Source organism: Ursus arctos, unplaced genomic scaffold, assembly GCF_023065955.2.
Source record: "Ursus arctos isolate Adak ecotype North America unplaced genomic scaffold, UrsArc2.0 scaffold_19, whole genome shotgun sequence".
Taxonomy (NCBI): Eukaryota; Metazoa; Chordata; class Mammalia; order Carnivora; family Ursidae; genus Ursus; species Ursus arctos.
In genome coordinates this window covers 53,597,041-53,666,739 of record NW_026622863.1, presented here as the reverse complement: position 1 = coordinate 53,666,739, position 69,699 = coordinate 53,597,041, and the positions used below count along the sequence as shown (strand labels likewise).

Below are 69,699 nucleotides of genomic sequence, written 5' to 3'. Positions count from 1 at the left end.
TTGTGACACCATCGTGAGTGTACCACCTGGTCAGCTCTCACGCGTGCGCACACCTGTGAAGCCAGCACCCAGGTAGAGGTGGAGGGTGTCCCCGTCCCTCTCAGGCTTGCCCAGCACAGCCCTCCCCCAGAAGCATCCTGTCCTGTCTTCTGCCAGGCTTGTTCTAGAACTTTCCATGGGGTCATGCGCCTGGTCCTTTGTGTCTGCTGTGTCTGGGAGGTTTCTTTAGTTACCTCGCTGCATGTGTGCTGCTCCCATCACAGGAGCGCGCTGTGCGTCCTGCGTGTGCGTTTGAGCTTTGAGGGGTGTTTGGATTATTTTCAGGTTCACTGTCTGTTTAACTGCCAGTCTCCAGGGCCCTGGAAGCCAGTTCTTATAATTTGTTGGGTATGGGCTCCGTCCTGGACTGGGGCGTGTGTTGGTCTCCCGTAGCTTAACTGACCTTCTGCTGGGAGGCTTGTGTCGTGTGTGGTGCCTGCAGCCGTTGTGGTCGGAGCACCGCTGGCCCAGGACCTGCGGAGCCTGCCTGCCTTGCACGCCGGGTGCGATGGGCTGCTTCCCTTTCTGCTGTGATGGATAAACACATCGAGTGCTGGTTAAAGACTAATCTCTGATTACCGGTGCACACACTGTTCCCACCCCTTCAGGAAGCTGGCCAGATCCAGGTCCGGCTCCCGGGGACGGTGGGGAGTTACTAATGGCCCACAGCAGGGTCCCCGGCACATTTCACAGCTGCTGAGCCGGCTCAGCCCAATGGCCGGGTCCTCCCTCTGTTGTTTCTCTGTGCTCTGGGCGGCTCTCAGGGGCTCCCTGCACACTCTGAGGTGCACCGTTGTTTGAGGACTGGCGGTTTTTTCTCCCATTTAATTTTCACGTGTTGGAAAGAAATTTGTTCTCCTGTCCTATAATGCAGAAGCCGTCACAGGGTGTTCCCGCTGCTCCCAGTACGCCTGTGTCCCCTGTGGAGAGCCGAGGCCTGAACAGACCCTGCAGGCTCGGTGCCTCCCTCCTGACTCCCAGTTCGGGTAAGGGAGTCGTCTCCTTGTGGTTCTCAGAGCTGGAAGTGGTGACACTTGCCAGACTTACAGGACAGCGGAGAAGGCAGTGCACACGCCCGTGTCCTGGGCTGCTCTGGAGTGTGATTGAACAAGTGTGTGTTTGTGGCCATGCTGCGCTGGGTTTTCCTTTGAGAGAGACAGAGCAGGGTCTGCACCCTTGTGCAAAGTCCAGGTGTCGCCGCAGTGACCGCACCTGCCGTTTCCCTGTTTCCGTCTTTGTATCGAGACACACGTAGTCGCCGAGCCGCACGAGTCCCAAGCGTGCGGTGCCGGGGCATCGAGCATGTTCCTGGGGGTGCAGCCATCGCCGCCGCCTAGGCCCAGAGTATTGTCGTCATCCTGAACACAAAGCCCATATCCGTTTGGAATCCCCCAGCTCCTGGCAGCTGTGACCCTCCTTCCTGTCTGGATGTGCCTGTTGAGGACGTGCCCTGTGAGCGCGCTCTATGCCGTCTGGCTGCTTCCATGCGGCGCCGCGTCCTCAGGGTCGTCCCTGCAGGGGGCAGCACGCAGCAGTGCTGGGTTCTCTCTCATGGCCGTGTGGTATCCGCCGTGCTGATGGGCCACGCTTGTTGATCCGTCTGCTGATGACATGCGGGTTGGTGCTGGGGCTGGGATCCTGGCAGCCGTGTGAGTGACTGGTGTGCCCCCCGCCCCGAAGGCCATGACGCTGATGGAGTACCTCATCAAGACCGGCTCGGAGCGCGTGTCACAGCAGTGCAAGGAGAACATGTACGCCGTGCAGACGCTGAAGGACTTCCAGTATGTGGACCGTGACGGCAAGGACCAGGGTGTGAACGTGCGTGAGAAGGCCAAACAGCTGGTGGCCCTGCTGCGTGATGAGGACCGGCTGCGGGAGGAACGCGCCCATGCGCTCAAGACCAAGGAGAAGCTGGCGCAGACCGCCACTGGTGAGGCCTGCCGCCCCCAGGAGGTCCCTCCTGGCCCACCCTGCCCCTTCTTCTGGAAGCCCCTGGTGGCCAAGGGTCCAGGCTGCCTCCTTGCCCGGCGCCCTGTGCCCAGCCGCCGAGCCTTCTCGCTCCCCCTCCTTCCTGGCCAGGTGGGCTGGAGTTCCAAATTCAGGCTCTCCCCACCCACGACGGTCCTTCCCTGTCCTGTCCCCCTTGCTGTGGGACCTGACAGCTGAGAACTGTTCTGTTCACCCACAAATGTTGACCAAGAGCCACCTGAGGGCCCAGGTGTGCCCCTGTCAGCAGCCTGAGCCCTGGAGCTGCCAGACAGGTTCGCCCATGGTCCTGCCTGAGGATACTCAGTGCCTAAGACAAAGAGCAGGGGATTTGGAGGGGGCTGCCCAGGGCTGGAGGTTAAGGATGGCTCTCTGAGGGGGGACTGCATGCCCATACCAGCACGGGCCAGCAGGGAGGAGTGGTCGGGCGCTACCCCCCAGCTCAGCTGGTCCTTCGCCTGTGTTAGGCCACTGTGCCCTGTCCGTTCCCCCTTCCCATTCTCTGTTCCTGCCTCCCTTCGCTCCTGCCAGGCACCCCTTGTGTCAGCCTCACCCAGGCTGAGGTTGGGGCCTGAGGATGCAGGTGCTGTTCTTCCCCTAATGCCCAGCTGGTCCGGCCGTACGGTTCTCCACCAGCCCTGCAAATGCTGGACACATGGGAGCTTTGTGGGACCAGGGATGAAGGACCTGTGTCCCCTGGGCTCTGTGCCAGGCCCCAGGTGTGCAGTGTGGAAACCCGGCTCATGGGCTCTGAGGCCCCCAGACTTGCTGCCTCTCTCCTGGCGGGCTTTTGCTCTTGCGCCGGCAGGGATTCTGGGGGGCCTGACAAACCCGGCTCGCAGTCCACCCCCCCACCCCCAGTGGAAGCCCGCTCTCTGGGCTGGGGGGCCGCCTTCTCTTTCCCCACCCGTGTCTCAGCTGATTCTCCCCACGGCAGCCTCCTCAGCAGCGGTGGGCTCTGGGCCCCCTCCCGAGGCGGAGCAGGCGTGGCCGCAGAGCAGCGGGGAGGAGGAGCTGCAGCTGCAGCTGGCCCTGGCCATGAGCAAGGAGGAGGCGGACCAGGTACCGGCCCCGTGGGTGTGGGGGGCGAGGCAGGGGTTTGACTTCGGTTCTGCCATCCCATTTCCATCCTTCACCCCTCAGCTCCTGAGGGCCGGTGTGCTCTGTCCCCCCGCCCTGCCTCCCTTATCTGTCCGCTGCTCCTCTCTCTCTCTGCTGCTCCTCCTCCGTCCCGCTCCTCCTCCTCCTCCGTCCCGCTCCCGCTCCCCCTCCTCCTCTGTCCCACTCCCCCTCCTCCTCCTCTGTCCCGTTCCCCCTCCTCCTCCTCCTCCTCCCCCTCCTCCGTCCCGCTCTTCCTCCTTCCCGCTCCCCCTCCTCCTCCTCCTTCCCGCTCCTCCTCCCCTCCCCCTCCCGCTCCTCCTCCTCCTCCGTCCCGCTCCCCCTCCTCCATCCCGCTCCTCCTCCTCCTCCGTCCAGCTCCTCCTCCTCCTCCCCCTCCCGCTCCTCCTTCGTCCTGCTCCCCCTCCCCCGTCCCGCTCCAACTCCTCCTCCGTCCCGCTCCTCCTCCTCCTCCGTCCCGCTCCTCCTCCTCCTCCTCCTCCTCCTCCTCCTCCTCCTCCTCCGTCCCGCTCCTCCTCCTCCTCCTCCGTCCCGCTCCTCCTCCTCCTCCATCCTGCTCCTCCTCTGTCCTTGTCCAGAGAATTCTTGTTTCTTCTGCGTGGATGCTGTGCTCTCTCTGTGACCGTGTCTGTGGCTCTGTGCCTCCCTGGCTCTCCTCCGTTGCTCTGTGTGTGTGTGTCTCTGTCTGTCTGTCTCTCCTCTTCTCCCTCCCTGTCTCCCATCTCGTGTCCCGCCCCGGCCCCTTCACGCTCTCTCTCCCCCAGCCCCCGTCCTGCGGCCCCGAGGACGACGTCCAGCTCCAGCTGGCCCTTAGTTTGAGCCGAGAGGAGCACGACAAGGTCAGAGCAGCCTCCCTGCCCTCTGTAGGGCTCCCCTCAGGCCCTCCTCAGGTCCCCGCGTCCTTGCCCCTCCTTGCGCCCCCCTGCACCAGCCCCGTCCCTAGTTTACACACGTTCTGCTGCAGCATTTCCAGCAGTGGGACCTGTGTCACAGGGCTTCTCAGGCGGTGCGGTCGCAGCACGTGAAGCAGGTGCCTTGTAGCTGCTCTGGGGGCACGAGGGAGCCCTTCCCTCACCCTCTACCACAGCCCCAGGCTTGGTCACCTCCGCCCAGCACAGCAGACACCACAGAGTCAGGCATCTGGCGGGAGGGCCCGTCCTCCCCGGGGCCCCATGCTTCCCAAGCCTGTCGGAGCCGTGCCAGGCCAGGCTCATCTCCTGCATACCACCCCTACGGCCCTGTCCCCCAGACCGCACGTTCTTCCCCGTCCTTCCTTCCCACACATTGTCCACATCCCATTTTAATTTTGTCACTTTTGTCTGGGTGGGAGAGGGTTGTCAGGGGCCGTGCAGTTGGGGGAGGGGGCAGCCGTGTCCCTCACATTCTGACCCTCCCTTGCTGCCTTCCTGCGTGACCTAAATAGGAAGAGCGGATCCGCCGTGGGGACGACCTGAGGCTGCAGATGGCCATAGAGGAGAGCAGGAGGGAGACCGGTGGCCAGGAGGAGGTGAGCACAGGCTGGCTGCCCTGCGCTCCATGCACTCTGGGGCCTGTGGGGAGGGGGCGCCAGGCTGCTGCTGCTGAAGGTCGCTTTCTTCTCACGCAGATGCGTGGAGACCAGAAGGCACTTTGTTAGTGCCTGGGGCGCAGAGCGCACTAGGTGTGAACTCTTGTCTGTCCCTGCTGTGGGGGCCGTTCCTGCTCCTGGGCAGTCCTTGTCGCTGAGCAGCCTGATTGTGCGAGAAGGGGGTGGCCTAGAGCTACTGCACGCTCACATTGTCTTGGGCACCTCCTCATGTCCGCCCACACCCCGTACTCCGAGGGTCGGTGGGTGAGCGAGACCAGTCTGGTCCCCAGCCTTCTGGGCCTCCAGTCCCCCCCAGTGGAGACAGATGACGTTTGGTCGTGTTTCAGTTTCTGTCTTGGCTCTAAGGGGGGATGGGTTTCCTCCACATGTCAGGGCCAAGGGCACTCATGTGGCTGGGGCATCCAAGCTGGCCTCTTCCATGGCCTCACATGTGAGGCCTCCTCACTTCCGGGCGCCCTGGGTGTCCTGAGTATCTTCATAGAGAGGTCGGCCTCCACAGTGGGGTGGGTCGTGGGGCTCCCTCTGATTGAAAGAGTGTAGACACCCTCCCGATGGGCAGGCTGGCTGGTCAGCCATAGCAGGGCTCTTGATAGGAAAGCCTGCTCAGGCCGGCCTCAGCCAGAGAGTCTCCGTGATGGCTGGCAAGTCAGAGCGTCCTAGAGGATCGCTGGGCTTTGGTCCTAGCACCCTGCTGCCTTTGTCCTGTGGGGATGGGAGGTGTGGCACCTCTGCCTCCAGACACCAAGTGCTCTGGTTGGCTGGGTTCACCCCCAGAACACGGGGAGATAGCGTGCACACGTGTGTACGTTGCTCATGTGTTGCATTGGAAGCCTGGAGAGTGCGGTGATGCGGGACGTGTGCTGGGCCTCAGCCAGGACTGTTCAGAGCGGCCGGCCTGTAATGACTGGTGACTCAGGGAGGGCGACCCAGGGCAGACCTCCCAGAATGCGTGGGAACTGCACGGGTGGGGCCGGGAGGGGCAGCTTTGGGCTTTGGCCTCTGTGCTCATTCCTGGTGGGACCTGGGGAGTGGATGGAGGGACGGGGGCAGGACCAGGTGGAACTCTTGGAATTTGGTGGTGGGCTGTGCTGGGGTGGTGGGGTGGCACTGGGAGGTGGGGAGGCTGCCTCCGCCTGTCTCGTGGCCCCTGGCTGTCTCTCTCTAGCGGCAGGTCTTCTCCACCGTGACGCCCTGGCTCTCTCTCCTCTCTCGTGCTGCGGCCATCTCTCCTCCAGGTTCTCTTCCTCGTCTCCTGGCTTGGCCTGCTCACGCCTTATACGCTCTCTCCTTTGTCTCCTGCAGTCATCCCTCATGGATCTTGCTGACGTCTTCACGGCCCCGGCTCCACCGCCAGCCTCAGACCCCTGGGGGGGCCCAGCGCCCATAAGCGCCTCCACCTCGGATCCTTGGGGGGGGCCCCCTGTCCCTCCGGCTGCTGATCCCTGGGGTGGTCCGGCCCCTACACCAGCCTCTGGGGACCCTTGGAGGCCTGCTGCCCCTGCGGGGCCCCCGGTTGACCCTTGGGGTGGGACCCAGCCCCCTGCAGCTGGAGAGGGGCCCACGCCTGACCCATGGGGGAGCTCTGATGGTGAGTGCTGGCTGCCTGCCTGCTCCAGCCTCCACATCCAGTGTGCAGTCCAGGGCACGCCCTGGGGACAGGGACAGATACAGTCAAGTGGGTGACTGTGGGGGTCAGATAAGACACCCCAGAGGAAGGCGCGTGAGGGAGCCTTGAAGGACAATGGGAAGGGGACCAGGGGGTGTTGGGGTGTAGAGAGGCTGCTCGGGTGGAGTCAGGGTGGGGTGGCTGGGGAGGCTGGGTACAGGCAGGCTGGGAAGCAGCCACATACCCTGTGGGGACTTCAGGGAGCTCTGGGGGCTTGGGTGTGGGGGTTGGGCCCGCCTAGGTGAGACACACACTCAAGGCCCCTTACCCAACTGGGGAGCTTCTTAGGGACTTTCCAGAGGCCTCAAGGCTGAGGAGGGTTTTGCCAGGAAGGGACACACGGGCAGAGGCCCAGCACTGGGTGTACCCATGGCTAGATCGTGGGGACCGGGCGGGAAAGGCTGGCTGGGACTGGGCCCGAAGCCTCCGGGTTGTCCAGCTGCATCCCAGGATGTTGGGTGGGGGCAGGGCAGGGCTTCTGGGAGGTGGTGGGCCTGAAAGGGGGGCTGGAGAGGGTGGGCACAGATTATTCGTAGGTGACAAATCCTCCAACGACCAGCCTCTCACATGCCTCCTTCTTCACCCAGGTGGGGCCCCAGTTGGACCCCCTGCCTCTGATCCCTGGGCTCCAGCCCCAGCTTTCTCAGACCCCTGGGGAGGGTCACCTGCCAAGCCCAGCACCAATGGCACCGCAGGTACTGGCTGGGCTCTGGGGTCGGGCCCAGGGGGCCTGAGTGTGTGTGTGTGTGTGTGTGTGTGTGTGTGTGTGCGCGCGCGCGCTGTGCGCGCGCAGGTCAGCGTGAGGTGTGTGGTCTCCTGGGTGCTGGGGGGCAGGGGGAGGCTGGTCCCCTCGATGAGCTGAGCTGATCTGACATCCTGGATCCCTACAGCAGTGGGGTTTGATGCGGAGCCTGATGAGTTCTCTGATTTTGACCGACTGCGCACGGCCCTGCCAACCTCCGGGAGCAGCACGGGTAAGCCGCCCCCACCCCTGGCCTGGCGCCCCCCCCATCCCCCCAACAGGCTCCTTGGCAGGTGGCCCTGCAGGTCAGGGGGGCGTGCTTCTGAGTGAGGCGTTAAGCAGGGTGGATTCAGCTCCCCACAGCTCCCCATGGGACCCAGCGCCCAGGCAGTTATACTGAAACTTGACGGTTTATCTTTGAAAAGAAAGCTTTAACTTTGTTTCGAGTAATTTTATACTTAGGGAAAAGTTGCAAGAATAGCACAGGGAGTTCTCTTTCTGGAGCTTTCCCATATATGACCTCTGATTTCTTTGTTCCCTGAACGTTTTTCTGGGTGTTTCTGAGGGCCCGGCCGGCTGTACCCTGCGTGCCCAGCAGTGCAGTGACCGCAAGGGGCCTCTGGCGAGTGTCCCCTTCCTTGCCTGCCCACTGGTGCCTCAAGGCCCAGTGCATCTTTCCCACCTGGCGCCCCATCCACGGAGCACCTGGCCTTTGGGCGTCCTGGCTCCTGCGTTCCTCCTTCTGGCAGAGTCTGGGCTGGCTCTGTCCCCAATATAATACCCATCCCCGTGAGGTGTCAGGAGGGTGCAGGAGCCTCTCTCCCGGAGGCCCTGGCGTCTCTTCCCGCAGCAGTGGTGGTCCCTTTGTTCCTTCTTTGTTCATCTTTGAGTAATGCAGGCCGGCAGGAGTATGTGGGACTGATGGGGCACCAGCTGAGAAGGGGGGTGGGGCACCAGTGGTCTGCTCCTGTCCCCCCAGGCCCACCTTGGTTTCTGTGCAGTCTGCAGTTGGCCTTCCTCTGGGCCTTTTCTCCTCTCTTCGCACTGATTCGTGCATTTCCTGAAGTCAGATAGGATTCTTACATCTCTCTTTAAGAAAATCAAATCTCAAGCTAACAAATGTCATCCAGGCTGCTGGGCTCCTTGGTGCCTGCCATTGTCTGTCCACCGTGAAGTTTCTGTTTGGGACTGTGGGACCGGTGGGGTTTTTGTGGGGCTGTGTGAGCACCCCTTAAGTACTCTTGTCCCCTGCTGGTTCTCCCCAGCACACTCTACCCCGAGGTCCCTCCCTGGGCTGTCTCAGTACCGCGGCCTCCCTGTTGAGGGCCCCACTGTGTGTCTTCCCCTGACCCCCTCTCTGGCTCCTTCTAGGGGAGCTGGAGCTGCTCGCTGGAGAGGTGCCCGCCCGCAGTCCTGGGGCGTTCGACATGAGTGGGGTCGGGGGCTCTCTGGCTGAGGCTGTGGGAAGCCCCCCATCTACAGTTGCTCCAACGCCACCACCGCCCACACGGAAGACACCAGAGTCATTCCTGGGGCCTAATGCAGCCCTCGTCGACCTGGACTCGCTGGTGAGCCGGCCGGGCCCCACACCGCCAGGAGCCAAGGCTTCCAACCCCTTCCTGCCAAGCGGTGAGTGTGGGCCTCCCAGGCTGATCCTGCCCGCTGACCTTCTCCCCAGGTAGACCCCTGACTCTGCTCTATGTGTCTCCTCTCCTTTCTCTCCTGTAGGAGCCCCGACCACCGGCCCCTCCATCACCAACCCCTTCCAGCCCGCACCCCCTGCGACGCTCACCCTGAACCAGCTCCGGCTCAGCCCTGTGCCCCCGGCCCCTGGAGCACCGCCGACATACATCTCTCCTCTTGGTGGGGGCCCTGGCCTGCCCCCCATGATGCCCCCAGGCCCCCCGGCCCCCAACACTAACCCCTTCCTCCTATAATCCAGGAGGGAGGGGGATTTGGCCTGGCCTGGCCTGGCTTCCCCCATTTCTGCTCTTTGGGAGACCAGTGTTGTGAGTGCATGTGAAGTGGGGGACCCCTGCCCCCATCCCAGCACCCTCCCCCTCCTGGGGCCCACTCACACTACACCCTCTTCCATGTCCCCCCACCCCACCTCCCTGGAGAGAAACTGGACATGGGGGATGGGGAGGGGTGCTGGCCAGAGGAGGACCCCTTTCCTGTGGCATTAGAAAGGGGAGGGACAGCTGGGGGTCCCCCCACCCATCCCCCTCCTTCCCAACTGGCCCCTCAAATCAGTGTTTGAGCCTCCTCGTCCCCATGCACACCCCTTGGTGAATCCTTGGTGATAATTTTGGCGACTTCGGGAATAAATGGCAATTCTCACGGGTGTGGCTTCCCCAAGTTCCCATCCATGATTCATAGGACCCCTCACCTCGGGGACCCAGGGCTCCGACCTGGTTGCCTCTTCTCAGAAGTCTCGGTTTCCCTGGCCTTTCTGTTCCGGGGGGTGGGCTGTGTGGGGACAGGAGGGGCACCTGAGCCCTGGCGGCGTTGCAGCCCACCGAGGGAGAGCTGATGGGGTTGGTGGGTGGGGGCTAGTGGATGGCACATGGGGGTCAGGGGTTGTCCAGGGTTTGGTGAGCTGTCGGTGAGCGCGCGATAAGGGTTTTCCTAAGACAATGACTCCATGTCCTTGACACATAACAGCACCGTTATGCTGTGTCCCACTGGACCCGACCCCTGCCCCACGCGCACCCCCCATCCTGCCAGCAGTCCTGAGAAACCAGAGTGCAGGACCACCTGGTGCCACCCATTTGCCGGGCCTGTGTTCTTCCGCTCCCCACCCGCGCTCCCCACCATCTCCCATGATGATGAGGGCTGACTGTGTCTCCCCAAGAAGGTGGCCCATTTGAGAGGGTGGCTTGTGAGCTGCCGAACAGCCATGGGGGTGGGGGACTGAGACAGATGGTAGAGCAGGAGTGAACTCAGGTGAAGGGCAGTGGGACTTCTGTCCCTGCTGTCCCGTTTGGGGAGATTGTAGTACAGATTGTGGGGGTGGATGGAGGGGAGAGAGGCAGCCTCCCCATCCAGAGAAGGACATGTCTGGGGGCACTGGAAGCTCGCCAGAAGTGTTTCTCGGGCTGACCGGGGAGGACGTAGGTCAGGGGTGCCGCACATGGCAGCTGAGGCAGCCCTGCACCCCACCGTACTCTTCTGGAGCCCTGTGGGCCCTCCTTCCACTTCCTTTAAGTAAAGACACGGAGGGAGCTAGTAGCTTCGACCTGGGTTTACTCTCCGGAAGGCTCTCTTCCTGTCCCTCACGAGACAAGGAATGCCGAGCGCGGCAGCAGCGGTGAATTTTGGTGTGAGCTCTTGGGCCTGTTCCTCTTCCTTCCTTCAGCACGAGAACACCTTAGCTCCCAAAACCTCGTGTCCCTGCACTCATCCATCTTGCAGAATAGGCTAGCCACCACTTCTCAGTAGGGGAGCCCCCAGTAGTCCTGAGCGCCTGCTTGTAGTGGCCCATCCTTACTCGCATGCGGAAGGAGCGCGGCCATCTCTCTCTTCCTGCCTCAGTTGTTCGCTGGGCTCTTGGCTGAGCTGCTCCCGCGGGCCCATTGTGAGTACTTGCGGGGGGGGGGGGGGGTCCCAGGGGGCGTGCCTGCAGGGGCTGAGGGCCAGAGGGGACAGGATGGCCCAGGGCTTGTCTGGGGGAGCGCCTGGGTCTGTGACCGGGCCCATGGCACCTGAGAGACGGAGGCCCCGCGCTGTGCTTCCGGCGCAGGACCCCGGCCCGCTCCCCACCCGCGCTCCCCTGCTCTCCTGGCGCCTCGGTGCGTGTGCTCCCGCGGCCCACTGCTCCGGCCTGTCCCTGCGCGCGCATGCACGCTTTTTGTCTCCTCTCCTCACCTTCTCGGCCAGCCTCTGCCTCACCTTCCCTCGAGAACTGGGTCTGCCCTCCCTGCAGAGTCCTGTCCTCCCGCTTGGCTCCCGTGCGGCCTCGCAGTACACATCGGGCCCCACACCCCTTCCCGCTTTCCATGTGCACACACCCTGCACTAGGCTGCGAACCCATCGGCAGTCAGCGCATGACGCCCCCGACTGAGGTGGGCCAGCCAGGCCTGGCCGCCTGGTGATTTTTGTAAATAAAGTTTTATTGGAACACAGCCCCTTGTTTTTATATTGTCTGTGGCAGCTTCCACCTACAGGGGCAGCATTAAGTAGGTATGGCAGGCATCACAGGGCGCACGGGCCGAATGTAGTTACCACCTGCCTGAGGAAAGTTAGCTCCCTGCAGCTCCTGTCCTGGTGTCTGCAGGCCTGTCACACCCCACCCCTGCGACAGCCACACACTCCCCACGGGCGCTGCCTGTGCCATCCTTTGTTTTCCATTTCTCTGTTGTCATTCTGCTTTTAGGGCTATTCTTTTTCACCACTCATGTATTTTAGTTTGTGTATTTGTAATTTCAGAGGGCTCCGTTTAACGATCGCTCTTTACAATGTGCATTTTATGGACGTTTTCGAGCGCACACAACTCTAGATGACAGTGTTGTAATCTGCTTCCCAGTTCCTTGAATGCCGGCTGGGCTTCACGGTCAGTGCTCCCTGCCGGGCCTCCTCATCCACAGCACCCTGGGAGCCCCCTCTGAGAACTGCACTGAGACAGTCCCTTCTGCTGTGAGGGGACGTACTAGCCTGCATTTACACGGGGACCCGCAAGCATTAGCCCCGTGCCCTCCAGGGGGGAACGACCCATGGTGCCAGAAGTGCTCCTCTTACCTAGGAAGGTTCTCACTGACCGTCTCCATGACCGGATGGACTGCCCACATGAAACAGAAGTTAAACATGGCACTGTATGGAAAGGAAAGCGCTGGGTCCTGTGCACATTCCCGCTGCCTGGGTGAACACGCAGCCCCCCAAGCAATGACACACCGACTAGCCGCTAGGGAACCAGCCTGGGCTGACGGCCGCCGGCTCGCTGCCTCTACCCCATGGCCTGCAGGCCACGCACAGTGGTGAGGGACGGGGGTGGCACACCTGTGGTGCCAGGCTGCAGTCCCCCTTCAGCGGAAGCCACCCCCCGATTGCCGGACTTGCCTTCTTCCCATGTTCCAAATGGTGTGCGCTTGAAACGAATGTGGGCGTTTCAGCCGTTGAGGGAAACTGAATACATACGCACACATATTTACGGTTTACATAGGTTTTGCTTACATATCCGTTAGGTCACATCCATGTTTTTATTTAATTTATAATCTCCATCATACACTAAGTTAATATTGTGCAAAATAAACACATTTGGAAATTGATGTGAAAATCCAGAACCCATTCATTGGAGCAGAAGTATGAAAAGTCCCAAAGAGGCGACTGTGGTGTTTGGAAGGTGCTTCTCCCTTATCTAATTAGCGTTCACGATTCGCCAAATGTTGGGTGTCTTCCTGCTGTCTTCTGTGCCATCCACGTAACGGGCAGGAAAGACCCAGCCCCGGCTCCAAGCACATGGGAATTCTCTAGAAATGTTGTTCTGTATCAGAGCCCACGGGGGAGCTGGCAATGGCTGGATTCCTCACAGGACAGTCTCAGGAAGCCCTGACCATCCGTGATGGGACTCCCAGGAGCAAAAAACGGACGCAGCACGTCTGCAGCAGGAAGTTCAGTGAAGGTGAAAATATGGGACCCATCGCTGATGTGATAAAAAGAAACGGTGCCAAAATGCATGTCCAGGAAAACCCCTAGTCGGTGTAACCGGGGGCTCACGGAGAGAACAGTCACAGGCACAGTGCTGGCTTGGAAGAGCTCTCCTTTTCTCAAGCCCACCGTCCAGAAGCCAAGTTCTGCGGACAGTAGAATTGGCCCTTGTCGATTAGCAGAGTCTCTGCAGACACCCACATCCCACTCCTTTGTCGTCCCCACGTCCACCTCCCAGTAGTGGCGGCCAGAGCGGAACCCAGGGGAGCCCAGGACGCACAGGGCATAGTCGAATCTCTCGGCTCGGGCCCTCCGGTTCTGTTTGGAATACCCACAGCGGACACTCCTCAGGTCCTCCGAAATGATGAGGTAGTGGTTGGCCGTGTCAACATCCAGGCTCACCTCCCCTGCGGAGGGAAAACAAGCCAATCAGCAAGCCCACGTGCTCGATGGCACTCTGCACGCACGTCTGCGGCAAGGGCCCAAGTGTCTCGCCCGCCTTCTCACCCTATGCTTCCTCCCTGATCCGAATTTCGCTGGGGAGACTTGCCTGGCCCCTGATGAGGTCGAAGGTAGAGAGAGAATGACTGTAGTCAGAACTAGTCCCTCCGACCCCTATTAGGTGTTCTCTTCACATTAAGTTCTCTTAGATTAAAGATGCTTCTTCCTTTGGCACAATTATGCACGAAGAGACCATGGTGCTGTTTGTTCTCAAAATTATTATGCAAACTACCGCATATTCCATCGACATACAGGCACCAAATGAATATGTGAATGATGGCAACTTTTTTACTTAGTGCAGAACATTAAATACGGAAGTTTTGCACGTCTTTCTTCTTGCCAATTACCTTCCTCGTTTACTGCTGTGAAGAGGCAAATGCATCCCAGACCTCTGCTTCCTGGAGTTGGAAACACACAAAGAAGTGAGGCTGGGGGTCCTGAGAGGAGCCAGGTGAACTTTGGACAGTCCAGGCAGAGGAAGGGGCCCCAGGGACATAGGTGGGGATGTGCTGGGGTCTGGCAGCAACGGAGACGCAGGGCAGTGCTCAGCGGGGTGGGGACATGGGGGCACAGGGACCGTGTGCTGCAGACACGCAGCTCCCCCTGATCAGGAGACTATCCTAAGGGGACCGTGTGGATGGAACCAGGACAGCCTCAGAAATAAACCCTGTGGGCCAAAAACCAGTTGTTTCACTTGGCGCCCTGACACACAGCTCTTCGGAAGATGCTCGAACTTTCTGACCATCATGGGGGACTGGACAAGACTTGTCACGTTTCTGGGACAGGGCTCACCATCCCAAATTCGAGTTGCATGGAGCAAGAGTACACTCAGAACACAAAGCAACCCCTGTCCTTCACAGTGACACTGGACCGCAGTGCCCACCACAGCACGCTGTTCACCCCCCTTTCACACCAAGGGCCCCACAGCTCCTCAGGACCCATCGGAGCAGAGCCGGGACAGCGCCAGAAAGAGCAAGGACCTGGCCCTGCTCCAGGGAGCCTGGCATCCTGGCTTGAGCAGGTGAGGCGGGCTGCTGAGCTGGGATAGCTCACCCTAACTCGAGTTGTGAGAGAGTCGGGTATGATTTCTCTCAGGTGCAGGTCAGGGACAGAAGCTGACTTTCTTGGAGACGGTTCCGATCTATACTTCCAGGTAAGAACAACTGCGGCTCGCAGATCAGCATTTCGGCTCATGCCCCCCCCCCCCCCACTGGACTCGTTGGCAAGTTACCTTTAACCGGGCTCTTTAGGGGGCGGGGCGGGGCCGTACCTTGGAACTTGCGCATCTCTGGGTTCATCTGCAGAACGGCTCTCAGCTGGGGCTCCAACTCCTTGATCCTTGAAACCAGCCTCCCGAGATGGGTACCGGGCCTGAGGTCCTTCTTCTGAGAGACCACGGAGCAGGAGGGGCACGAGACACCCTCCCCGCCGGGCTCCCTCTGCAGTGAATGGATGCAGCGCCGGCAGCAGACGAAGCCACATTTCAGGTACACGGGCATCTCCAGGTGAGTCAGGCACACGAGACATCTACTTCTTTCTTTAAAGTGTTCCGCCATGGCCGCTGTCTGGGGAGAGAGGTGCAGATGGGACATTCTGGGGGTCAGATGAACATCAGGTCTCGGGCCACTTTCACCCCAACATACGTGGTGATTTGCCGCCGCTACTACCGGGTAATGAAGGCCCTGCGTTCGTGCAAACAGACAGGACTCACGGCCCGCGGCTTCTGATACTTAAAATGCTGGTTGGAATGAGGGACACAATCCATCCTCAGGCTCTAAGCCAGGTGCTGAGAGGGTCTGTGCTGAGCCACGGGCTGTGTTCCCTGGGCTGTGCCTTTCCTCCCCTGTGACTCACTCCACGCTGGAAGCCGGGGCCTTCCCTCCCCCCTCCTCCTCCCCCGCGCCCATTTTGCCCACCCCCACCCCCTCCCCTCTGGCAACCACCATGTGTTCGCCATATTTGCAGGTCTTTGTAGACATTGGAGAAATGCAAAGGAAGTCCTGTGACGTTGGACTCACCTCAGCGCTGCCCAGGCCCCAGGTCTTCCAGAGCAGTTCTGACGCGAGATCACCCAGGAGGGTTTTTATTAGGGATGCTCCCGCCCGCCTCACCCACATCCTCCCTAATCCCAGCTCCTCTCTAATCCAATCAGAACTGGATTTCATGCGTTAGTGGGACTTTTCTCACGCAATAGAGAGGCGACCACAAACAAAGGACGTAATTGTATCTCAAAAGTATTATTTTGAAAAGAATATGAACACAATGTTGCCATAAGATCTTTCTAGATTAGATGTAGAATATTCCCTCTGCTGGTGATAAGACTTGGAATCAGGGTTATAATTTTAAAAAAATGTGTCGCTATTAATCCTTGTACACAAATGAGGCTCGTTGCAAATAGTTTTGATCACGACAGTGAAATCCCCCATTTCGATCCAGAAAATTGGTTAAGCCTACTCAGAAGTCTCTCCTAGAATCCCACTTAGTAGACCACAGTCTCGTCTTCAAAAGTGTTTCTCCACAAACGTGAGGACCCTTGCTTCCAAGTTCAGAAAACAAACCCCAAGACTGATCCCTGACAAGTCAGCCACTGAAGGTCCTGTTTTATGTTAGTTACAGAATCAAAGATTAAAGATGTTTCACAGTATTACTGTTTTCCTTCTATCGCAGCATAGAGGAGAGGAAACAAGACACGAGGAGACATTTCTTTGCAAACACAGGCAAAACCTGTTCCTCCCGGCATCAGAGGACTCATTGGTGATCTCAGATTAAGGGGCAGGGTGAAAAATTGGGGATGGTGGGGGTGGGAAGGCTTTAGATTGTGCCTAAGTGATTATGTTCAATATGGTTCATTTCATCGTTTCCACGGCACTCTCTTGCTGGCACTTGGTGGAGATCCTTATCCCATGTCATCCCAAGCAGAGGCGCGGTGCCCTGCCGACGTTTCCCACCCGTGCCTTCCCACCTCCCCGAGTTCTAAACCTGAGCCTCGTCACGGTTGTCCCTCCCGGGCCAAGCCTGAAGGGCGTCCTGTGTAGACAGGGGCAAGGCCTCTGTGTCTGCTCTTCATTTTTTCACAAGATACTTGACATAATGGTGTTTTTTCCCCTTAGACTTGCAGGGAAAAAAGAAATCTCTGTAGTTCTAGTTTGTGGTCGAGTAGTTGGTTTGGGACATGGGGATTGGCATTGCGGAGGGAAAAACAAAGTCCAACATTTCGAAAGTGATTCCGTCGTGTATGTTTGGTGCTGCTTCCTTCCTTTGTTCTAAAACAGTTACTAAGTAGTGAACTATCATGAAGCAGGACCCGTGTTAGCATGAGCCATTAACTCAGTCCTAGTTGCAAAGTTGGGAAAGATTTCCGTGGGGAAGTTTTATCAACCAGAGAAAGACATAGAGTAAACCAGGTAAAGTGAAAAGGGGCTGTTTGGGCCACCGGGTCTGCCCATTTGTGAAAGTACTTCTGTTCTCCCCACAGTGGATAGGAGCCTGCATGGGGCACAGACAACACTCCCCTCATCATTTCGGGTGACCCGAGGAGTGTGCCATGTTGGCCTATCAACCAGATTCCCAAAAAAGCATGCTGAGAGTTCAGTTTTGCACTCTGTGCCCTGGACTCTCCTGGGTTCACCTCAGGACTCCAGTGAAGGCATGGCCCCCTGATTGTTCCTTCCTGTCAGAAAGGTTCTGATAGGTCCCAAGACGATCATTTCCCCACCTTGTGCTGTCAGCACAATTTATAAACCCTCCTAGAATCGCGCTCCGTAGAGCTGTGTTGTTCTTCGTGTTTCTTATTTTGACAGCTGCTCTGGAAAGCTGACACCGTGACCTTCACTGTTGACGGGAACTCCCAGCGTACCTGGCACATCACCGCAGTGGAACGAAGTACAGTCTAAGTTAATGGCTTGCACCGTAATCTAATCACTGGTACTCGATTTACTCACTTAATCTGTAAATGATTAAGTTTAAATTTTAAAGTCAATCTGGTCTCTTTTTCATGTTTCTTTCCCTCCACCTGGATTTTTATTATCCAAACAAAAATCTCTCATTACCTGGAGGTCATCTAAAGCAAAAATTACATCATAATGAACAGACATTTCTCCAAAGAAGACACACAAATGGCCGACAGACACATGGAAAAATGCTCCACATCACTCGGCATCAGGGAAATTCAAATCAAAACCACAATGAGATACCTTCCCACATCAGTCAGAATGGCTCAAATTAACAAGTCAGGAAACAACAGATATTGGCGAGGATGCAAAGAAAGGGGAACCCTCTTAAACTGTTGGTGGGAATGCAAGCTGGTGCAGCCACTCTGGGAAACAGTGTGGAGGTTCCTCCAGAAGCTAAAACTAGAGCCACCCTATGACCCAGCAATTGTACTACTAGGTATTTGCCCCCAAAGATACACATGTAGTGATCCGAAGGGGCACCTGCACCCCAATGTTTATAGCAGCAATGCCCACAGTAGCCAAACTATGGAAAGAGCCCAGATGTCCATCGACAGAGGAATGGATAAAGAAGATGTGGTCTATACATATACAATGGAATATTATGCAGCCATCAAAAAATGAAACCTTGCCATTTGCAACGACGTGGATGGAACTGGAGGGGATTATGCTAAAGAAAATAAGTCAATCAGAGAAAGACAATGATCATGATTTCACTCATATGTGGGATTTAAGAAACAAGACAGAGGATCATAGGGAAAGGGAGGGAAAAATAAAACAAGATGAAATCAGAGAGGGAGACAAAACATAAGAGTCTTTAATCATAAGAAACAAACAGGGTTGCTGGAGGGGAGGGGGTGGGGGATGGGGTAATTGGGTGATGTGACGAGCACTGGGTGTTGTATGCAACTGATGGAATTCTACCTACTAGGTTCTACCTCCGAAACCAATAATACACCATATGTTAATTAATTGAATTTAAATAAAAAACATTCTGGAAAAAAATTACATCATAATGGGCTATAGAAAATGACTTTCGATTTCTTCGCAGCTTTATTGAGTCATAAAGGACATGTAAGGTCGTGTAAGTGTAAGGTTACTGTGTGTCGATTTAATACATTACATATTGCAACAGGAATACTGCCACAGTGTCAGCTGACACAGCCCTCCCGTCACATAATTACCATTTCTTTTCGGTGTTGAGAACATATAAGATCTCCTCTCTTAGCACCTTTCAAGTGTATAATACAGCATTAAGAAAAATTGCTTTGTGAATCATATGTAAAAGCACGGGATGGGGCGCCTGGGCGGCTCAGCCGTTAAGCGTCTGCCTTTGGCTCAGGGCGTGATCCCAGGGTCCTGGGATCGAGCCCCGCAGCAAGCCCCATATCGGGCTCCCTGCTCTGCTGGGAGCCTGCTTCTTCCTCTCCCACTCCCCCTGCTTGTGTTCCCTCTCTCGCTGGCTGTCTCTCTCTCTCTGTCAAATAAATAAATAAAATCTTAAAAAAAAAAAGCATGGGAAATTCCTCTGAGTTTTGGTAAGGCATGGTAAAAAGGAAATATTAAGAGTACATGCAGATTACTTGTGATACATGTCTCGGGTGTAGAGATTACATTTCACGTGAAGAAAAAGAAGGAGAGCTTTGAAAAATAGATTCAGGGTTGAGAGGTATAGTGTCATTGGAGGGTACTCAACGGGTTCCTGAACGACAGCTGAACCCAGGAGAGCTGAGAACCTGTTATCTTACCCCGGGTTGAATCTCACTGCTCTGTAATGTGCTTATCGCCATTGAACTTTATTCTTCATTTTAATGCCTCATTCTTCTCCTTACAGAAATAACAACTGTTTCTTTGCAAAAGTTTCCAAACCTGAGATAAGCAAATAAAAGAAAACATGAAATGTATAAATAAAATATCAAACAGAAAAAAAAGGTCACAGTGGAATATCATTTCAGTCTATTACAAATACATGGGTTTTAGAATTTTGGGAAGTCAAAAATAGCATGAAAATGTCTGTGCTATGTTAGGGTCCATAAACAATAACACATTTTTTAAAAAAAGACTTATTTATTTACTTGAGAGAGAGTGGTTGTGAGTGAGACAGAGCAGGAGCGGAGGGGCAGAGGGAGAGGGAGAAGCAGGCTACCCATTGAGCAGGGAGCCCAACTCGGGGTTTGATCCCAGGACCCTGGAATCATGAGCTAGGCTGAAGGCAGACGCTTAACCAACTGAGCCACCCAGGCGCCCCGCAACAACAAATTTCTGTAATTAGGAGTAGTATGTCTGATTTTCCTTTTTATTTAAAAAATTTTTTATTATGTTCAGTTAGCCAACATATAGTACATCATAAGTTTTTGATGTAGTGTTCAATGATTCATTACTTGCACTCATCCCAACATGTGTCCTCTTTAATACCCATCACCTGGTCACCCCATCCTCCCACCCCTCCCTTCTGTAACCCTCCATTTGTTTCCCAGAGTCCAGAGTCTCTCATGGTTTGTCTCCCTCTCCGTTTTCTTCCCCGTTTTCCCTCCCTTCCACTTTGGTCCTCCCTGCTGTTCCTTATGTTCCACATGTGAGTGAAACCATATGATAATTGTCTTTCTCTGCTTGACTTATTTCGCTCAGAATCCCCTCTGTCATCTTCATCACCACGATCGTCATCACCATCATCACCTTCAGGACCTTCATCATCATCACCGTCTGCATTTTTAGAGAGTGGGGCAATACAGTGAAGTTAAGACACTTGCCTATGGCCGCAAACATAGCTTGGAATGGAGACTGAGTGTGGCAGGTCAAGTGCTTAACCACTTTTAACCTTCTTTGCCAGATCCTGTGGCAGCTAGCAGGGAACCCCCCCACCCACGAAAGAAAGAAAAAGAAAGAAATAAAGAAAGAGAAAAAAGAAAGAAAGAAAATCAGACGACTCAGTGCTCTAATGTGAGCTGTGGCCCAGCTAAGGATGGTTTAGAAAGTCAGCATGAGGTTAACTAAGAATCCATATTGTGGAGGGAAAGGATCCGCTGAGTCTCTTAGCTCAGTCTCAGCAGACGAAACGCCCGTAAACCTGCGTGCTGATGCAACACAGACCTCCTGAAGCCCCACTGGGATCCATGCTGCCTGAGTGGCACCACAGTGGCAAGGCTGAAATTTGGGCTGACAAAGTAGGGAGGGTCTCAACTCTAGCCTCCACCCTGATGTCCTCAGGTATCTTTGAGAAGGGGAGTAATCGTACTACCTATTTCAGAGGGCTGAAGAAAATCAGATGTTGCGTGAAATGCCCTTAGCCTTGGGGCCCTTACATTAATAGCGTCCAATTAATGTCAGAGACAGTGGGGACAATTACGACAGCTGATAGCACTGATGGTGATTAGAATAAAGATGAGGCAGAATTCACACAAGATTTAGTGATGAGGCTAAAGAGGCGTCAGTAGACCCTGTGCTGGAATATTACTCAGCCTTAAGAAAGGCCATCCTGTCATAGGCAACCATGTGGATGCATCTGGAGGACCTGATGCGTAAGCCCGCCACAGAAGGACAAATACTGCGTGACTCCACTTGAATGGAGTATCTAAAATAGTCAAGCTCATAGAAGCAGAGTAGAATGGTTGTGGCCAAGGGCTGGGAATATGGCGTGATTGTTCAACGGGTATAAGCTTTTGGTTTTGCAAGATGAATGACTTCTCGAGATGTGCCATATAATACTGTGTCTACAGTTAACAACACTGTACCCTGAAGACTTTGTTAAGGCTACAGATGTCATATTAAGTGTTCTTATCACAATAAAAAAGACATTTGTAAACTCTAACTTCTGCCTTTTCCATCCAGAGTGAGTTATTTGAGAATACTCGTCAGTTTCCTCCTATATAAATGCTCCATTCTAGGCGCTCTATGGAAGTTGAGAGATTGCACAAAACAGCTTCCCTTGGGACGTTTATGGTATAGCGGAAGTCGGATACCCAGATCATGAGCAGAGTGTTTCCTGTTACCAGTTTCCAGATTATCCCTCATTGGTAAGGGGAGAAGACTGCCTACAGAAGCCCAAGTGGTTATATCAGACAGGGAGAGGCAGTTGGTAGCATCCTGGGAGTATCCGTCAGTCGGCAGCTCTCCGCAATCCCTGAAGGAAGGTCATCCACACCTGACGTGTGGAGAACGCGCTTAAGTGGTTTCACATCACCTGCAGAGTTTAGACAATCAAGAGTCACGCCAGCCAATGGGAAGGGAGAGATTCTATGGCCAATCAAGGGTGAGGCACAGCCTTTTAACGTTGGTTTCCACAGCTGTTGTTTGATGGGGACCAGCCCGGAGGACCAGCGGCCGGATTGGGTGAGAAAGTCTTCTCCCTGACCTTTCTTTCTTCTTTATTTTTCCCTTTCAACACTTCCTGTAGGTCTGGCATGCGTAAAGAACAAGGTAGAGGGCTACCAGAAATGATCAGATCCTGCCTCTTTGTTTCCACAAGGATGTACTAACAAGAAAAGCATTTAAACTAGCCGACAGATTGCGTATCTTCCGTGTATCCCAACTCTAAATTAGGTGAGAGAACGGGAGCCTTCCAGCCTGAACCAGGCTCAATCGGAGACATGGAGAATTGGAGGACCTCGTGTATCCTGAGAGAATGAAGGAGAAAGGGTGAACACACGAGAAGCCCAAGGGCTGTTTCTTAGACTCGGTTGGTCTCTCGGCTCTGATCGTGAGATGCGCGTAACCAGGGGAGACAAATGAAAACCAGAGTTTTGGCAATGGGAAATTATGAAAGAGGAAAGGCAAGCAGCAGGCAAATCGGAGAATTAAGTCTGAGACCTGTTGCTATGGTAATTTGGTTGATTGGCTTGAAGTAATCTTTGACCGTCCAGAAGTTCTAGGATGCCCTGACCTTATGTTAAATGATATGTAAGTAACTTTGTTGGTGACATTTGCTTTGTCTGACCATGGACATCGTGTCAGAGTGAGAGTGAGCTGGGTGGTGTAATCTGTGAGGAACAAGGCAGGTTGTGCTAGGGACTGTGGTGGCCACAACAGCCAAAGATAATGGGTGCTGGAGCCTGAAGTCTGCCTGATTAGGTCTGCGAGGTGTTAGGGAGTGTCTGTGAGGATGTCCTGGGGGTGACGAAGCAGCCACTATTTGAAAGGGCTTCAGGGAACACTGTATCTTCAGGGGGAAGGTTTCGGCTAGAAAAGGAAGGAGAAAGGAATGTTTAGAGAAAAGATTTAGGAAACATGAGGATTTTTAAAAATTGTGGTAAAATATCCACAAAACAAAATTTACTGTTTTAACCAATTTTTAAGGGCACAGGTTCACAGTATGAAGTTCATTCACATTACGGTGCAACCGTCAGCACCTTCCGTCTCCAGAACTTCCTCATCCCTGCAACTGAGACCACACCCGCTTAGTCCCTATTCCCCCACCCCAGGACCGCTCTATCCCGCCCTCTGTCTCTAGGAATTTGAGACTCTAGGTGTCCAACGTAAGTAGAATCACAAGACATTTGTCCTTTTGTGTCTGTCTCATGCCACTGAGCGTGACGTTTGCAAAGCTCATCCATGCTGTAGCACAAGTTGAAATTCCTTTTTGTGGCTGAATAATATTCCATGGCATGTACAGAGCACATTTTGTGTATCCATTTATTCCTTGTGGAAATTTGGGTTTTCTCATGGATGAAACTTGGGGTTGTTTCCACCTCTTGGCTGTTGAGAATAATACTGCTATTGCCGTTGACTTACGACTTAAAATTAAAAAATTTTAACATAAATATAACATCTAATTTGTCCTTTGTACTGCAGTAAGAAGGCATACCCCTCCAAATAAGAGGAAAACCCAAATATGCTTTAATGTTCTCTCCCCACTCTTTGCTTTCATCTTCTAGAGTAAGATCAACTGTGAGTTTAATGTCCATTCATCTTTTCCATTTTGAAATTGAGTTAGACTCTACTAAGTACGGGCGGGATTGTACAGCAAAGAAACTCTTGTAGGATGCTAGTGGTAATGTATATTATTATATTTATGAAGGGAAATTGTTGGACATTATGTTGTAAACATAATGGTCCATATGTGCTGTGACCGACAGTTACAAACCGAGAGAAACGTGTGCTTATTTGCACCAAGGTGCACTTGAAAGGTTGTTCATAGAAGCATCATTTATGTTAATAAAAAAACCCTAGAAAAACGTATAAATGCCAGCCAACTGCAGCATTAATAAATGGTGGAATACTGACAGGTGACTACCATACAAAAATTCAAATGAACCACTCACGCCTTCATGCAACAGCATGGGTGAATCTTACCAATATAATGGTGACCAAGGCAGGCCAGACAGAGAAGAATTTATCATTTCATTCACCAAAAATAATCCTATGACACCAAGATACATTGTTTGGAATGCATATCTGTTTTAAAATTATAAAACAAAACTCATAAAAATAAATATGAAAATAGTGGTGATCTCTTGGGGCCATGCAAGATATGATTTCTTGATCTGGTTGTGGTTACACTGGATTTGCTGGAAATTCAAAAACCAGACATGTGCTTTATGTGCTTTTTTATTTATGATGTTTTATACCTAAAAACTCAAACAGAAATTACTCTCTCCTTTTTGCTTCTTTGTTCTCCACTATTTGTATTTCATGTGAACTTGAAAAAAACGCCAACTTTTATTGTAAGTGGATCTTAATTCATGATTAGAAAATTCTTCCTATATCCAGGTTGCAAAAGAATTCACACATTTTTTAAATACTTGCAGGTTTTCAGTTTTTGCATTTTTATTTATTTATTTATTTATTTATTTATTTATTTATTTATTTATAAAAGATTTTATTTATTTATTTGACAGAGCCAGCGAGAGAGGGAACACAAGCAGGGGGAGTGGGAGAGGAAGAAGCAGGCTCCCAGCAGAGGAGCCTGATGTGGGGCTCGATCGCAGAACGCCGGGATCACGCCCTGAGCCGAAGGCAGACGCTTAACGACTGCGCCACCCAGGTGCCCCCACTTTTTGCATTTAGATTGTTGATCCGTTTGTAGTTTATTCTTGAATAGGGGGTGAGGTTTGAAATTTCATGTTAGCTCTTTCTAACTGGCTAACAAATTGTGTCTGAACTGTTTATCAAAAAGTCCACCTTTGCACCTGTGGTGTGAAATGCGTGCTTTCTCAGTTACTAAACGTCCGCACGTGGTTGGTTTATTTCTGTACTTTGCTCTTTATTTCACTGGTCTGTTTGTCGCGTCATTTTTGAGTACCACTATGATTTAACTGCGGGTGCGTTAAGAGTATGTTGTAATATCTACCCCCTGTTTTTTCTTTCTTTCAGTGTCTTCTTCATTATTTTGAGTGTTTCCAAGTTTTCCTCATATAGATTTGAACATATCTTGTTAAACTTAGTCTTAAGTATTTTATTTTCTTTGTTATTATAAATGGGATTTTCTCTACCATCAAATTCTCTAAGTGGCCATTGTCTGTCTATATGATAGCTAATAACTTCTGTGTGTCAATTGTACATCCTGATGCCTTAGTGAATTAATTTTTTTATTGAGATATGAGTGATGTATGACATTGTCTGAGTTTTAGGTGAACAACACAATGACTTGATATATTTGTATCTACTTGTACATATTGTGAAATGGTCACCACATTAAGTCTAGTTATCATCACCACTCATTACCACACAGAGTTACGAAATTTTTTTTCTAGCCATGAGAACCTTTTTTTCTCCTTTCAAAGTAAGCTCTATACCTGATGTGAGAGGCTGGAACCCACGACCCTGAGATTAGGAGTCACACGCTCTACCAACTGAGCCAGCCAGGCCCCCACGATGAGAACTTTTATAGATATACTTTTTAAGCACTTTAGTGAATTTTTTTTTGTAGTATGAATTTTATCATTGAATCTCTGCAGTTTTCCAGGTATACTCTTATGTCATCTGTAGAGAGAGAGAATTTTATTTTTTTTCAAAACTTTGTGCTTCCAATTGTCTCTTACCTATTTGCTTCTACAGATCAGCCGTACCCAGTGCGGAGGGGTAGCAGCAATAGCGGGCATCCTGGCCGGGCTCACCTTTGTTCCTGGTCAGAGCAGAAAGGCTCCTGGTATCTTCCCAACTTCTTTTTTTTTTTTTTAAATATTTTTTAATTATATTATGTTAGTCACCATACAGTACATCCCTGGTTTCTTTCTTTCTTTCTTTTTTTTAAGGTTAGTATCTTTTTTTTTTTTAGATTTTATTTATTTATTCAACAGAGATAGAGACAGCCAGCAAGAGAGGGAACACAAGCAGGAGGAGTGGGAGAGGAAGAAGCAGGCTCACAGCAGAAGAGCCTGATGTGGGGCTCGATCCCATAACGCTGGGATCACGCCCTGAGCTGAAGGCAGACGCTTAACCGCTGTGCCACCCAGGCGCCCCACATCCCTGGTTTCTGATGTAAAGTTCGATGATTCATTAGTTGCGTATAACACCCAGTGCACCATGCAACACATGCCCTCCTCACTACCCATCACCGGCCTATCCCATTCCCCCACCCCCTCCCCTCTGAAGCCCTCAGGTTGTTTCTCAGAGTCCATAGTCTCTCATGCTTCATTCCCCCTTCTGATTACCCCCCCTTTCTTTATCCCTTTCTTCTCCTACCGATCTTCCTAGTTCTTATGTTCCATAGATGAGAGAAACCATATGATAATTGTCTTTCTCTGCTTGACTTATTTCACTTAGCATTATCTCCTCCAGTGCCGTCCATGTTGCAGCAAATGTTGAGAACTCGTTCTTTCTGAGAGCTGAGTAATATTCCATTGTATATATGGACCACAACTTCTTAATCCAGTCATCTGTTGAAGGGCATCTTGGTTCCTTCCTAACTTCTTGATTAACGTTTTATTTTGTTTGAGTATATCCTCTCCTTGTTCAGAGATCTTTGGATGGTAAAACCACGAATATCTTCATGTCTGAAATGGTTGACTTTTATGCTTGAAGGGAAGATGTCACTTGGTAGAGGAGCCTTGGTCAATAACTGTCGCATCCTTGGCAGAGCTCTTCTGTTTACTCTTCACTTATATTCAGTGTTGTCATCAAGGGTTCTCACAAACTAATTCCTGGTTAGACAGAAAATGATCTTCAGAGCATTGTTTGCGAATGTGCGTGTGGTGGTTATTAAAAATCAACTTGTTGGGGCGCCTGGGTGGCTCAGTCGTTAAGCGTCTGCCTTTGGCTCAGGGCGTGATCCCGGCATTCTGGGATCGAGCCCCACATCAGGCTCCTCTGCTGGGAGCCTGCTTCCTCCTCTTCCACTCCCCCTGCTTGTGTTCTCTCTGTCGCTGGCTGTCTCTCTGTCAAATAAATAAATAAAATATTTTTAAAAAATCAACTTGTTAAATAGTTTGAATATCTCCCCTTCTTGGTAGAAACAACTTACATTTCTGGAAGTTTAGACCTGCATCATTTGGAATGATAGCCACTGGTTACCTGTGATGACTAGAATGACCTAGAATGTGTCCCATAAGCCCGAGGAACTGAACTTTTAACTTTAATTAATGCAAATTTTAACTTTAAAACTTATACACCATTCAGTTTTCATTTTCTAAAGTTTTTTAAGGTTTGCTTGCTTGTTTATTTATTTATGTGATCTCTACCCCCAACGTGGGGCTCGAACTCATGACCCTGAGATCAAGAGTCACATGCTCCACCAACTAGGCCAGCCAGGCACACTCCCTCCATTCAGTTTCTAGAAGGCTTATGTGTGTATGAGATAGCTCGGGTAGGAGAATTTACCTTTCTTTTGCATATTTTATGAAACTTAAATAGAGGTCAAGTATTTCCGATGACAGTTAAGCATCTAAACTGAGATATTTAATGGATTTTGAAGATTTAGTATTAAAAGAAAAACAGGTAAAATATTTCATTGATTTTTTTCTTATAATAAAATAATTATTATTATTTTTTTAAAGATTTTATTTATTTATTTGACAGAGATAGAGACAGCCAGCGAGAGAGGGAACACAAGCAGGGGGAGTGGGAGAGGATGAAGCAGGCTCATAGCGGAGGAGCCTGATGTGGGGCTCGATCCCAGAACGCCGGGATCACGCCCTGAGCCGAAGGCAGACGCTTAACCGCTGTGCCACCCAGGCGCCCCTTAAGATTTTTTTTTTTTTTTTTTTTTTTAAGTAACTTCTACAGCCAACGTGGGGCTTGAGCTCACAACGCTGAGATCAAGAGTAGCACGCTCCACCCGCTGAGCCAGCCAGGTGCCCCTTATAATAAAATAATTATTTTAATGAAGTATTTGAAACAATTTAAAGCATCTTTTCATTGATTTTTTTTTTAAAAAGATTTTATTTATTTGACAGAGAGCACACAAGCAGGGGGAGCAGCACGCAGAGGGAGAGGGAGAAGCAGACTCCCCGCTGAGCAGGGAGCCCCACGGAGGGCTCAATTCCAGGACCCTGGCATCATGACCTGAGCCGAAGGCAGACGCTTCACCGGCTGAACCACCCAGGCGCCCCTGAGTTTTTAAAAAAATATCGTTCACGGGGGTGCCTGGCTGGCTCAGTTGGAAGAGCATCCAAGTCTGATCTTGGGGTCGTGAGTTCAAGGCCCACGTTGGGGGTAGAGATTGCTTAATAAATAAAACTTAAAAAAATATTGTTTACATGTTGAATTGATATTTTAGATAGACTAGGTTAAATAGTATTAAAATTAATTCTCCCCGTTTGTGGGAGAATTTTAATGTGTCTTCTCAAAAATTTAAAATTACAAGCAAGGCTCACATTCTATTGCCATTGGGCAGTACTCCTCTAGACTCTAGATTTTTCTTCTTTATCTTTGAAATTGAAGTTCATACGATGTAGTATTCTATTTTTCCCTTAACACTTGGCAAAATCTTTTATCCTAAAGATGCAAATCTGTTTTTCATATCTGAAAAACTTTCTTCCATGAATTATTTCTTTCTTGTTTTTTCCTCTGTTCTTCTTTTTGTTTTTGTTTTTGTTTTTTTTTGTTTTTTTTTATTTTTATTTTTTATTTTATTTTTATTTATTTTTATTTTTTAAAGATTTTATTTATTTATTCATTCGACAGAGATAGAGACAGCCAGCGAGAGAGGGAACACAAGCAGGGGGAGTGGGAGAGGAAGAAACAGGCTCATAGCGGAAGAGCCTGATGTGGGGCTCGATCCCATAACGCTAGGATCACGCCCTGAGCTGAAGGCAGACGCTTAACCGCTGTGCCACCCAGGCGCCCCTGTTTTTTTTTTTTTTTTTTAAGATTTTATTTATTTATTTGACAGAGAGAGAGCCAGTGAGAGAGGGAACACAGGCAGGGGGAGTGGGAGAGGAAGAAGCAGGCTCCCAGCAGAGGAGCCCGATGCGAGGCTCGATCCCAGAACGCTGGGATCATGACCTGAGCCGAAGGCAGACGCTTAACGACTGAGCCACCCAGGCGCCCCTGTTTTTCTTTTCTTTGGAACTTTAATAAGATGGATGTTGGAATTTCTAGAGCTATTAACAGTATCTCAACATTTCATCCTTTCTCTTTGTGCTGAGTGCTGTTTGAAGTGTATTTCCTCGGCCCGTCGTTGAGATGGCTGTCCAGAGTTCCTTCTTTCTGTCCAGGAGTACAGCGTATAAGCTCGAGTGCCTTGGGATTCATCTTCTCCTGCTCTTGTTTTGAAATTTGGATTCCCCCCTCTTAGTAACAGCTCCCTATCTTGCAGGGATTCAGCAAAACATTCACGTACCATAAGACATAGCTTTAGGTTTTTGATATATATTTTTTAAGATTTTACTTATTTATTTGAGAGAGAGAGAGAGCACGAATGAGCACGAGCAGGGGGGAGAGGCAGAGGGAGAAGCAGACTCCCCCCTGAGCAGGAAGCCCGATGCAGGACTCAGTCCCAGGACCCTGAGATCACGACCTAAGCTGCAGGCAGATGCTTAACTGACACCCAGGCACTCCAGGTTTTTGTTATTTAAAAGTCTTTATAACTTAGTTAAGCCAGGTCAGAAACTGTTCTCCTTTAAGGAATGTTCAGTGAACATGGTCTTTTGAACCTTAGCTAGAAGATCCCATAGTGACACAAGTCAACAGTCAGCTTTTCTCAGAAGCGTCCCCCGACATCTACAGCGGCGGCACAAGGATAGAACCGGCCTAACTCCTTCTTCCATGGCGCGCTGATAAACTTCAACGCTTTATTATGGTTTTCGGTAATTACACTTCTCCCTGCCAACTGGTTTAGTGTAAAGTACATTTTTAGCTGCTAGCACTGGATTCATGTGTATGGCCGTGGAATGAAGAGGAAGGAGGAAGTGCCCTCCCCTAATGGAGCTGGCCAGATAGGTTTCAAGCAGGAAATGCCGGGTATCGATAATCTTAAGTCACTCTCGACTGCTGAGCTTTATCTCTAATCACATCATTCTCCCTTAGGTACTGCTTACTCCTTGTTTTTAGATATTACTTTCCTCTGGATATTTCCAGGCTCACGCTCCCAGGACAAGATGTCTGAATCCTTTTTTTCGGACTTTGGCTTGCTGTGGTACCTGGAGGAGCTCAGAAAGGAAGAGTTCTGGAAATTTAAGGAGCTCCTCAGACAAGAGCCTTTGCAGCTTGACCTCAAGCCAATCCCATGGACCGAGTTAAAGAAGGCTTCACGAGAGGATCTAGCGAAGTTGTTGGACAAGCATTACCCAGGAAAGCGGGCATGGGAGGTGACCCTGAACCTATTTCTACAGATCGATCGGCGTGACCTCTGGACAAAGGCTCAGGAGGAGATCAGAAGTAAGTGTAGGGTGAAGGGGCAGGGACCTATGGAGGAAGGTTGGTCTGCTGCGAGCTTATAAGAATGAAGGTGATATTATTGAGTTAGTGGCCATCCTCCATCAGTTGAGAATGTGTTGTGGGTTGAGGGAGCCTTGGAGTTCATGGAGGAATTGCAAGGGAACTCTGGTCATACATGGCTAGTGATGGACCGTGGATGGGTGGTATCCTGCTCATCTAAGGGGTGTCTTCCTCTTTCCTGTCCAAAGCATAGCCCGTGCTGTTATGAGGGATGACCTGGGACTTTGTGTCTACGTCACTAGGTATGCTGAGATTGAGTTCTGTTACGGTAGTCGACTGTCCTTTTGACCAGACCACCAGGGGTGATGAGGCAGAATCCTATAATTAGGAAATAACTATAGAGAGAGCTCCGCCCCCTACAGCGAACACTTCCGATGCCTCAGGTCCTTTTACTCCCCCCACTGCCCTGAGGTTTACGAATGGAAAAACCATGGTCCCAGCATCATTCCCCCATGGTAGACGGCTTTTGCAGCAGGGACAGATATGACTCCAAATCAGTTATTTTTTGACTTATTGATGGGATTTACACCCTCTGCTGGGAGGATAATTTTTTTTTAAATGGGGAAATAGGTTGAGTTGTAAATCCTGGCAAACAAAGAGACAAACTGTCAGACAAGTCATTTTTAAAAATTTACCTTTAATACAGTAGCTGAAGGCTGTAGGATGTTTGCCCAATTTTACATGTTATTCTCACTGATTTCTGTCTATTTGTGGGAGTAGACATTCTGTTCTGATAAGTAAGCTGAGATTCAGAAGAATTGTAATGGCCCTAAAGTCTCACTGTGCCAGTAGTTGGACCGAGGCGTGTCTCCCGGCTGTGGACACCATGCGTAGTGGCTGGACTGCTCACCAGGGCAGTTCCTGAGCAGCAAGCCACTGTTAGGTCAGCTTGCCACACGCCCATAAATTTGGTCTGAAAGGACATAATGAGCCCCGATGGATTTAGAGGGGTCATTGCTACCACACAACAGGAACACGAGATTCATGCTCATGTCCATTCCTCTTGTCCCTTGACTCTCTCGGGGTGGGGGCGGGTGGGCTTTGGAGATGAGCTCAGGCAGATCCGTGTCATTGGAGCCCAGAAAGTCAGAGATCCTGATCTTGCGTAATGCCTGCTGACTGTCCTGTCCCCTGCCCTCCAGAGACAGATACTAGCTTTATGACCCTAGCATGTCTCTGCAGAGTGAGAGACCTCTCTGAATTTCTGCAGAGGGGAAAGAAAGACCTGTTTTTAGAAACAAATCTTCCTTTGCCCCAGAGAGAGGAAGGACCGTTGCTACATCCTAAGAATGTTTTCTAGTCCTAAATCCTTGAACAAAACCATCAACGCCCCTTGCTTGGAAGACATGCAGAAATTCCTCACCGAGGGTGGCGTATGTTTCTCTGGTATAGGACATGATCCTTGGCCACTTGTGTGATGTGTTGCCTTGAACACGGAAGGTACATCATAAGGGCGGGTTGAATGAACGATGGTTCAGTGGTCGGTTTCTGAAATTCACCTGCGGTCAGCATGGTGGAACAGAAATTGCTTATGGTTTCAAGTCAGACAGATGTTGGACAGACACCTGACCCTGATATTTATTCACTAGTGCAAATTAATCAGGTGATACATTCTGCCAACACCTTTTTGGTAAAGTGCGAGTAGAATGAGTCTTGGTGGGTTACTGACATGGAAGACATGGTATCGGTAGGAACATCCTCAGCCCTGGTTCCTGGCTGGCACTCAGTCCATGATAGTGCTTATGGATTCTTTACTGGGGAGATGCGACCACTCGCCTTCTGGTTGGGAATGTAATTCTGAAGCATTCACACTGTGTAGCCTGTAACTCTGAGACAGGCTTCCAGTTCGCATCAGTTTCCATGGACGTGATTTTAGACGGATTGTGGTCCTAACGAAAACTAAGTTAATCAGCGTGGTCATCCGTGGACACGCAGTAGTCCTCGCTCACGTGCTCAAGTAAATCTCTAGGGGTCATTCTGAGTGCCAATGACTATGCTTTGTAATTGTCTGGTATTCTCTCCCTGTGAATTCAGATAAGCCAAACCCATACAGAAATCACATGAAGGAAAAATTCCGTCTCATATGGGAAAAGGAAACCTGCCTTCCGGTTCCCAGTGATTTCTACAAAGAAATCACAAAGCGTGAGTATGAGAAGCTGTGTGCCGCATATCACGCCAGCCAGGCAGGCGAGCCCTCACCCACTGTGGTCTTGCAAGGCCCAGAAGGAATCGGAAAAACGACGCTTTTGAGAAAAGTAATGCTGGACTGGGCGGAGGGGAACCTATGGAAGGACAGGTTCACATTTATCTTCTTCCTCAATGGCTGTGAAATGAACGCTATGACCGAGACCAGCTTAGTGGAGCTCATCTCCAGGGACTGGCCTCCGTCTTCAGACCACATCGAGGGCATCTTTTCTCAGCCGGAGAGGATCCTGTTCATTATGGATAGCTTCGAGGAGCTGAGATTTGACTTGGAGCTTACAACTCAGTTGTGCGATGACCAGAGGCAGCGACAGCCAACGCAGGTCATCCTGAGTAGTTTGCTGCGGAAAAAAATGCTTCCACAGTCTTCCCTGCTTATCGCGTTGGGAACAGTGGGCATGAGAAAAAATTATTTCCTGTTGCAGTGTCCAAAATACATAACCCTCTCAGGACTCTCTGAACACGAAAGGAAGCTGTATTTCTACCATTTCTTCCGCGAGAGGAGTAAAGCCCTGAAAGCCTTCAGTTTTGTGCGGGGCAATGTGCCGCTCTTTCTCTTCTGTCATAATCCGCTCGTATGCTGGCTGGTCTGTACCTGTATGAAATGGCAGCTGGAAAAAGGAGAAGACCTCAGCATTGTGTCCGAAAGCACCACTTCTCTGTATGTGTCCTTTTTTATTAGTGTCTTCAGATCAAGAAATGAGAACTGTCCACCGAAGCAGAGCAGAGCTCGTCTGAAAGGCCTGTGTGCCTTGGCTGCAGAGGGAACGTGGACTCGCTTGTTCGTGTTTGGCCGTGGGGACCTCCGGAGGAATGGGGTGTCTGAGTCCGATGCCTTGATGTGGGTGAGCACAAGGCTCCTTCAAAGGAACGGAGAGTGCTTTACCTTCACGCATGCGTGCCTGCAACAGTTTTTTGCCTCCATGTTCTATCTGCTCAAAGAACCCAAGGACGGTGCTCACCCGGCCATTGGAAGCGTGACCCAGCTGGTAACAGCAGGCGTGAGTCAGGTCCAGGGCCACTTGTCCCAGATGGTAACATTCTTGTTTGCTTTTTCAACTGAAAAAATAGCCAACATGCTGGAGACATCCTTTGGTTTTCTCCTGTCCAAAGAGATAAAGCAGGAAATAACCCAATGTCTTAAAAGTTTGAGTCGGCGCAACCCCGATCAGGAAGCGGTGAATTTCCAGGAATTGTTCAGCGCTTTGTTTGAGACCCACGAGAAAGAGTTTGTAGCACAAGTGATGGATTTCTTTGAGGAAGTCAGTATTTATATTGGTAACATGGAAGACTTGGTGATATCTGCATTCTGCCTAAAACATTGCCAAAATCTGCAGAAACTTCACCTGTGTATAGAAAATGTCTTCTCAGATGACTCTGCATCCAGCACAAAGTGAGTCCGTCTATAATCTCTCCCACCCGCCATGCCACACACACCATACTTGTCGCTTGTCTCAGGTCCCAATGGGTCCTTCATGGATCCTTGACTTAGAGACAACATGGCTTTTGTACTTAGACTTTAATTCGGTTCTGGCTCTGCCTTCTGCTGGCTGTGTCACCACGAGCAGTAACTTCTTAAGTTTTTCTATCTGTATAAAGAAGGGTGACACTTTACCTACTTCATAGGGCCGGTCTGCAGTGGAAAGGTAAGCGGCTTTTATAGTTGCCACGAGTATGCTCCCCCCGCCCCCCCTAGCATTTGAGCGTATCCACCAGGAAGGGACTCTTGGAAGCTTATGAGTGGTTTCCTTGGGCTTTTCCTCTTTGCTGGTCTAACCTGTATCTTTTCACTAGCTGGTTCAGATTAACAGCTCACACTTCGGATCTCGAATATATATCACCTTTCATGGTCACATTTTTAGTTTTTTTTTTTTTTTAAGATTTTATTTATTTATTCGACAGAGATAGAGACAGCCAGCGAGAGAGGGAACACAAGCAGGGGGAGTGGGAGAGGAAGAAGCAGGCTCATAGCGGAGGAGCCTGATGTGGGGCTCGATCCCACAACGCCGGGATCACGCCCTGAGCCGAAGGCAGACGCTTAACCGCTGTGCCAACCAGGCGCCCCCCCATTTTTAGTTTTTTAAATTGAGGTATAACCGACACACAACATTATGTGAGTTTCAGGTGCACAACACCACGATTCAGTATTTGTATACATTGCAAAATGATCACCACGATATGTCTAGTTAACAGCCCTCACCAGTAGTTACACTATTTTTTTTCTTGTGAGGACAAATTTTTTTTTTTTAAGTGAACTTTATACCCCCTGTGGGGCTCGAACTCATGACCCCAAGATCCAGAGTTGCATGGTCTTCCGACTGAGCCAGCCAGGCGCCCCATGATGCGAACTTAAGATCTGCTCTCTCAGCAACTTTCAAATATGTAATACAGTATTTTTTTTTTAAAGATTTTATTTATTCATTTATTCGACAGAGATAGAGACAGCCAGCGAGAGAGGGAACACAAGCAGGGGGAGTGGGAGAGGAAGAAGCAGGCTCATAGTGGAGGAGCCTGATGTGGGGCTCGATCCCATAACGCGGGGATCACGCCCTGAGCCGAAGGCAGACGCTCAACCGCTGTGCCACCCAGGCGCCCCTCAAATATGTAATACAGTATTAATAGCTACAGTCACCAGGCTGTACATCACATCCCCATGGCTTTATTTCATACCTGTGTGTTCATAGTTTTGGACGTAGTTCTCCATTTCACTGGTTGATCCGCGAATATCAGCCTTCATTTGCACAACAACCAAGCCTTGTCACCTAAAGGAGGAAGAAGTGGAGACTGAATACGGTTGAGTAGCTTGTCCAGAGTCACATAGCTAATAAATGGTTCAGCTGGGGTTTGATCCCGATTGCTCTGGCATCAGGGTCCATTTCCTTAACCCCTAGGCCACATTGACTCAGTGTACCTGGCTGCCCCTCTCCTTGTCCAGGTGCGGGCTCCGTCCGTCAGCTTTGAGGGGCCCTGGGAATGGCATTCTGCTTGTTTTGTGAATGAGTTGAGTTGCTTCGAGCCACTGGACAGTCACCGTCTTTGTTCTCCCCGTAGTCTCAGTAAGAAGCTCTCCTTTTGGGAAGACTTTTGCTCCGCGTTCACCACCAGCAAGAACTTCCAGATGTTAGATTTGGACAACTGTACTTTCAGTGAGGCCTCCCTGGCGATTCTCTATAAAGCTCTGGCTCAGCCCGTTTGTAAACTCCAAAAGTTCACGTAAGTTGGATGTTAACCTGTTCTTTAAATAACCGTTTCATTCTTTCTACTCTGGCTTTTTTTGGAAAGACCAGTATGTAAGTGCAGGGCTACAATCCAATGTCTCAAGAGAAGTTTTGGAGCACTTTCCCTGATACCCATGTTTTATTGAGCAAGAAGCAAACTGTTGGCAAGTGGGGACTTCAGAACCAAACATGGCCAAGGGGCTCAGTCCGCTGTTGCCACAGGTCAGTTTCTAAGCACGAACAGGGAAGTGCTTGGTTTTCTGTGGCGGGTGGCTGCCAGAGAGCACCCCCCCTCTCAGCACACTGGCTCACTTGCATGTAGCCTGTACATGGAAAGCTACAAGTTCATGCTGGCACGAAGAAAGCATAAGTCTTTAGACCAGAGTATGCATTTTAGGGACATCAGTCTTACATTTGGGTTACGTGACCATGTGTGTTTTGGTTTAGGGGTACATTTGGGGGGGTTTTCTCTAACATGTTTTAGATGTAGTGGTTGGAGAGCTGCAGTGGGAATTTGGTGACACTTGTTGGGATGTTGTTAGGTGAATAAATGTTTCCCAGGTAACGAAGGGACCAATGGGAAGGTAGCCTTAAATTCATGAAGGAGAAAAATAATAAGAATATGCATAGAGACTAGGCAGCATTTAGGAAGCCGCCCTTTAGCACAGAGCTGGATCCTTGACGCACACTCATTACCTGTATTGTTTCCTTTTAATCTTCGAACGATCTCACCATCACCTTAATACAGATCATGTGCAGAAGCCCAGAGGAGCACGCTGCTGCTCCCGGCACTTTGGGTATCTGGGTTTGCCTGGGCCGTGCTCTTCTTTTCACCCTCAGAAGCTTATCTCTTTCAACTTAAATGTAACTCCTCCTTCAGCTCAAAGCTCGCTTCTTTTTTTTTTTTTTTTATAAAGATGTATTTCATTATTTGAGATGTGGGGGGCAGAGGGAGGGAGAATCTGAAGCAGACTGCCTGCTGAGCATGGAGCCCAAAGTGGGGCTTGATCCCAGGACCCTGGGATTATGACCTGAGCTGAAATCAAGAATGGGCCACTTAACCTACTGGGCCACTGAGGTGCCCCAAAGCTCACTTCTTCATGGAAGATTTTCTATGCTCCCAAAGCACTTTCTAGATGTCTTTTTGGTCATAGTTACCACACGTCTAATTATTGGCTGCTGTCTTTGTGCAGAAGAGTTAACGTAGCAGGTCAGAGATTGTTGTCCTTAGAAAGTCCTGCTTACTGGGTTGGCCCTTGGGTGGCATGTTGGAACTTGGATTTGGGGGAGAATTCCCACCACCCTAATTGATAAGAGGGGCTCACTGTTCCCATACTGTGTAGATAATGTGGTTTATGCTGAAGGCTTGCTTTCCTTCTGTGTGAGTCTGAGATTTTGGCTCGTGCTGGGCATGGGTGTCTCTGTGACCACTCCAATAACCCCCTGGGTGCTGAGTCTCCAACAAGCATCCCTGGTAGATGACATTTCACATGCATTGTCACAGTGCATTGCTGGGGGGATTTAGCACGTCCAATGGTGACTCCATTGGCAAAGACCCTCGGAAGCTTGCGCCTTGTTTCCTCTGGATTTTGCCCTTATGCCTTTTTCCTTTGCCAATTTTGCTTTCTGTCTTTTCACGGTAATCAATCATAGGCATGAGTGCAACTATCTGCCAAGTCTTGTGGGTCCTAGCAGGTCACTGAGGCCAGGGGAGGTCTTGGGGACAGAGTGTTTCTGTGTTGAGTACACCGCCATGATGGGAGAGATAACACGTCTGTCCTTTGCAGAGGCTCATTAAATACCTGTTGATTTCACATAAGGAAACCCACTGAGAAATGAAGTGGTAAAGAGCCCACACAGAGCAAAATGTGGATCATGGCATTTTGTTTTCCTTTGGAAAACGTGTTAAAGTAGGGGACTGGTGTGCTCATAAAAGAGCTTTCAGCGTGTGAATTTTAGTGCTAGATATGAGGAAGAGTAAAGCAAGGGAGAGGTTGGAGTGGGCTTGAAAGTGAGAGGTCTGTCAGGGAATCCATTAAATGCTTAATTAATTTTATTGGTGAATTTAGATGTGGTCAGTGTGATGACCGCATGAAGGAGATGAGTAACTCGAGGCATCCGGCTGAAGGCTGAGTTAAAATGTGCACGTCTTCCCTCAGGTTGCAGAATGAGGAAGACCGTTCTCTTCATAGCGCGTGTGGAGACTGGTCCGTGGATTTCGGCCTGCGGTTCTTTAGCCGCAGGATCACTGGGCTCATTTTTAAGTGGTCAAACAAGACAGATGACGGGTTTGGTCATTTGTCCCCCCACATATCTAGCCATATGTCCTGGAATCAAGAGGTAGTGTTCCTCCTCTTTCTTCTCCTGTACACGAGATTTTAAAATAGTGTGATTGGGGGCGCTGGGTGGCACAGTCGGTTTAGTGCCTGCCTTCAGCTCAGGTCCTGGTCCCAGGGTCCTGAGATCGAGCCCCGCTTCTCCCTCTGCCCCTCCCCTCTGCTCGTGCTCTCTCTCTCTCTCTCTCAAATAAATAAATAAAAACCTTACCCCCCCCAACAGTGTAATTGCTAGGATGAATAAAGAATGGGGAGCCTGGCTCATTCCCTGAACTTCAACTCCAATCTCTGTCCAGACATAGGGTTTGGGGAATGTTGGAGGTAATGGTATTTGGAATAGACCAATCTGTCTGTGATTCCTAGGCCATCCCTGTCCGTGAGCCAGGGAATCCATTTCTTTCTCTTAGTCTGTGCTGCTGCCACTAACCGCCAGCAACCAGCACCATTCACCCGGGATGGTCACTCCAATAACCTGCCTCAGTGTCTCGGATCCTGTTTTGTCTTCCATCACTGTGTGTTTTCTTTCCTCCGTATACAAGCCAGAGCAATCTTAAAAAATAACATACACCTTAAAATCCTTCCCATGATTTCCCATAACTAGGAAAAAAATTCCAATGGGTGTGAAGAGAAGAGCATGGCCATGTGGTCGATCCCTCCTTCCCCCTGCTGCCATCCTCACTACAAGCTGTGGCCCGAGGGTGGTGACTCTCTTTCAAGCCCTTGACCGAGCTCATTCCTGCTCAGAACCTTCATTCTGGCTCTCCTCGTTTCTAGACAGTGTTTCTCTAGACTTCTGCTTGGCAAGCTCTTCCAAATGCCTTCCCTGACCACCCCTTCCCCCAAACGGAGCAGCCCCTGCCCCAGTCACTCCATAACCACATCCTGCGTGCTCTTTTATGAAGTCGTGTCTTCCCCTTTGTCCTGCATGTCCCCTGAGCACGGGATATGTCCTGTGTGTGCCTGGTCCTGGACCATCCCATTCAGAGCTATACCCTCCACACACCCTGGCCCAGTTTGGAAGTCAGGATTTGCTGGATGAAGAGAGGGCACAGGCAGTTTGTGGTGGTTGGATAGTTTAAGGATCATCCTTTAAGGCAGAAGATCTCGTGTCGATAAGTATCTGTATCTTTCCCCAGGAATGCCTTTGGAGCGTGGGTCTTTCTTCTGTTACTTACCCCCCTCCCATCTTACACCACTGCTACCTCTCATGTAGGTATCACAAGACGCCAGATTGTTACAGAAAGTGTGTGCCTACTTGGGACAACTTTACCGAGTTCTTAGCTTATTCTTGCTTCTGCGTCTTGTTCTGTCCAGCTGAGTTCATTGTTCTATGTCATTGTGTCCTTTGGCTTTTCCAAGAGGCTCTATGAGTCCAAAGTTGGAGTAAATTTGAGGCTAACATCCTCTCCCATTTAATGGTACCTTTTAATGATGAGAATGCACATTGAGTATTTGAGATGCTTTTCCCTTATATCTTTGAGTCTATTGGTTTATTTCTTAAATCCAGCTTTGTAGAGATTCCCCCCAGCTTTATGGAGGTGTAATTTCCTTATAATACTATATTCGTTTTAGGCGTACGCCATGATGATTTGATAAATCTACACATTGTGAAGTGATCACTGTGATAAGTCTGGTGCACCACTTCTCAAAGGGACACATTTTTTTTTTCCTTTGGAACTTTAAGAGGGGCGCCTAGGTGGCTCCATCAGTTAGACCTCTGCCTACGGCCCAGATCATGATCCTGGATCCCGGGATTGAGCCCCACATGGGCTCCCTGCTCAACAGGAGCCTGCTTCTCCCTCTGCCCCTTACCCTGCTCGTGCTCTGTCTCTGTCTCAAATAAATAAATTAAATCTTTTAAAAAAAGAGAAGTTTAGGGGCGCCTGGGTGGCTCAGTCGTTAAGCATCTGCCTTCGGCTCAGGGCGTGATGCCAGGGTCCTGGGATCGAGCCCCGCATCGGGCTCCCTGCTCCGCTGGAAGCCTGCTTCTTCCTCTCCCACTCCCCCTGCTTGTGTTCCCTCTCTCACTGGCTGTCTCTCTCTCTGTCAAATAAGTAAATAAAATCTTTAAAAAAGAGAGAACTTTAAGAGAACTTGAAGATCTGCTCTCTTAGCAGCTTTCAAATATACAAGACAGTATTACCAACTGTAGTCACCAAGCTGTACGTTATATTCCCAGGACTTATGTATCTTATAACTGGACGTTCCTATGTTTAGACCCCCTTTACCCCTCTCACACACCCCTCTGCCCCCACCTCTGGCAGCCGCCAATCTGTGCTCTGTATCTAGGAGTTAGTTTGTTTCTAGATTCTACATAAAGTGGAAACACACAGTACTTGTCTTTCTCTGTCTGACTCATTTTATTTGCAGATACAGAGATTGATGCCATTTTCATTCTTGTTCAGTTGTAGGTCATCTCTTTAAAAAAAAATCTGTTGGTGGTGTTTCAGATTCTTCTTTATCCCTACTAGTTTACCAGTTTCAATAGAATGGGTCCCTTTAGGAAGTTTGTTTAATTTTCCTGGCATTTACTGGGACTCTTTCAATTGTAGAACTGACAAATGATTAATAAAGTAAATAACTTTTGGGAGTTGTGTTTAAGTTCAGAGAAACTGTCAGAATTGCTTACTTCTGCTCTAGTGGGGAGGTAAAAACTTGAAACCATTTGTCTTAATGTCATCAAGATAAACTTAGATTTTTATAGGGTTTGGACATAAAACTTTAAAGAAAGATTAGCAAGTTAGGGCGCCTGGGTGGCTCAGTTGGTTAAGCGTCTGCCTTCAGCTCAGGTCATGACCCCAGGGTCTTGGGATCGAGCCCCGCATTGGGCTCTCTGCTCAGTAGGGGAGCCGGGTTCTCCCTCTGCCGCTCCCCGTTTGTGTGCTCTCTCTTGCTCACACTCTCTCAAATAAATAAGTAAAATCTTAGAAAGAAAAAGATTAGCAAGCTCTTTATACAGGCTTCTAGTGAAGTCACAGGAATAAGGGATGACACACAGCGAATACGGTCAATGGTATTTTTTTAAAGATTTTATTTATTTCATTGAGAGAGAGAGTGTGCGTGCAACAGAGCACGAGCTGAGGAGAGAGCATGAGAGGGGGAGAAGCAGACTCCCAGCCGCAGGGAGCCCGATGCCGGGCTCGATCCCAGGACCCCGGGATGACGACCTAAGCCAAAGGCAGAGGCTTGACCGGCTGAGCCACCCAGGCGCCCCTGGTCAGTGGTTTTGTAACAGGGTTGCATGGTGACGATGTGGCCACACTTGCGAGCACAGCATAAGGCGTACAGACGCTCAGTCGCCGTGTTGTGCGCGGGAACTAAGGCAACGTCATGTGCCAACTGGACTCAAGCAACCACAAAACATTCGTCAGGGCTCGTGCATCATACCAACTGGATTTCACACCGACCGTTGTTTGACTCCATTGCTCTCTCAAAGCCAAGGTCCCAGGCAGGGTCCCTAATTCTCACCCGAAGAGAGAAGGTGCTCACGGGCATGAGAACCCTGGGCACGTCCAGTACCTGCTCTCGGGGTTCTGTTCATTAACTCAGTCTGTGCTCACAACAACCTGCTGAGAGGTAAGCACCTTCCTTTCCTCCTGGCAGATGGGGACACTGAGACCTGGAAGGGGTAGGGGCTTGGCCAAGGTCACACTGGTAGTGGCGAGCCCGTCCGCCTGGCCCCTGCGGTGCAGGGCTCTGAGCTCACTAAGGTCGCGGGGTGCTGGTGATTGCGGTGCTGTGCTTTTTGGTTTGTGGACTCCTTTTCCTTAACTCTCAGGACGGCAGAAAGTAAACCAGCTTGGCTGTTGTCAACGCTCCTGTTTCAGCTTGTCTGCTTTCCACGAGGCTGAGGGCTCAGATGAGGTGATTCTCCATTACGATGACGCCCACCGCGTTCTCTGCTGACTCAGCACTTGCTGCCACCTGAAGTTGGGGTGTTTTCAGGAATGAGGTGCTTGGGGGCTGCCCTGTGCGCCTCCGTGTCTCACACGTGTCTCCAGATGTCATGGGCACCCTGTCTTCTCCTTGCTGGCTGGTCAGCCTGTCTCCCCTGCCTGTGCCGACCCTCCCTCTCCACCCCCTGCAGCCCCCCCTGCCGGCCCTCCGCTCCCTCCGTCTCTGGGCCCGAAGTGCCCTGGGTGCCACTCGCACACATTTAGGGAACCCCTCTGCCAGAAATTGCCATAACGCGTCCAGGCTGTCATTTCCCTCCTCCGTCTGTTCTCCTCTATCTCTGGCCTATTTATAATTCCCGTGCCGGCGTTCCAGTGTGGTGCAATATTTGCTTGTTGTGATCTCGTTTCTCGAAGTTGACCGGGGCGGCGGGGAGAAGTCAGGAGCCATATTTTATATGGCCTGTGTTTATGAGTACATATTAATGAATATAAAATATAAATATAATACGTGTATGGCTTTTACAAATCAAAGCCAATGTGCATTGGTCCTGTGCCAGGCACCATAGTAACTTTAATTTACTTAATTAAATTAAATTTTATTTTTTTAAAGATTTTACTTATTTATTTGACAGAGAGGGAGAAACAGCACGTGCAGGGGGAGCAGCAGGCATAGGGAGAAGCAGACTCCTCACTGAGCAGGGAGCCGGGGCTCGATCCCAGGACCCCGAGATCATGACCTGAGCCAAAGGCAGACGCTTAACTGACTGATCCACGCAGGTGCCCCTAAATTTTAATTTTGTAACCATCATGACACTGTTTCATGAAGAAACTAAGAAGTTAATCTGTATTTGCCCAACCTTGCAAAAGTATCCAGGAGAAAAGCAAAAATGGGAGTCCAGTTTTCTATAACCCTGGAACCTAAGTCTTCAACAACTGCAGATATGGTCTTCTGCTTTTATTATTATTGTCTCCTTCAGGGAAAAAACATCCCATAGTTTTTAAACAAATGGATCCTTTCTTTGGGGAGCACAGTCGTGAGCATGAATTCAAACCCTGCACCTCCCTTGTATGTCAGGCTCTGTGCTAGCCCTGCAGAGGCAAAGTGGCACAACCCTAGTGTCCCCGTCCTGACGGTGCTTAGAATTTAATACGGGATCCGTCTGGCTCGCCTCCCTTTTGGTGTGTGCGGTGCTATGCAGACGTGCAAGGACTAGGAGAAACAGGAGAGCACCAAGCGGCCGAGTCTCTGCACGTGCCGTTGTCTGAAAATCCCAGAGAGAGAGAATGTGTCGGTGAGGGTAAGCAGGTCCCTAGCAGTGTTGTGAGCCTAAGCATGGCAGGCAGGACAGGATGCGTGGTTCGTACTCCGTGCGTGGACTCCACGGCCTGAGCCCCCCATTTCCCCATCTTTCACAGGTACAATTTTGCTTCTCACCTTGGAAGTGGCCCCTGCTTGCATGAGGCCGTTCTTCATAACCCACATCTGAAACACCTGAGCCTGCATGGCACGCGCCTGTCCCACGCGGACGTCGGGCAGCTGTGTGAGATGCTGAGGCACCCCAGGTGCAGCGTAGAAGAGCTGATGTAAGTCTGGGGCTGTGTGTGCTCGGGGATGCTTCTTGTCCAGCGCGGAATTTGCAGTTTGAATATGCCCATTTCTTTCCCGCATCGGCCTTTGTCTCTTACATCGAACGCTTTCCATCTCAGCATCTCCAGACCTCTCAGGAGGTTTGTTCCAGCTTTCCTTTCTTTGGTGCTCACTTGGACCACTTCCTGTGGACACCTGACCTGCCTGTTCTTGGTTCTGCCCTCAGCGCCAGCCATGCCAAAACCAGACTCCATCTTCTTTCCTCTGAAGATATGCAGAAAACCTTAGAATGAGAGCTCATATTAATGATCACAAGGGTGCTCTTGTGAATCTGGTAGGTGACAACATGGAGGATGGGAAGCCATTTTCCCCAAATCGTATCTTCCTCTTGAAAATTACCTGGGATGTCTCTACCACGGTTGGGTGGTTTCTAGACAGGCTCAATCCATGTTTCAGCGGAAAGCGAAATGGGGAGGTCATAGAGGTAGCAGTCAACCAACCCAACTCATGAAACCCACCTGGAGAAAATGCTCTTCTCTCTCCTAGTTCAGTGTCTCTTCTTTGCTGTAACAGTTGCAAATGTAATTAATGGATTCACATACGCTTGGTTAATTGTAACTTAGGTCAAGATCATGAGGAGACAGAGGCGCATTCCTTGCATGAGAGTTGTTTGAACACACAGGCTTCCCACAGACCCTGTTCCTCATCTGAGCTCTTTCCATATCATGACATTTGTTTTCTCTACTCTAGCTCTCTCTACGCAGGGGGACTTTAAAATCTGGTGTCTTGCTCTACTTACTATGCCATTTGCCTCGGGTTTTAATATTCCGCTTTAGCGTAAGAATTGGGAAACAGATCTAGGAAACCGGGGGTCGAGTGTAGACATTTATTGCTGGAAACTTCGCCTCTTTGGAGCGTACCATCCGTACCTTTAACTTCACTGTGTTTTGGGGGTGCGAAGTACCCCAAATCAGGTTTTCCTCAGATCATTAGTTCTCGACAGAGGGCAGTTTTGTCCCTCGGGAGATGTCAGCGTCTGGAGACATTTTTGACGGTCATCGTTGCCTTGGGAGGATGCTACAGGCTTATCTAGTGGATGGAGGTCAGGGATGCTGGTCAACGTCCCACAACACACACGATGGCTCCCACATCAAAGAATTTTCCAGTTCAACACGTCAATAGTGCTGATATTGAGAAACCTAGCCTATGCTCTAGCCTATGAGATGCTTTTCTTTTAAGAGTTTTTATTTTTATTATTTATTTTATTATGTTTAGTTAGCCAACATGTGGTACATCATTAGTCTTTGATGTAGTGTTCAACAATCCGTTACCTGCGTATAACACCCAGTGCTCATCACAACATGTGCCCTTCTTAATACTCATCACCCTGTTACCCCATCCCCCACCCCCCACCCCTCTGAAACCCTCAGTTTGTTTCCCAGGGTCCATAGTCTCTCATGGCTCGTGTCCCCCTCTGGTTTCCCCCCTTCGTTTTTCCCTCCCTTCCCATATGGTCCTCCGTGCTATTCCTTATGTTCCACAGATAAATGAAACCATATGATAATTGTCTTTCTCTGCTTGACTTATTTCACTTAGTGTAATCTCCTCCCGTTCCATCCATGTTGATGCAAATGTTGGGTAATCATCCTTTCTGATAGCTGAGTAATATTCCATTGTATATATGGACCACATCTTCTTTATCCATTCATCTGTTGAAGGGCATATCGGCTCCTTCCACAGTTTGGCTATTGTGGACATTGCTGCTATGAACATTGGGGTGCATGTGCCCCTTCTTTTCACTACGTCTGTATCTTTGGGATAAATACCCAGTATGCGATTGCTGGGTCATAGGGTAGCTCTATTTTTAACATCTTGAGGAACCTCCACACTGTTTTCCAGAGTGGCTGTACCAGCTTGCATTCCCACAAACAGTGTAAGAGGGATCCCCTTTTTCCACATCCTCGCCAACATTTGTTGTTTCCTGTTTTGTTAATTTTTGCCATTCTAACTGGTGTAAGGTGGTATCAGATTGTAGTTTTGATTTGAATTTCCCTGATGGCTAATGATGTTGAACATTTTTTCATGTGTCTGTTAGCCATTTGTATGTCTTCTTTGGAGAAGTGTCTGTTCATATCTTCTGCCCATTTCTTGATTGGATTTTTTGTTTTTTTGGGTGTTGAGTTTGAGAAGTTCTTTATAGATCTTGGATACCAGCCCTTTATCTTTAGTGTCATTTGCAAATATCTTCTCCCATTCCATGGGTTGCCTTTTAGTTTTGTAGACATTTCCCTTTGCTATGCAGAAGTTTTTATCTTGATGAAGTTCCGAAAGTTCATTTTTGCTTTTGTTTCCCTTGCCTTAAGAGACGTGTCTTGCAAAAAGTTGCTTTATCCAAGATCGAAGTGGTTACTGCCTGTGTTCTCCTCTAGGATTTTGATGGATTCTTGGCTCACATTGAAGTCTTTCATCCATTTAGAGTTTATCTTTGTGTATGGTGTAAGAGAATGGTCAGGTTTCATTCTTCTGCATGTGGCTGTCCAATTTTCCCAGCACCATTTATTGAAGAGATGGTCTTTTTTCCACTGGATATTCTTTCCTGTTTTGTTAAAGATTAGTTGACCATAGAGTTGAGGGTTCATTTCTGGGGTCTCTATTCTCCTCCATTGATCTATGTGTCTGTTTTCGTGCCAGTACCATGCTGTCCTGGTGATCACAGTTTTGTAATATAGCTTGAAGTCAGGCATTATGATGCCCCCAGCTTTTTTTTTTTTTTCAACTTTCCCCTGGCTATTCAGGGTCTTTCCTGGTTCCATACAAATTTTAGGACTGTTTGTTCCAGCTCTATGAAAAATGTCGATTTCACAGGGATTGCTTTGAAAGTTTAGATTGCTCTGGGCAGCACAGACATTTTCACAATGTTTATTCTTCTAATCCATGAGCATGGGATGTTTTTCCATCTCTTTGTGTATTCTTCCATTTATCAGTGTTCTGTAGTTTCTTTTCTTTTTTTTTTTAATAATGATTTTTTATTATATTATGTTAGTCACCATACAGTACATCCCTGGTTTTCGATGTAAGGCTCGATGATTCATTAGTTGTGTATAACACCCAGTGCACCATGCAATATGTGCCCTCCTTACTACCCATCACCAGTCTATCCCATTCCCCCACCCCCCTCCCCTCTGTAGCCCTCAGTTTGTTTCTCATAGTCCATAGTCTCTCATGTTTCATTCCCCCTTCTGATTACCCCCCCTTTCTTTATCCCTTTCTTCCCCTACTGATCATTCTAGTTCTTATGTTCCATAGTGTTCTGTAGTTTCTAGAGTACAGATCCTTTACCTCTTTGGTTAGGTTTATCCCTAGGTATCTTATGGTTTTTGGTGCTATTGTAAATGGAATTGATTACAGATATTTTTATTTTTAGGTCATCTCTACACCCAATGTGGGGCTCGAACTCACAACCCTGAGATCAAGAGTCACATGCTCCACCAACTAGCCAGCCAGGAGCCCCCATGAGATATTCATTTAAGCTTCATTAAGGCTCAGACCAGGGTTTTCCAGCCTCAGAACTATTGATAGATAATCAGATAATCAGGCTTTTTGAGCTTCAGATCATTCTTTGCTGTCGGGGGCTGTCCACAACAACATAAGATGTTGAATAGAATCTCTGGTCTCCGTCTACTAGATGCCAATAGCACCCCTCTCCCTATTGTGACAACCAGCAATGTGTCCAGACACTGACAAATGTCCCCTTGAGGTGAAAAATCATTCTCTGTTGTGAACCACTGGCTCCGATTTTCCCCCTAACTTTGGTGGAAAGCAATAAGGGGTAAATAAATAAGGTCGTGTAATTACACTTGTGCTTTTAGAGTCTGGAATGTAGATGGCAGATCTGCTGGGGTGAGACTAGAGGCTGGGATGTGGTCTGTGGCCGGTTTTGCATGAGCCATTGACGCCCGTGGTCACGCCCCTCATATGTCTCACGTGCAGGTTGGGAATGTGTGACGTCACAACAGAAGCTTGTGAAGACATTGCCTCCGTCCTTGTCTGCAACAAGAAGCTGAAGCTTCTCTCCCTGGTAGAAAACCCCCTGAGGAACGAAGGCATGCTGCTACTGTGTGACGCCCTGAAGCATCCAGACTGTGTGCTGGAGAGACTGCTGTAAGTCCGTCTGGGCACGCGGGCTCGGGGGAGACCGTGGCAGTGTGCACACGCGCCCCTCAGTGCTCAAGGGGACCAAATGCTCACTGAGGGAGGCTGTAGAACCCAGACTCTGTAGTCAGACCTGACTCTCCGTGCCTTCGTTGCCCCGTCCGAAAAACGGGGCCACACAAACGCCTCACAGAGGCACCGAGAGGTTGAGTTCCAGAGATTGAGACCTGCCTTAGGTGCCTCACGTCCACTCGAGAGCCCGGTAAATCCTGGTTATCGTGAAGAAGGACTGTGCCTTCGATAAACTGGGTGCTGGGGACAGTTGAGACAAGGCATTCATCTGATTCCTTTTAGGAACAAGGTTTGTACATTCTAGGTTATTCTCCAGAGCTGCCGTTTCTGTCCTGCTGCAAACATACAGAGTGCGCTGCTTGCTCTGCCTCAGGCGGCTGACTAGGGCAGCGGGAGAGCGGGTCCTCTGTTTGCCCAGTGAGGCCACGTGGGCAGCTTAGTGTTGAATCAGGCGAATGCTGTTGTGCCTTGAAGTGGGGGCAGGTGCAAGAACGCCAGATCCATGGGTGTGCATGAGTAGTCCAGACACAAAACCGCATTGTGTGCATGTATCTGTGCATTTAGACACGCGCATCGCACACACGTGCACAGTGGCGTCTAAGACCGTAGAGGGAAGGAGTACTCTCACTGACACGACATTCTAGACTGTATAAGAAAAGCAACAGTAAAATATGATCCCGGAACATTAAACACTGAAACCAAACTATGAAAGAAAGAAAGAAAAGCCTTGATCTCTAAAGATTAGAATGAAGAATCTTCAAGGGTATGAAAGAAGTGACACATTGGAAAGTGGAAAGATTTGGCCACTAGATAACTGTTATTACACAATGAATAGAAGTAACATGTATTCAACGACTGGTAATTAAAATGGGCTGTATTTTTCTAAAGGGTTCTTCAGGATCTATCCCTTAACGGGTTTTTTTGTTTATTTGTTTTATGCGCTTGAATCTTTATTCCTTAAAAATAAGTGGAATTTAAGAAACAAAGCAAAGAAACAAATAAAGGGAAAAAAGAGACAAGAAAGCAGACTCTTAAATAGAGGGAACAAACTGGTGGTTGCCAGAGGGGAGGTGGGTGGCAGGATGGGTGACGTTATGACGTAGGTGATGGGGATCGAGAGCACAGTAGCCGTGATTAGCACTGAGTAATGGATGGGATTGTTGAATCACTCTATCGTACGCCCAGAACTATTATAACACTGTATATTAATTATACTTCAATAAAAAAAATTTTAATGAAAGACCACTAAACATGCAGGAATGTCACTAGTAATTTTAAAAAAGCAAAAATGTTCAAAAAATGATACGCTTTACAACAAACACACAAAATTTTGAAATCTATTTCACTTGGCCAGGATTCTGCAAAATGGACAAGTGTATACTATGATTTGGCAGTATTAATTTGTTGTTTTTTTTTCAAAGTCAGCAAATAAGTCAAGAAAGTGAAATGAAAGTCTTTTTTTTTTTAAAGATTTTATTTATTTATTTGACAGAGATAGAGACAGCCAGCGAGAGAGGGAACACAAGCAGGGGGAGTGGGAGAGAAAGAAGCAGGCTCATAGCAGAGGAGCCTGATGTGGGGCTCGATCCTATCACGCTGGGATCACGCCCTGAGCCAAAGGCAGACACTTAAGCGCTGTGCCACCCAGGCGCCCCTGAAATGAAAAGTCTTAATAGTAACCTCAGCACTTCAAAAAAAATTTTTTTCGGTGCAAGGTAGTAATTCAGTATAACTTAAATTGGCAGAAAGTGTAAAGAACGCAAGTGGAGATATTCAGGGAGTGTGAAGAGTAGCAAAGATACTGAAGATTATATTATGCAACCATTAAAGTATTAGTGAATTTTCAAAATACTGGAAAATGCTTACTTCCTTGAAAAAAGTATGAATTATGTGCTCATTGTCTGATTTCAACGATGAGAAGACAGGAAGGAAAACCCATCACAGATGAGCTGTGTTTGCTTATCAGGGACTTATGCTTTCTTCCTGCCAAAGGTCACGCTCGGGTCCCCTGAAGCCCAGGTAAGCAGCTGGAATGAGTGTGGGGCTGGGTGGGGGTGCTGGTGAGCTAGGAAGCAGCTGCCCCTCCCACAGGGGAGTTTCTGTTCCCTTCCACCATGTGACCATCTGCCGTGGAATTCCAAGTAGCTGGCTTGTCTGTGGGAGGTAGACGTGTGGAATTCATGTGAAATCTCTTGGTTCTTAAATGCTGACTGCTAATTTTTTTAAAAGATGTTCAACATAATATCACCTAAATTCACTGTATCCAGGGGTGACGTTGGGTGGTGAGCTTCCAGGTTGCGACTTGCATCTTCTGCTTTCCACTATTTTCCAAATTTCCGACAGTGCGTATACAAGAACTCAGAACCAAAAAACTGATTTTTAAATATTTTAAAAGAAAAATCATGTCAAGTAGGACGTCATCCAGCACATTGCACCAAATAATAAGCATGCCGTGTCATGGGGAAGGGATGACTTTGGCCCCGCTGGTGGCGATGACGACGATCTGACTCGGGACTGGAATCTGAGATTCTCTTTCCCAGTTGGAGATGCCCTATTCCATATTCCACATTCTTGCTCCTGTGTTTCTGCAGCTGCTGCACGTTCTAACCTTCTTACTTTTCTCAGGTGACCACGGAGTGGGAGGAATGACTTGCAAGGTTTGCATGTGGCTTCACGAAACTATTACAAGACGAGCTTAAGCGGGTTGACCAGTTGAGTGTGTGTCTGTGTCTTTGCAGGCTGATGTGCTGTTGCCTTACCTCTGTGGCCTGTGACTACCTCTCCGAAGCCCTTCTGTGCAACACATCCCTGTCCCTTCTCGATCTGGGGTCAAATTTCCTGGAAGATAAAGGCGTGGCATCTCTTTGTGAGACACTGAAGCACCCGCGGTGCAACATCGAGCAGCTGTGGTACGGTGGGCTATGATCCGCATGAATGTCAGAGTTCCTTTTTTGGATATCAGCATCCTGGGAAGGAAATGGGAAGGGGTAAAATCATGGGGTCTGCTGAAAGAAAGCAAGGCTAAACGTTGACCCCGCCTGATACTCGTGGGAGCGTCCAGTGGTGCTGACGTGTGTGAGCGCGACCAAAGAGCTTGACAGGACTTGGTAGGACATGCTACTCTGGAGTAGGGTCTCTGGCTTCCAGAAGACTGGTAATGGAGTCCCAAGTGCCCTGCACTGGCTGGGCCAACTTGTGAGGGTGCCTCACCTCTCTTCCAGTGTGACATGAGGATAATTATGTTTCCCACGTCAAAGAATCGAGGTGACCCGTGGGAATAATGCATGGAAAGAAATGTTACCAATGACTTGCCCAAAACAAGCATGCAGTCAATGATGGCAGGAGGCTTAGAGCATAGAGGTCATTCACGGCTCTCCTGGGCACTGGAAACTCTTCTGGGTAGATAAGATGACTTGGTAAATGAAATGCTCCAGTATCTCTGTTTCCATGAAAGTCAATTTTATGGAATGTCCCATGCACACACTCACACACACACGAGTGTGGGCTACAACTATGTGTGTACATATGATGGTTTCTCAATCTTAGCGCTATCGACATTTTGGCCTTGATCGTTCCTTGTGGGGAGTGGCTGTCCCGTGCTTTGTATGTAGGACGTTTAACACCATCTCTGGCTCCTACCCACTAGATGTCAGTAATACCCTCTCTCCCAGTGTGGCAAACCAAAATGACAGGCGTGGCCGATGTCCCCTGGGGTGGGGAGGGGAGACAAAAATCATTCCCATTTGAGAACCACAGACACACACACACACACGTATATGCCAGACATATACGTATATGTGTGTGTATGTATGCGTGCACACATATCAGACTGATGAATATATGTATACCTTGTTAGCAGGTGGGAAGTGCTGTGGGGAGCTCGGAGGTGGGACAGAGACTGGGGACATGAGACTATATAAAATTTTCAGGGAGGTCCTCAGCAAGGTGACATTTGTGCAGAGATTTGGAGGAAGTGAGGGAGTAAGCCCAGTGCTATTTGGGCAGGAGCAATCAGTGAGGATGGGAGCAGAGGCCCCGGGGGAGCAGAGACAGGAAGCAGAATTGCCGTCTAGTGTGTTGGGCAGGACGGTGGAGGAACTGTGAAGTCATGAAATCATCACCATCACCATCTCAGAAGCACTTGGGCACTTCCTCCTTCATACGGATAAATGAAAACCAGCCAAGCCGTGCGAGATGGGACCTCATGATTGTGTCTGTTGGTGTGTATTTCCCCCCAGGCTGGAGGATTGTTACCTCACTTCTGTCTGTTGTAAGGACCTCTCTGCTGTTCTTGTTTGCAATGAAAAACTGAAGACCCTGAAACTAGGGAGCAATGACATCCAAGACGCGGGTGTCGAGCAGTTATGTGAAGCTCTGAAGCATCCAGACTGCAAAGTAGAGAATCTGGGGTGAGTGTCCATGGAGTGCGTTTATGAGGAGGTGTACCTATTTCAAGAACAGGAAAACCTGAGGATTAGGGAACGTACGTAAGGGAAGCAAGTTTAAGAACAAGTGTGTCCGGAATGATGTGGTAAGTATAATGCCATTCGGTGAAGCCAGGGCTTGCTCAGCTTTGGCTCTGCTGACATTTGGGACTGGGTGGTTCTTTGCTGTGGTGGGGCAGGGGGCTGTCCTGCTCTTTGTACGATATTCAGCAGCGTCCCTGGCTTCTCTCTGTCCATGAGATGCCAGTTTTACTCCCCTAGCGTGTCCCCCCAGGGGCCCCAGTGGCTCTGGTGAGAACCACCGGTCTGGACTGTGAAGTCCCTTGCTCAGAGGCACGGAGCTCGGCCTCTCACAGTGCTGTGCCTTCTGCTGTGCTTCCCTGTTGCAGGCTGGATATGTGTCAGCTCACCAGTGCCTGCTGCGAGGCCCTGGCCTCGGCTCTGTCTGTCTGCAGGTCACTGAAGAGCCTCAATCTGGACTGGATCAGCTTGGAGCGTGCCGGGGCGCTGGTGCTCTGTGAAGCCCTGAGCCACCCGGACTGTGCCCTGCGGCAGCTCGGGTGAGTGGATGTCCTTTCCCTCAGGGTGAGGTTAGCCCGCGGTGGTTTTCCCAGGCTTGGCATGACTGGCATTTGGGTCGGAGAGTCGTTTGCTGTGGGGGGCGGTCCTGCACACTGAACAGCATCCCTGGCCTCTCCCTGCATGTGACATGCCCGGAGCGCCTTCCCCTGCTCGTGGCGATCAAAAATGGGAACTTCAAAGCTGCTCATAGACAAGGTTTCAGTCGTTCTCACCACAAAAAAGAACCTATGATAGCGTGACACGGTGAGGTGTTAGCGAATGCTAAGTTGGCCGTCGTCCGCAATATAGACAGGTAGCCAGCCAATGCGTCGTAGGCCTTACCCTTATCCAGTGGTCTATGTCCATCATATCTCAGTAAAATAATACTAAATTAATTGAAAATTAAAACAGAATAGCTATAACATCCATTCCCTGAAATAAAAAAAAAAAAGTCTCTGGACCTTGTCAAATGTCCCCTGAGGGGCAGACTTGCCCCAGGCGAGAACCGTTGCCTTGCGGTCAACACCACCTCCAGCTCACAGTCCCGTAAATGTGGAACATCAGCGCAGACAGGGCGGCTGGGTCTAGAAAGGGCTGAGCCGTTCTGACCCAGAAGCACTTTCTGAGAAGCGCAGCGGTCAGCGTTGTTCTGAACGTCCTATTTGCCCGTGAAGTATGTGTATCTGACATCCGTAGAATGACGATTGGGGCGCCCTCCATACCCAGGCCCTTGGATGACATGCTGAGGAGCAGAGTGGATCACATCCCTGTTCTCCACGTTCCTACCCTCTAGGACAGACATGCACTTTCTCTGCACACTCACGGCGATTTCCCCAGTCACTTCCAGGGAAGAATGGCTTGGAAGTAGGCCCCGGGACGTAGAGAGGCAAACAATCATGTGTAAAGTCAAGAAAACTTTATTTCTATTTTCCCAGGCTGCGCAAATCTCCTTTTGACGAGGAGATTCAGACGCTGCTCACAGCTGTGGAAGAGAAAAATCCCCACCTGACCATTTCCCACCTACTCTGGGTCAATGAAGAGTATAGGATCAGGGGTGTGCTCACCTGATGGGGGAACACCTCGAGTAGTCTCCTCCCAAAGGCTTCTCCCTGGTCACCGTGGGCCTTCTCCTCCCAGCACACCCGGTCCTGTAAACTGTACTTCATGGCGGTGGGGGCTGTGACTTCAGGCCTGTCCCTTTACGGTGTCCCAGCGGTATAGCTGCAGATGTGCCATCCGTGCCTAGCCCCCCACCCCGCCCCGTCCCCACCTTTAAACTTCCCGTCTTACCTTGTGATAGTTAGAGGAATACATTAAATGGATGAACACTTCGGAAAGCATGACTTAAGTTTCTTAGTGAGTGTCTTGGGATGTGGGAGCTTGGATTTGAAGGAACCACAATCCTTTGACAATTTCGACTTAGAAGAGATGGTAGAATGTCTCTACAGATTCTAGATTTTATTGCTATCATTACACTGAGCACCCACCAAACTTTCCATTTTTAGTTTGTGCAAATTTGCATTCGATCAGTTTCACGGTCTAATAAAAAACACATTTCCAAATCTCTACTTATCCTTTAGAATATGCCACTGCAATAGCTTTTTAAAAAAATTCAGTATTCTCTTTTCCAAATGTTACAGTTTGATCCAATATACATAAATAGCTCATTGTCTTAATTAAACATTGCCTGGTTTTCTGCTGCCTCTATAAGAAATTGTTCATGCCTTATCGACCCTATATAGAACTTAGTTTTTGTTGAGTATTATTTAAAAAACTTTAAACATATTATTTTTCAGAGCAGTTTTACGTCTACCGCAAAAATGAGAAGAAGGTACAGAGATTTTCCGCACATTCCCTGACCCTACATATGCCCATGGTTGATCTAAGGAGTTGTCAAATCCCAGTCAGGATCCATCCCACTCGTGCTGTCTTTGTTGTCCTATTGCTGGAATTGGCAAGCTTACTCTAAAAATAATGTGAACATGCAAAAAATATAGAATATCCAAACCATTTTTGAAAAATAACTAATTGGTTGACTTGCCATAATTAACATTCATATGAGTCAGGGTCATCTCATCTATCTTGTGAATTTTCTCTTTATTATTTTGCCCAATTTTCTATCTGGCTTTTGGCCTTTTTCTTGATTTTAAATAATTCTGATGCTATCCCTCTATCTGTGCTCTATATTACTTCCCCTTGAATCTTGTCTGTGCATCCAGGAATCCTTCTTCCCAGGGAAAACTCTGAAAATAAAGGACAGGCTAGTTGACCAATGAGGGACAAGGGAGCAGTGCTCTCGGAGTGATTTGGGAAGCATATAGTGAGCTCTTGGGGAGTCACATGGACATCAGAGAAGCTCACGGGTTCTGAGGTAGGACAGACTAGCTTCAAGTGGGATATTCTCCAGATGTAGAAGAGGTGGGGCCATAAGTAGCAGGAATTGTGGTATTTAAGTCAAGAGAGAGACCGGTTTCCAGATCAAATGGAGATGTTCAGTATGAGCCAATCATGGTGTCAGCCTGATTCTGGAAACAGGAGAGCATTGAGGAAATGCCCATTTGGAAATACTGTAAGAGGAACCCTTGACCCAACATTGAGTTTCCTTTTTTTTTTTTTGGTGATTTATGGCTTTATTACTATTATTATTGTTATTATGTTCAGTTAGCCAACATATAGTACACCATGAGTTTTTGATGAGGTGTTCAACGATTCGTTAGTTGTGTATAACACCCAGTGCTCATCCCAACACGCGCCCTCCTTAATACCCATCACCTGGTTACCCCATCCCCTGACCCCCTCCCTTCTGAAACCCTCAGTTTGTTTCCCAGAGTCCATACATTGAGTTTCAATTCCGCTATAGATGGCAACTTTGACTCTGAACTTAGATTCCTCCATAGGGAACATAGAAACATTTCTCTGCCTGCTGTTCAGCTTTTCAGGAACATTCCAATAATTACCAAAAATTACCATTAATTACCAGAAGTGGCTGGTAAAGACTTGCAATGGGGATAAAATTTGCTTCTCATTAGAGACGCCCTGGGCTCTCCACGCAGACGGTGTCGCTGAGACACAGCTCACGTGTTAATGACATCTCTGTGGGGAGATCCAGTCTAGGAACCCTGTCCCTGTAACTGTGGCTCATCCCGATCGACACTTCCATGCATGGAACTCTGGAGCAAGGACCAGCCAGGTGAGCGCTTCCCTATGTTCAGTCTCAGGGCAAAAACCAGGAGACAAGAAGTCTCCAGCAGGAGAGGAGCTCAGAACTGGGTTTGTGCAGCAATGCTGTAGAGGACAGCTACTACCCCTGCCTGCGCTCTGGCTGGGCTGGTCGGGTGGGCATGTGCCAGGGAGTGTCTGTGGGCGGGACCAGGGTGGGGAGAATCTCTGTAGATCTCTGCGTCCTAGAGTCTTTGACAATGAGAGAGAGAAAAGACGAGATCTCTTTGGAATCCGAGTCAAGCTTTGGATGAGCAGTCACTGACCTCCTCAACCATGTACAAGAGTCTGCTGACTTTCTCAGACCTGACGGGTTTTTAGGCTTGTGTATGAATACGTGTAGAAAGTTGATGTGCAGAGTTCGGGTTATAACTTCAAAATCCTGATAGAAATAAGGTCCATTGATATACACAGAGAAAACCAGTCTGTGGTGTGATGATATTATGATTTAATGACCCTTTTTTTTTTTTGCTTTCTGAAATCCTACTGCAGTAGGATTCCTCTGGAGATTTTTGGGGTCATTTTTCTTTGTTTTGTAGTGTGTGTGTGTGTGTGTGTGTGTGTGTGTGACTCTGTGAGGCATCAAGGAGAGAGAGAAGAAATGTTAGTGAGATGAATTATATTTAATTTTCAAGTCTCAGAAGTAGTTGGGTGGAACATACCTGAGCCACTTTTCCCCTTTGACATTGTAATACCTTTTCTCCGTATCGCCGGTAGTGAGAGAGAACCGAAACAAGGAAACAAATGTCGTCTACCACAATCACCGTTTCTACTGCTACTGTTCCTACTTCTAACAGTATATGGGAACTAATGTTGTTTTGGCCACTGTGATCAACAGTTGACATGAAATTCACATTGTGGTCACTCTGAGGTCATTCTAGGGTCATGTTGTATTATCAGAAGGCTACTGATTTTTTGGAAGGTATATCCTATCCAGTCATTCTGATGCGTGGTATTATGCATTCTCAAAAGCTGAGCGTTGATTTTCTTGCAATTTTAATGAGTTATATAATCTTATACATTTGAACACGACTTGGCCTTTTTCTACTTCACTGTCTTAGGTTGATGAATTATGGTGACAAAATAATCATAAATTCTAAGAGGGGTACAGTACGCCCACCTCCTTTCACTTATTTATTTACTAAGTGCATGTTTACTTAACATTTTTTGTGGGTCAATCATATTTTTTCATAAGACAAGCATGGTTCTTAAGTTCAAGTTAGTTTACATTCTGGGGAAGTGTCAGAACATAATAGTAAATACACCATGAGAGACTCTTAACTCCAGGAACTAAACTGAGGGTTGCTGGAGGGAAGGGGCAGTGGAGGATGGGGTAACTGGGTGATGGACATTAAGGAAGGCATGTGGTGTGATGAGCACGGGGTGTTATATGCAACTGGTGAATCACTGACCTCTACCTCTGAAACTAATAATACACTACATGTTAATATGTTGAATTTAAGTAAAATAAAATTTTTAAAAAAGTAAATAGAAGTACAAAGTAATACTGTGAAATTGAGAAGTTGGTGTCTATGGCCTGTTCTCCTGGTCGAGTCTCCTGTGGAATATGACTGTGTCTCCCTTTTCAGGAGAAGAAAAGGCCCAGGATCCTTTTATGAGGTCCTATAACTAAGAAGAGTCCTCATGAGGCACTAACAGAGCCTACTCGTTATTCTAGGCCACTTTGAAGCGTTTACCATGTGTTTGCAGAGCAACGCCCTGAGAATCACAGGGGAAGAGGCTCTGAAAACCATCTTGCTTTTCCAGATGGGCATTGGAGCTCTGGCCAGTGTCACCCTCTTCTTCCGTAACTTCTCTCCAGTCTTGCATGGACGCAAGCAGAGGCCTCCCCACAGGATTCTCACCCACATGGCGGTAGCCAACCTCTTGGTTTTTCTCTCTGCCGGGATTCCCTACAAGATGGCAGCTTTTGTTTTGAGGAAGCCCCTGTCCAGTCTTGGGTGTGAATTTGTAAATTACATACAGAGAGCGGCTCGCAGCACCCTCTGTGCTCCGCCTGCGGCCTGAGCACCTATCAGATCTTCACACTCATCCCGGGGCGGGTGGTGTGGACGATGCTCAGAGGACAAGCCCCCAAGGTCGTTGGTCCTTCCTGTTGCATCTGCTGCATGGTCAGTGTCTTAATAAACACCTGTGTTCCCGCGAAGTCACTGGTGCACAGGAAGTGGGAAATAGTACTGATTCCGAGGGGCAGTGGTTCTGCTCATCCTCGAGTCCCAGGCGAGCTCTGTTGTCCTGTGGGTTGTCTCTGATGCCACGTGTTTTGGCCTCATGGTCCGGTCCAGCGGCTCCACGGTGCTGCTCCTGCACGGGCACCACCAGAGTGCAGCGCATTCACACCCCCGACGGCCCCCCGGAGACCAGAGCCGTCCACGCCATCCTGACGCTGGTGGCCACCTTTGTCACTTTGCTGAACTCCATTGTTGCTTTTTATGTCACTGTGTCACTGCCGTTTTAGATCTCTATCTGGGTGCATACAGACCTCTAGTATCTTGGCTTTATGTTGCCCCTTCCTGCTGATCCTTCGCAACCCTGAGGCTCCTAGGTCCCGCTCTTGAGTTGTTAGAAATCAGATGTAAGTGTGTGGAAGACAGCTTTGGTGACCACCGTGATCTCTCTATTTGGGGACCATGTACTCGGCACCAGTGTTTTATACAACCTCCACGGCGATCTTAGAGGGTAAATCTGATACTTTGGGGCTGCCTTGGGACCTCAAAGTCAACTCACAAATTATGAGCTTGAAACAGACACACAAAACTATTAAGGAAACATGACTCCCCCTCGACCGGTGCAACTGGTGAAACAAAGCTCCTTTCTTCAGGGATAATCAGTGTTTCTGCAAATGTTATCTCAGTGTGGGCACGCTGAACCCCTGGCGTACATCGGTACACAATCCAGTATTGATACAGGTAAATGCTACTCCAGGGAGAGCAGAGGCTTTGTTTCGCGGATGCAGGTAAGAAACCTGGCAGATGGAGAGGACTTTTCTGCCTGACTTTGTTACCGCATTTCACTCCTATTTCTCTAATATGCTGTAGTATGACACTGAAAATCAATGTTGTCCAGTGGGTTGCTTTGCCTTTATACCTTGTGGGTTTTCTTTACGTGGCTGACCCTCAGTGAAGTTCATTGAGTGGATAAATGAAGTCATATTAAGGAGGGTTACAGCTGCCACCTGTACGCTTGTCGCTCGGATTTTCTAGTCTATCATTGAAATACAGAAACTGGGGACTCAATTTTTTCTTTGCCCCATCTGCTTTTTTCTCTCCTTGTTTTTCTTTTTGCCTCCTTTTGAGACAGTCTGGTATTTTTAAAATTAATGGTGTTAAGGTCTAACTATTTTTGGTGATTTTTGTAGTTTTATTTTATTTTTTATTATTTTTTAATTACGTTCAATTAGCCAACATATAATAAATCATTAGTTTTCATTGTATTCAACGATTCATTAGTTGTGTATAACACCTGGTGCTCATCCCAACACGTGCCCTCCTTAATACACATCACCCAGTTACCCCATCCCCCAGCCCACCTCCCTTCTGTAACCCTCAGTTTGTTTCCCAGAGTCCAGAGTCTCTGATGATTTGTCTCCCTTTTTGTTTTCTTCCCATTCAGCTTTCCCTCCCTTCCCCTATTGTCCTCTCTGTTATTCCTTATATTCCATGTAGGAGTGAAATCATATGATAACTGTCTTTCTCTCCTTGACTTATTTCACTTAGCGTAACCCCTTCCAGTTCCACGCACATCAGTGCAAATGGTAGGTAATCATTCTTTCTGATGGCTGAGTGATATTCCATTGTGTATATAAACCACATCTTCTTTCTCCAGTCATCTGTTGAAGGGCATCTCGGATCCTTCCACAGTTTGGCTCTTGTGGACACTGCTGGTTGTAGCTGTTTTAAAGTGGATTTCTAAGGTATTGCATTCTAGTTAGAACTACTGTTGACCATTTCACAGATTATGTAAGAATTTTATAATAGTGTAATTCCATACATCTTATAATGCTTTATGATATTGTTTTTATAAATTTTTATTCTACATATGTTATTACTCACAATTAATGCTATTATTTTGGCTGTCATGAGCCCGTTGTCTTAGAGAAAATAAGAAATGATAAAGTACAGGGGCGCCTGGGTAGCGCAGCCGTTAGGCGGCTGCCTTCGGCTCAGGGCGTGATCCCGGCGTTCCGGGATCGAGCCCCATATCAGGCTCCTCCGCTGGGAACCTGCTTCTTCCTCTCCCACTCCCCCTCCTTGTGTTCCCTCTCTCACAGCCTGTCTCTCTCTGTCAAATAAATAAATAAAAAATCTTAAAAAAAATTATAAAGTACGGATTGCGTATGCAGCCACACGATTGCCAGTTCTGCTGATAGTAATTCTGTGTGTGTTCTCCTCTGGTATAATTTTTCTTCAATACGAAGCACCTCCTTTAGCTTCTTTGAAGCACAGATTTGCTCCATGTTAGTTATTTCAGTATTTTTCTCAATATATCTTTATCTCCCTGTTTTTCCCATTAGATTATACAAAATGCCTATTTGAGAAAAGGTAATAAAATGTGATCAATAATAAAAATGTATTTAGCCATATCCAACCTCGTTTTAAAAATTGAGAAACTCAATGCCTTTGCATTAATTTTATTTTAAAAATTATTAAGTCGAAATCATTTCAAATATACGTAATTTTCCTTACCCCGATACCCCAAGAGTTAACACTTTACTACATTTGAGTACATTTTATTCTGTTATCACCTTTTTTTCCTGAACCACTTGGAAGCAATGTGTGTACACGGCACACCCCGTCCTGAACTCACTAGTGTGATTTTCCCTACAACAGAGACCGTCCTGCAACAGCAACGTCCTGTCCTCTGATTGAGAAAATCGGTGTAGATACAGCCCCACTGCTCTGTCTGCGGGTCATGCTCAGATTTTCCAACGGATCCAAAACATCTCCTTTTCCTTTCTGGCTGGGATCCCCCACCAGGAACGTGTGCTTTGTGGCCGTGTCTCTTCCTTCTTCTCCAGTCTCGAGCTGTTAGGCTGACTTTCCCTTTCTTTCATCCCCTCGCCCTACGTTGTTCTGTTGAAGGACCCTCCCCGGGGGTCTCTCTGGGCTTCCTCGAGACCAGACTCAGCTCGCACTTCCTCGGCAGGAGGACCTGGGAAATGCTGCCGTGCTCTTCCCAGTGCTTCACACGAGGCCACGCACGGGGTTCATCATGCCGATGGTGCTGGTGTTCGCCTCGATCACCTGGTCAGCTTGGCATCTGCCAAGTCTCTCCATCTTATGTTTACCGTTTGGTCTTTGCCACTGATTTAGCGCATGATGGGGGGATGTCCTGAGACCGTCCCGCTGTGCTGCTCCTCGTCACCTTACACTCACCTGCTCGGCTATCACAGCTCCCGTTGGAACAGCCAACAGGATGGCTCTCTAACACCAGCCCTCGACGTTCATTAGTAGGAATCTACTGAAGGAAGACGCTTCCCTTCACCCCGTGTATTTATTAGTCATTCATTCTCTTTTATTCATGTCCACAGGATTCCTAAATTCCGGTATGATTCAATGTATTGCATTGTGATGCCATGATTATCTGTTTTCATGTTCATGTCGTCCCCGATTGGCCGGGGGAAGATCAGTACAGCTGCACGATTTCACAAGAGGCATCATTGCAGGCTCATCTCGTGCTGTTCCGGACGTAGCCCTGGTATCCACCACTGCACCAGAGAAATCCGATCCCTTCAGGGGAGGTCAGTTGCTGGAAACCCAGACCTGTTTTCAGCTTTGTGCTTTGCTACCAGTGTGTCACTGCTTCTGGGACCGCTCAGCAAAAAGCTCAGACTGAGGGCTCATAACTGTGCATGCACACGTGTGTGTCATGAACTCAGAGTTACTCACATCTGAGTTATTCACATCTGAATTCCTCCCATTCAGAACCAGCCCCAGGATTCATTCTAGCTTCTCTGTTCTCTGCTTATAAATTATTCCTCCAGCAGCAAGAAAGCTGTGTTACATTCTATTTGCTGGACACTTCCATGCTCGGGGATCCCACGCTTAACCACACTGCTGGAGTCCTCCGCCTGCTTTCCCCCACCCCTCCCAACACCCCTGTGTGGCTACTACTGTTCTTCCCACGGCTCCCCTACCTCCTCACACCTGCATCCCGGCACATGTGGTGAAGAAAACACACAACAATACAGCTGTTTTGCCGCTTCTGCCCTCACTGCCCTGTGTTCTAGAGGGTTCTCTTGCCACCACCGGGGTGCCTCTGCAGTTCTGCCAGGTGCCCAGTGGCCTGAGGGGGGGATGTGGCCAGGGAGGGAGGAACAGGGGAAAGAGAGAGAAGGAGAGAAGGAGGCGTCACCCTAATTTCTGAAGGTCTTTCGTTTGCCCAGGATCGCACAGCTGGAGTGGCAGGGCCAGCATCCGAAGACAGACGGGTCTGGTAGGAACCAGTAAATGTAGAAGGATTGATGGAATTAGAATATCATCGATTGGCAAACATCATAGAAAAAAATACTTGATAGTGTTTTTTAATGCTCGGACATTTTCATGCGGCCAGATCGAGGAGGACCCATTTTACTTCAGCCCCAAAGTTGTTTTTGGTGGGAGTTCACTTCAGTCCTCACATCTGGCCGCCCAGAGGCCGTGCTGCCCTGACTTCCCCCCGCTCCCGCGTCCTGCGCTTTCCGATCCACAGAACGCGCGGCTTGGAACCACCCACGGACGGTCTTGGCTCGGCGTTTCCACGTGGCTGTGACGGGCAGGGTCTCTCTCGGTTCCACACACAGTTTTCCTGCAACCAGAGGCCTTCACTCCGGATCCTTCTAGTTTTGGCCCTTGAGAGAACCGACACGTTCAAATGCCCGTGAGCCCTCAGGGGACGTGGACACGGACGTCACCAAATCCGTGGCACGAGAAAATGACTTGGCTAATAAGCCTCCCCAGCCGACAGCAAACCCTGTCTCCACAAGTGATCAGCCCGTAGAAGGACAGTGCGATGAGCGCAGCTCTGTGGAAGCAGCGAAGGGAACCAAGGGAGATGGAGGGCCTGACCTCATCCGGCGCTACCACAGGCAAACCCTAAACCACTGCTGTCGCCCCGATAAGCACAGGCCCATGATTGTGGGGAAGTTGTTCTCGTGATGGTGACTGTAACAGATTACCCACTTTTCCTCCTTTCTATTAAAGCGAACAGATTTACCTCTGGGCTTTGAGAGCTGATGCTCCTCCCGGCAAAGCCCCAGGCCGCTGGGTCATCAGCATCTTACGAACCAGAGCAGACGTCCAACCCCATCAACCACGGGGCCCTTTTAAACATTTCTGCTTCATCCGTGCTCTCTGACCATCATCTTCTTTGTGACGCCTGTAGTTAATGACGCTTAGTTTACCTGTGCGGTTGGAGCAGGTTTGGAGGGCCGACTGGGACGTCCCAAAAAGCAGCGGCGAAGCGGTGCTGGGACGCTCCTGGCACGAGCTCCCCCGGCCGGCCGTTCCCCTTCGAACGCATGACCCGATGCAGGTTTCCAGCCCGTGGAGGCGTCATCCTAGCTGCGGCTGCTACCAGGGCCGGCCAGCCATTCCTGCCGGAGTCGGTAACGTTCTCCAGGGGAAGGAGGCGGGAGGGAGAGACACGTGCAGCTGGATCGGCTCAGTGTAAATGACGGTTTAAAGCAGACAAGGTGCTCCTGAGGGGGTGTAGGGGGAGGTCGTGATACTATTGTCTGCAGTTTCGCGTGCTTGGAAACGGCCATTAGAATTGGTACTTCATCTTTTTAAAGTGTTTTATTTGTAAGAAATATTTAAGTAATCTCTGCATGCAATGTTGGGCTCGAACTCACGACCCCAAGATCAAGAGTTGCACACTCTTCCGACTGAGCCAGCCAGGGGCCCCTAAAATTTATATTTTGTTTTATTTCATTTTTTAAAGATTTTATTTATTTATTTGAGAGAGAGAGAGCACAAGTGGGGTGGAGGCAGAGAGAGAGGGAGAAGCAGGCTCCCCGCTGAGCAGGGAGCCTGACGTGGGGCTGGATCCCAGGACCCTGAGATCATGACCTGAGCCAAACGCAGATGTTTGAGCCACCCAGGTGCCCCTAAAATTTGTATTTTAATGAGCAAATGTTAAACAGTGCTCTTTGAAATTATAATTGTTCAAACTGATAAAAAATATTGTGGGTGAAATACAGCGTTAAAGATGAAGCCCTGAAAGTAGAATAAGACACGAGGTCACACCCGATAGTAAATAAAAGAGCAAAAAGAGCCATTTCTTGGTGCCGAGACTGTTGGAAACCCCTGGGGAGGGCGTGGTTGTCCCAGGGGTGGGGGCGCTGCGGGCTTTCAGACACCAGCGTGGGTGGCGGGCGCTGGAAGTCTGAGCTCCTTCGTTACCACGTTCTAGCTCCTCCGTGGCTTTGTCCTCAGCCCAACGTGCAGGCTCAGGAACGCGTCATCCCGTGTGGACGACCCAGCATGAAGAGGGGAGTCCGGTGGCACAACGAGAGGCACAGGAGGCGGGCTGAATGCGGACGGGGAAGCGAAATTATCCTCTTGTTTGGAGTCATGTGGGGATTAGGGATACCTGTGTTTTGAGGGGGGAAAGATGCTTTCAAAATGGGGTAATTTCCAGACTAAAAATTTTCCTAGGGCCGTAGCAGCAAGAACCGTGGAATGTAAAGTCATGTTAAGACCAGAGTCCTGACCGGTGAGGGTGGTCAGTATTTTGGAAAGATGAAAAAGCACGGGGGACCACCCCGTTGGAAATACAGGGAAGGGAGCCGTCTAGGGAGCTTCGCTGGTGCACCTGGAAGCTGGCCCCACACACAGACGGCAGGAAGGGACCGAAGAGGGAGGCCGGCCACTCCAGGTTGGTAGGTGACAATTTTAATAGTGAAGGGAACTTACACAGCCCGGTCTTGGGCAGCACCAAGACACAGGGGTCCCTGATCCGCCCTCCAAACCTCCTGAGTTTATGAAGAGGTGCTAACGGGCTCAGGCAGGTCTTTCCAGCATCGCCTCACTGCCTCAAGGCCGTGTCCTCGGAGCAGCCGCTGGGAGTGGGAAAGGCCCGCAAATCCACGTTCCAAGGTCAGGAGAAACGATGCAGAGCCTCTGAGCGCCCAGGTGCAGCTCAGGGGTAAGTCCGCGGTCACGGGTTGTTTTGTGTTTGAGAGCCGGAGAGCATGAGCGAGCGCAGGCGGGGAGGGGAAGAGGGAGAGGGAGGAGGGACTCTTAAACAGGCTCCCTGCTCAGCGCAAAGCCGACACAGGGGAGGGGGCTCCATCTCACGACTCTGAGATCAGGACCTGAGCCTAAACCCAGGCGCCCCGGCGGTCACATCTTTTTTATTTTATTTTGTTTTGTTTTATTTTATTTTATTTTTATTGTGAGAGAGAGAGAGAAAGCACAAGCAGGGGGAGGGGCAGAAGGAGCTGGAGAAGGAGGCTCCCGTCTGAGTAGGAAGCCTGGTGGGGGACTTGATCCCAGGACCCCAGAATCACAATCTGAGCCGAAGGCAGACGCTTAATCTACTGAGTCATCCAGGTGCGCCCTCCTCTCCTTTTAAAAACATTTTGTTTATTGATTTGAGAGACAGAGAGCAAGAGCTAGAGGGAGACCACGAGCAGGGGGAGTGGTCTCATCTTCTTGATCACGTTCCCCAACGAGTCCTTGATGTGCCTTTGGGTGTCCCTTTCACGCCGGATTACAGCTTGGATGCTGAACCGTGTTTTTTCCACAGGGAAGGTAGGAAACTTTTTTCTGCCAGCTGCTTGGCTACCCCCGATCTTCTTGTTAATTGCCAGCAATTGTCCTTAATCATCTAAAGAGAATGATGGTGATTTGCACGAGGGATGAAATTAGCTCCTCACGGGCAATGCCCAGGCTCTCCATGCAGGGGGTCACCAAGACTCCAGCTGACAGGGTAAGGGCACCTCTGTGGGGAGATGGAGTCCAGGAACCCCGTCCCTGTAACTATGGCTCGTCCCAACACTCCCCTGCACAGAGCTCTGGAGCAAAGACGGGCCAGGTGAGTGCTTCCTTCCGTTCGGGGCAAAGCCCAGGAGAGCGGGAACCTGGGGATGTGGCTGTCGCCAGCATGCATTGGCAGGACGCATGCCAGCCCTGCCTCACTCTGAGCATCGCCTCTGTGCCCCAGCTGGGTGGACGTGTGCGCAGGGAGCGCAGTGGGGTTTCCAGAGGGGTCACAGGAGCCCTTACTGGGCACAAGATTCACGTCAGACCTTTGGCCGGTGAGGAAGGTTCTATGGGATTCACCGGGGCTACAGTAAACCCAGCACCCTGGAGAGCAGGGGGAACTGCAGGTCATTATAATTCAAAGGAGAGACCAGCATAAACTTGCTGCATTTCCTGCTGCTGCTGTTGGAGGTGACGAGGGACAGCAGGACGTGCTGCTTCTCCCTGTGTCCAGACACTCGGGCTCCAGTATCTCTCAGTGGATCAGGAGTCAATGCCTCACCCCCGCTCAGTGTGGGGGGAAGGGCGAGGATACAGGAGTGAAGAAACAAACAGGGACGTGCTGATGGAGAATGGCCATCAGCTGTCTGCGAGCAGGTGCCCTCGGGCGGGCTGGAGCCTGCGAAGGTGTGAGTCCTGGGAGGTGATGGGGGGAGGGGCTTCCAGGAGGAGGAGGAACGTGCATTGTGGGAAGTGAAAACAAGTCTCTGGTTCTTTCTAGGGAAGTGAATTCAGCTGACTGCAGGAAGGAAAGGGGCGAGGACGGGCGAGGAGTGGGAGACGCAGTTGGCTGCCTGAGCACGAAGGTTGTCCCCCCTCACGTTCCTGCCACTGGTGAGTAGCAAGACGAGAGTCTTTTCCAGAAGCCAGCTCTGGGTTGCAGCAACTGTTTCTATTGTTTTTCTGGTTTCTGTTTCATTATTTCTGCTCTGACATTTGTTATTTCCTTCCCTCTAAGTACTTTGGGCTGAGTTAGTTCTGTTTTTAGTTCCTTGAGGTATAAGCTGAGGTGGTTTATTGAGACCATTGTTTCTTCGTCTTCCTCTTCTCCCTCTCCTCCTTCTCCTCCTTTTTTAATTATTATGTTAGTCACCATACAGTACCTCATTAGTTGTTGATGTAGTGTTCCATGATTCATTGTTTGCGTATAACACCCAGTGCTCCACGCAGTACGTGCCCTCCTTACTACCCGTCACAGGACTAGCCTGTCCCCCCACCCCAACCCTCAGTTTCTTTCCTGGAGTCCATAGTCTGTCATGGTTCATCCCCCCCTCGGAGCCCCCCCTTCCTTTTTCCCTTCCTTCTAATGTCCTCCCTGCTACTCCTTATGTTCCTTTTTTTTTTTTTTTTTTTTTTTTTTTAAGATTTTAAGTAATCAATACACCCAACATGGGGCTTGAACTTACAACCCGGAGATCAAGCGTTATGCTCCACGGACTGAGCCAGCCAGGCGCCGAGATCTTTCTTTTTTCTTAAGGTAAGCGTTTATCGCTATCAACATTCCTCTTACACTGGTTTTGCTGAATTCCGTACGTTTAGTGTGTTGTTTCCACTTATGCTTGTCTCGAAATATTTCTTGGTTTCCCTTTGATTTCTTCTTTGCCCCCACGGGTTGTGCAGGTGTGCGTTGTTGAATCCACGCATATTTGTGAATTTTCCTGTTTTCCTGCTGTTACTGATTACCAGTTTCATGTCCTTGTGGTCAGAAAAGATACCTGATACGATGTCAGTCTTCGTAAATCTTCGTAAATCTGTTAAGACGTGTTTTGGGACCTAACGTATGATGCTTCCTGGTGCGTACTCTGTGGACGCGGGTCGACTCTGCCGCTGCTGGGTCGGGGGGGGTCACGATGTCTGTAGGTCGAGGTGGTCTCCAGTGCGTTTGGGGGCAATGCTTCCTAACTGATGCTCTGTCTGCTGAGCTGTCCAGTGTCGAAACTGGAGGTATTGCTCATATTTTAAATAAATAGAATAGAAATAAATAGAATACATAGAAATAGAATAGAAAAGGGCCCCTCTATCTTTGTTTAACTTGATGCAACAGGTGGAGAGAGAAAATTCTAGTAAGATGAACTCTGGTTCGCTTCCAAGTCCCACAAAACCGTGTGAGTGTTGGAACACAGCCAGTCTGCTGTTCCCGTTTTACGTGTCCTTGTTCTTCCCTTGAATCCCTGCAGCGGTAGGTGATCAAAACAAGGAAACAACACTTATCATAAAGATAATTCCTCCCACCGCTTCACGAGAGCTTTGCTCTAGCCATCGTGACCCATAACTGACGTGAAATCCACTTGGCATATCCGCGTGAGGCTTCCGAGTGGAGTTCTGTGTTACTGCAAACTTGGCTTTTCGTGAGGAAGCAGCTGCACAGAGAGGTGGCGCTCCCCAGGTGCGACTGCGCTCCTGAGTGGACGGTTGTGACACAGTCAGAGCTTTCAGGACGCAGAGGATGGAATCTTCGTCCGCTCAAGGATTCAGCCTCTGACCCCAGGTTCCGCAGCCATTCCCACGTCACTGATGAGAGCACAGGTTCTCAGAGCTCGAGGGTCTGTCCTAAACCCCAGCACCACTAACTGTCATTGAGCAGAGGGGAAGAGCAGACCCGTACTGGGGGAGTCCAAAGCCGATGGTCACAAGCTACTTCCTACGCTGTTTCCTGTCTTGTCTACACAACAGTCCCCTAACATGGACCCAGTTTTCCCAAAGAGCAGGAAAGTTTAGTAACTCAGATGTTTTCCCTCAATATCATTTGTTTTCTGACAGCGGCGTCTGAATCCTACAGGAACGGTTAGGATCGTTGCCTTTGGAAGACTTCACACCTTTAACGGAATGAGTCCGTCTTTCTCCTGTATGTCACAGAACCTTCTTTTCCACTCATACGGGCTCAGACGAGTCTCTATTTTAATGGGCCACCTGAATGCGCTATGGTTGCTTTCGAGCTCAGGCAACCACTTTAGTCGGTTCTGGATTTTATAAATGCGAATCAAGAGTCAGACAAGTGTGGGAACTCAAGAACTCAGATGTGAAGCCATCGCATGGTTTAATGATAGAAGGGTTTTACTAGCTTTACTGAGGCGAATTGACTCATACAATTCTGTATAGTGAAGGTGTACAGCTTGATGATTTTTTAAAATTTTGGTTAACATACAGTGTGACACTGGTTTCGGGACTAGAATTCAGTGATCAGTTACATTCAACACCCAGCGCTCCTCACAGGAAGTGCCCTCTTGATCGGCTGTTCTGAGTAGTGTTTACTTTTTCGTGTGGACTGAGGTGAGTGGGAGACCACTTTGAAAAAGCTCTCCAGGAACTGACTTCTCAACCGGTTAGAATCGCTGGAAGTATTAACAACTAGAATTCTTCGGTCACTGGGGATATCTTCTATAATAAATAGAATATCTGAAGACATTTTATTTATTTTTTATTTTATTGTTATATTACTCACCATACAGTACATCATTAGCTTTTTTTAATTTTTTTTATTATATTATGTTAGTCACCATACAGTACATCCCTGGTTTTTGATGTAAAGTTCCATGATTCATTGTTTGCGTATAACACCCAGTGCTCCACGCAATACGTGCCCTCCTTACTACCCATCACCAGCCTATCCCATTTCCCCACCCCCCTCCCCTCTGAACCCCTTGGTTTGTTTCCCGGAGTCCATAGTCTCTGATGGCTCCTCTCCCCCCTCTGCTTCCCCCCCTTCATTTTCCTCTTCCTTCTCCTAATGTTCTCCCAGTTATTTCTTATGTTCCACAAATAACTGAAACCATATGATAATTGTCTTTCTCTGCTCGACTATGTCACTTAGCAAAATCCCCTCCAGTTCCATCCATGTCGATGCAAATGTTGGGTAATCGTGCTTTCTGATGGCTGAGGAATATTCCATTGTATGTATGGACCAAATCTTCTTTATCCATTTGTCTGTTGAAGGGCATCTCGGCTCCTTCCACAGTTTGGCTATTGTGGACATGGCT

General features: G+C 49.4%; 3 protein-coding genes, 1 long non-coding RNA gene and 1 pseudogene across 4 annotated transcripts; 4 read left to right on the top strand and 1 right to left on the bottom strand.

Moving 5' to 3' along the window:
* Window positions 1-1,693: 1,693 nt before the first annotated feature.
* On the top strand, window positions 1,694-9,485 carry EPN1 (epsin 1). Its single transcript, XM_057314566.1, has 9 exons — window positions 1,694-1,969; window positions 2,963-3,087; window positions 3,909-3,983; window positions 4,568-4,651; window positions 6,035-6,320; window positions 6,986-7,093; window positions 7,289-7,372; window positions 8,512-8,769; window positions 8,869-9,485. The coding sequence occupies exons 1-9, from the start codon at window positions 1,723-1,725 to the stop codon at window positions 9,075-9,077; spliced, it is 1,476 nt and encodes a 491-aa protein (XP_057170549.1). The 5' UTR covers window positions 1,694-1,722; the 3' UTR covers window positions 9,078-9,485.
* A 3,139-nt stretch (window positions 9,486-12,624) lies between these two features.
* On the bottom strand, window positions 12,625-14,840 carry RFPL4A (ret finger protein like 4A). Its single transcript, XM_026488382.4, has 2 exons — window positions 14,555-14,840; window positions 12,625-13,190 (listed from the first exon to the last, which is right to left on the bottom strand). The coding sequence occupies exons 1-2, from the start codon at window positions 14,838-14,840 to the stop codon at window positions 12,625-12,627; spliced, it is 852 nt and encodes a 283-aa protein (XP_026344167.4).
* Window positions 14,841-29,707: 14,867 nt separating this feature from the next.
* NLRP9 (NLR family pyrin domain containing 9) lies at window positions 29,708-53,857 on the top strand. The gene is made up of 9 exons (XM_057314620.1): window positions 29,708-29,987; window positions 32,082-33,642; window positions 35,301-35,462; window positions 43,116-43,283; window positions 47,278-47,448; window positions 50,250-50,420; window positions 51,750-51,920; window positions 52,346-52,516; window positions 53,453-53,857. Exons 1-9 carry the CDS (start codon window positions 29,708-29,710, stop codon window positions 53,583-53,585), a joined length of 2,988 nt encoding a protein of 995 aa, XP_057170603.1. The 3' UTR covers window positions 53,586-53,857.
* Window positions 53,858-57,195: 3,338 nt separating this feature from the next.
* LOC113247460 (vomeronasal type-1 receptor 3-like) lies at window positions 57,196-59,047 on the top strand (annotated as a pseudogene).
* A 6,099-nt stretch (window positions 59,048-65,146) lies between these two features.
* LOC125283323 (uncharacterized) lies at window positions 65,147-69,127 on the top strand. The gene is made up of 3 exons (XR_007191079.2): window positions 65,147-66,351; window positions 66,444-66,556; window positions 67,087-69,127. It is a non-coding gene; the product is annotated as an uncharacterized LOC125283323 (long non-coding RNA).
* Window positions 69,128-69,699: the final 572 nt, after the last annotated feature.

Bases quoted from the DNA above. Each gene is read 5' to 3' on its own strand.
- EPN1 (XM_057314566.1), top strand. From the start codon at position 1,723: ATGACGCTGATGGAGTACCTCATCAAGACCGGCTCGGAGCGCGTGTCA. The intron at 3,088-3,908 runs GTACCGGCCCCG...TCTCTCCCCCAG, and splicing joins GCAAGGAGGAGGCGGACCAG to CCCCCGTCCTGCGGCCCCGA. The intron at 8,770-8,868 runs GTGAGTGTGGGC...TCTCTCCTGTAG, and splicing joins CAACCCCTTCCTGCCAAGCG to GAGCCCCGACCACCGGCCCC.
- RFPL4A (XM_026488382.4), bottom strand. From the start codon at position 14,840: ATGGCGGAACACTTTAAAGAAAGAAGTAGATGTCTCGTGTGCCTGACT. The intron at 13,191-14,554 runs GTACGGCCCCGC...TTCCCTCCGCAG, and splicing joins AGAGATGCGCAAGTTCCAAG to GGGAGGTGAGCCTGGATGTT.
- NLRP9 (XM_057314620.1), top strand. From the start codon at position 29,708: ATGTCTGAATCCTTTTTTTCGGACTTTGGCTTGCTGTGGTACCTGGAG. The intron at 29,988-32,081 runs GTAAGTGTAGGG...CTGTGAATTCAG, and splicing joins GGCTCAGGAGGAGATCAGAA to ATAAGCCAAACCCATACAGA. The intron at 35,463-43,115 runs GTAAGTTGGATG...CATCTTTCACAG, and splicing joins TGTAAACTCCAAAAGTTCAC to GTACAATTTTGCTTCTCACC.